The sequence below is a fragment of the Halichoerus grypus genome, chromosome 2 (assembly GCF_964656455.1).
Source record: "Halichoerus grypus chromosome 2, mHalGry1.hap1.1, whole genome shotgun sequence".
Classification (NCBI taxonomy): Eukaryota; Metazoa; Chordata; class Mammalia; order Carnivora; family Phocidae; genus Halichoerus; species Halichoerus grypus.
In genome coordinates, this window is record NC_135713.1 from 158,339,136 (window position 1) to 158,411,224 (window position 72,089).

Genomic DNA, 72,089 nt, shown 5'->3' on the forward strand with positions numbered 1-72,089 from the left:
CTCATGTAGGCAACTATATCTAGCATATACCAAGTCATTTACCTAGCTTAGAATTACTGCATCAAGAGTATTTTTGCATTTTAATAAATATTCAATTGCCAAATTGACCAGGACCTGTACCAATCTACACAGCAATCAGTGAAGTATGAGCAAGTAAAAATACTATTGTCCTGAATTAAAAATCTTACTCCAGGACAGACACCAAATCATTTTCTTAACCATGCATAAGGCAGGTGATTTCACATTCAGCTTAAGAAAGAGCTAATCATTTTGGAAAATCTACTAAAAAGTAAACATAAATGTGTATACTTTATAAAACATTAGTATTTATGAAGAAAGTGACAAGTGTTGTACTATCTAATTCTAAAGAACTCTCTAATTCTGGGCTTTAAGAGGACAGACATTAAAAGATGATGTTTTTTCTTGCTAATGAAAGAAGCAGGGTGAAACATTTTTCAATTTTGATGAAAACCATAAAGCCACAAATCCAAGAACTTCAACAGGCCCAAGCCCAAGAAACATGAACAAAACTATGAGGCACATTATAATAAAATTGCTCAAAACCAGTGATAAAGAGAAAATGTTAAAAAGTAGCTGGGGGTGGGGTGGGGGTGGAGATACGTTACCTAAAGAGGGGCAAAGATAAGGCAGACAATGGGATTTTTGTATAATAGAAGGCAAGTGGGAAGACAATGGAGTGACATCTTTAAAGTAATGAGAGAAACTATTAACTGGGAAATCTATACACAGAATAATCATCTTTCAAAAACAAAATGAAATGAAAACTTTTGAAAACATAGAAAAGCTGAAGGAATTCATTTCCAGCTGACCAGTGCTACAGAAATGTTAAAGGAAGTCCTTCAATCAGAAAAAATAACAGTGCCAGATGGAAAACAGATCTATAAAAGGATAAAAAAAGAAGAGCACTAGAAATAGTGACTGTGTAAATAATATAAATTTAGAAGATATTTTCTTATTATTTAAATATTTTTAAAAGATCATTGATGACTTCCATTCTGGGCAAAATGGTGTAGATTTATTTGTCCCTGTTCCTTCCCACCAAGCACAACTACAAATCCTGGAAATAACACAAGAGACAGCCAAAGGAGAATTCTGACAGGTGGAAAGAGAAAGGCAGACTGTTCAGGATCCCAGGGCTGGAGGAACAAGATTGTGGCAGTGTGTCAGATGACCCCTCCTCCCCAAAGCCCTTCACACAACAGAATAAAGCCTTCCAGCATTTCCCAATCCCCAACCTACAACAGAAGATATCTCAGGTAAGTTCATTTCTTCCCCAGATCAAAAGAGATGCCCAGTGACAACACCAGGAAGCTTAGGAGAACTGGCAGGGGAACAGATCAGAAGCCCCCAGCCCCCTAATAATAAGCTGCCAGCATGGGTACCATTCTTCCCTGTTGGGCCTGATACTCTTCTCCTTCATCCAGAGACATGGCATAACCAAGATCAGCAATGAAGGGGAACCTGCACAACAAATTTCCCAGCTCAAGGAGCACTCTGCTTCTGTGCTAGTCCTGAGATACATCTCTACCACCAAGACTCATTGCTTGGCCAGGGGCAGTGGCAAAAGGGATCCCAACAAAACAAGCACGCATGTCAGGAAGAGCTCTCTGTTCCTGTGGATCAGGGTCTTCTACTTGAAGACACGGGGAAGGGTCTGGTCTGAGGAAGCCCCTTCCACCCTGCCTGGCAGGAGTAACCAATGGGAGCCATAGAAGCATCAGATAAACATAACAGACCCAGTGGCACCACAAAGCATATGAAAATTAAATTGTGATTGGAACCTCAGCCCACAAAAATAGGTCAGGATCTATGAGCTAATGCTAAACAGTGTGACTTCTTGACAAAATCTGAAAATTTAGAGAGTGTCCTAAAGTAATAGTCAACATCTGTCCAGGATAACAATACAGAAATCTATTGTCATACCAAGAATCAGGAGAACCACAACTTGAATGAGAAAAGACAACTGATACCAACACAGAGATAAATCAGATGTCGGAATTATGTAAACAGGGATTTTTAAGCAGATATCATAAAAATGTTTCAATAAGCAATCACAAATTCTCTTATAAGAGAAAAAGAGAGAAAATATTATTAATGAAAGAGAAATATTAAAAAAGAAACATGGTAATTGTGGAGCTGAAACATACAGTATCAGAAATAAAAAACTTGCTGATGTGATCAATAATAGAGTGGAATGATAGAGGATAGAATCATTTAACTTAAAGACAGAACAATAGAATTAACACAGTCTGGGGGTGCCGGGGTGGCTCAGTCAGTTAAGCGTCCAACTCTTGATCTCAGCTTAGGTTTTGATCTCAGGGTTGTGAGTTCAAGCCCCATTTTGGGAGCCTACTTTAAAAAAAAAAAAAGGAATTTACACAATCTGAACAGCAGAGAAAATAATAATAATAATAATAATAATAAGAGCCTCAGGGACCTGTGGAACAATAACAGAAGATCTAACATTTGTGTCATTGGAGTCCCAAAAGAAGACTAGAAAGAGGGGGGACTGAAAAACTATTTGAAGAAAAGAATGAGTGAAAATTTCTCAAATTTGGCAAAAGTCATAGCCCTCAGATTCAAGAAGAAAAGCAAATCACAAATAGGATAAATCCAAAGTCACGCCAAGACACATTATAATTAAACTTCTGAAAACTAAAGACAAAAAAAAAAGCTTGAAATTAGCCAGAGAGAAGTGATGCATTACCTTAGTATCAACTCAAATGTCAGCTGATTTCTTACCTGAAACCATAGAGAACAGAAGGAAGTGACATTTTTTAGGTACTGAACAAGAAGAACTGCCAACAGCAAATTCTATAACCAGCAAAACTACCCCCCAGCAATGAAGGGTCAATAAAGATGTCCTCAGACAAAGGAAAATTAGCAGAATGTGTTGCTGGCTGACCTACCCTTAAAGAGTGGATAAGGAAATTCTGCCAACAGAAAAGAAGTGACAAAAGAAGAAATTTTAAAGCACCAGGAAAGAAGATATATTAAAAAAAAAAAAAAAAGGAGAAACATGGGTATATATAATACATTATCCTTCTCATTATGAGTTTTATAAATCATTTTTGATGACTGAAACAAAAATTACAACACCATCTGATATTCAAGATTTTTAAATGGGGAAGGTAAAAGGACCTAAATGAAAGTAAAGACTCCACGTGTCATTCAAGTGGTGAAATGTTGATATTAGTTTATATCAGTAAAAAGTCATATATGCAACTTTCAATACCCAGAGAATACACTAAAAAAAAATACATAGATATAAAAACACTATAAAAGATACCCAAAATAATTGAAATCAGAGTCTCAAAGAGATATTTGTACACCATGTTCATTGCAGCATTATTCACAGTAGCTAAGATGTGGAAGCAACCCATGTCCCTCATGAATAAGCAAAAGGTGGTACATGCGTTTGATGGAATATTATTCAGCCTTCAAAAGGAAGGAAATTCAGACACAGGATACAACATGGATGAACTTTGAGGACATTATGACAAGTGAAATAAGCCAGTCATAAGAAGGTATGTACTGTATGATATCATTTATATGAGATACTCAAAGTAGTCCAATTCACAGAGACAGAAAGTAGAATGATGGTTGCCAGAAGTTGGGGAGAGGGGAGAACGGAGAGTTATTGTTTAATGGATACGGAGTTTTAGATTTACAAGATGAAAAGAGTTATGGAAATGGATGGTAGTAATGGCTGCCCAACATTATGAATGGATGCAATACTGCTGAACTGTATACTTAAAAGCAGTTAAGATGGTAAATTTTATGTTATGTGTATTTTACCACAATAAAAAATTGGGGGAAAACACTATGAAAGATTATTGTTTAGACAAGTACAATACTAATATGTGAGGTTGATAATATATGTAAAAATATAATGGATAACAAGAATAGCACAAAAGTTGGAAGGAGAGAAATTCGAATATACAATTGTAAGGTTCTTATACTGTATATGAAGAGCATAATATTAATTTAAGTTAGAATATTTTAAGCTGAAAACCCTAAAGCACTAAAATATGAAACAAAGAGCTATAGCATATAAGCCCACAAAGGAAATAAAATCCTGTGATCGTTTTTGACAGGTCAACTTGGCTGAACTAAACTCCAAGGACAGGAGGAAGAATAGCAGTCATTTTGTGGCATGCACATACCTCTCCCAGCGTTCAATCAAACACTGATGGGATGCTGCAGTGAAAGAATTTTGCAGATATAATTGATGTCCTTAATCAGTTGGCTTTAAGTAAAAGAGATTATCCTGGTGAGCCTGACTTTATCAGTGGAAACCCCTTAAAAGAAGGCTTAGGCAGTCCCTAAGCCAGTTACTGAACAACAGTTGACTCTACAACTGCTCTCCGTTTGCTGGATTTTCCCTCCCTAACTGCCTGAAGGCAACAGCTTTGGCCCATGTCTCTGGGGTTCTAGGTTACTTAAGATCTTCTCTTCTTGACCGCTGGACTCATGGACTTCAGAGTTGCTTAAACAGACCCCATAATTATCTAAGCCAGTTCCTTGTAATAAGTATCAATCATCCCTCTATCATCTATCTATCTATCTATCATCTATCTATCTATCAATCATCTATTCATATGCATGTTTCTCCTACTGGTTCTGCTTCTTTGGTTGAACTCTGAATGATACAAATGGAATCATTAAAAAATATTTGGTTAATCCCCCCAAAAGCAAACTTTTTCTTCAATGACCAGATAGTAAATATTTTAGGCTTATAGACATATACTTTCTGTACCAATTACTCACCCTTAACATTGTAGTAAGAAAGCAGCCATATACAATACATAAACAAATAAATTAGACTGTGTTCCAATAAAAATTTATTTGCAAAACACATGATTGGCCCACAGTCTGTAATTTGCCAACACCTGCTCTAAATAGAGTGACCTGGAAGAGAAGCAACACAAGGAACCAACATTGGGAATGAGAAGGATAACAGCCTGCATTATATCATGCAGATAATAAAAGGAAAATAAGGAAATTTATAAACAAATTTATAAATTTGATGAATTACATAATTTAGATGATATGACCAAGTGTTCCTTGAAAGACACACACTACCAAACTCATTCAAGAAGTAATAGAAATCTTAATAACTCTATAAATATTTTAAGAAATTGAGTTTGTAGTTAAAAGCTTTCTCACAAAGACATCTTTAGGCCCAGAAAGCTTCGATGGTGAAAATTTATCACATGTTTAAAGAGTAAATAACACTAATTCTCTACAAACTCTCCAGAAAATTGCAAAGTAAAGTACACTTCCCACCTCATTCCTTGAGTCCAGCATTATTTGAATACAAAAGCCAGACAAAGACATTATAAGAAATGAAAACTATACACCAATATTCCTCATGAACATACATCTAAAAATTCAAAAGAATATTTTATCAAATCAAATCAACAATATAAATCAGGACTAAGTATATTTTATCCCAAGAATTCAGGGTTGGTTTAACATTTGCAAATCAATCAATATGATCTTCCATATTAACAAATAAAAATAAAAAAACCATATGATCCTCTTGATAGTTGCCAAAAAAGCATTTGATAAAATCCAACATTGATTCTTGCTTTATTATTTTTTTTAATTTTTTTATTGTTATGTTAATCCCCATACATTACATCATTAGTTTTGGATATAGTGTTCCATGATTCATTGTTTGTGCATAACACCCAGTGCTCCATGCAGAACATGCCCTCCTCAATACCCATCAGCAGGCTAACCCATCCTCCCACTCCCCTCCCCTCCAGAACCCCCAGTTTGTTTTTCAGAGTCCATCGTCTCTCATGGTTCGTCTCCCCCTCCGATTTCCCCCCCCTTCATTCTTCCCCTCCTGCTACATTCTTCTTCTTCTTTTTTTCTTTCTTAACATATATTGCATTATTTGTTTCAGAGGTACAGATCTGAGATTCATCAGTCTTGCACAATTCACAGCGCTTACCAGAGCACATACCCTCCCCAGTGTCTATCACCCAGTCACCCCATCCCTCCCACCCCACCCCCCACTCCAGCAACCCTCAGTTTGTTTCCTGAGATTAAGAATTCCTCATATCAGTGAGGTCATATGATACATGTCTTTCTCTGTTTGACTTATTTCGCTCAGCATAATACCCTCCAGTTCCATCCACGTCGTTGCAAATGGCAAGATCTCATTCCTTTTGATGGCTGCATAATATTCCATTGTGTATATATACCACATCTTCTTTATCCATTCATCTGTTGATGGACATCTTGGCTCTTTCCACAGTTTGGCTATTGTGGACATTGCTGCTATAAACATCGGGGTGCACGTACCCTTTCGGATCCCTACTTTTGTATCTTTGGGGTAAATACCCAGTAGTGCAATTGCTGGATCATATGGTAGCTCTATTTTAAACTTTTTGAGGAACCTCCATACTGTTTTCCAGAGTGGCTGCACCAGCTTGCATTGATTCTTGCTTTAAAAACAAAACCAACTACCACCACCACCACCAAACAAAACAATAGAAAACAAAACAAAACTCTTAGCAAAGTAGGAACTAAAGGAAATTTCCTTAACCTGATAAAGGACATCAAAGAAAGATGTGTAACTATCATCATACTTAATGGTGAAAGACTGAATTCTTCTCTCCTATGATTAATAATAAGCCAAGGATGTGTACTCTCACCACTTCTATTCGACATTGTCCCAAAGGTTCTAGCCAGCGCGCTAAGACCAGAAAAAGAAATACAAGTTATCAAGGTCAGACATGAAGAAGTAAAACAGTAGTTATTCAGAGATTACATGATTGTTTACATAGAAAACCTGATGGAAACTACAAAAAAAGCTACTAGAATTAATTAGTGAGCTTAGCAAGGTTGTAGAATATATGTGACAAATAATTGAATTGTCAATTCAATTATTTGTTTTGGAAATTTTTGGAAATTGAAACTAAAAACTAATACCGTTTAAAACAGCATCAAAAATGTGAAACACCTAGGGATAACTCTGATAAAATGTGTATAAAACTACAGAGCATCATACTAAATAGAGAGATGCACTTGTTCATGAGTTAGGAGACTCAATTTTGTTAAGATACCAGTTATCCCCAAATTTGCCTGTATGTTCAGCACAACCCTCATCAAAACCTCACAGGTGATTGCAACTGGTATCTGCTGTGTGTGGGGGGGTGGGGGGGTAATCTTGTGGGCCTTAACCTGTAGGATCTGATGCTGCCTCTGGGTAGGTAGCGTCAGAATTGAGTTAATTGTAGGACACCCAGCTGGTGTTGCAGAGAATTGTTTGGTGTGGGGTAAACCTCACATTTGGTGACCAGAAGTGTCAGAAATGTGTTCTGTGTAAGCAGTAAAGGAGACTCACAGGGAAGAAGTACACAGTAGAGAAGAACTAGGTTTTTCCCCCACACAGGAGGGGAAAATGAGTGGGGTTTTTTTTTTTTTTTACACATTCTAATATTTATATGGTGGTATCTCATTGTTCTTTTAATTTGCAACCTCAAATGAAGGTTGTCGAGCATTTTTTGATGTGCTGGTTTTCAACCAGTATACCTTTTTTTTTTTGTAGTTTCAAGTTTTTATTTAAATTCCAGTAGGTAAACATACAGTGTAATATTAGTTTCAGGAGTAGAATTTAGTGATTCATCACTTACATACAACACTCAGTGCTCATCACAGTAAGTACCCTCCTCAGTACTCATCACCTATTTAACCCATGCCCCCCACCTCCCTGCCAGAAACTCTGTTCTCTATAGTTAAAAAGTCTGTTTATGGTTTGCCTCTCTCCTTTTTTTTGCTGTTCATCTGTTTTGTTTCTTAAATTCCACACATGAGTGATATCATATGGTATTTGTCTTTCTCTGACTGACTTATTTCACTTAACATAATACCCTCTAGCTCCATCCATGTTGTTATAAATTGCAAGATCTCTTTTTGGTGGCTCTTTTTGATGGCTGAGTAATATTCCATCGTATGTATATACCACAACTTCTTTATCTATTCATCTGTCAGAGGACATTTGGGTTCTTTCCATAACTTAGCTATTGTTAATAATGCTGCTATAAACATTGGGGTGCATGTACCCCTTCAAATCAGTATTTTTGTGTTCTTTGGATAAATACCTAGTAGTGCAATCGCTGGATCATAGGGTAGTTCTATTTTTAACTTTTTGAGGAAACTCCATTTTGTTTTCCAGAGTGGCTGCACCAGTTTTCATTCCCACCAACAGTGCAAGATAGTTCCCCCTTCTCTGCATCCTCATCAACATCTGTATAGAATCTGTAAATATTTGCTCCTAGTCTGTGGTTTGACTTTCCATTCTCCTAACAGTGTCTTTTAAAGAGCAGAAGTTTTTAATTTTGGTAAAGCCCCATTGATGAATTTTTTCATTTTGTAACATAGAATGGCAGTTTCTTAAAAAGTTAAACTTATGCTGACCAAAAGAATCAGTCATTTTATCCCTAGATATTTGCCCAAGAGAAAAGGAAACATATGTTCATTCAAAGACTTGTACACAAATGTCCATAGCAGCTTTATTTGTAGTAGTCCCAAAATGGAAACAACTTAATGTCCACTAACAACTGAATGGATGAACAAAATGTGTTAGTCATACAGTAGAATACTTACTTGTCCACAATGAAAAGGAATGAACTATTGGTACAATCAACAAATATTATTTTTAAATACTTGCAAAAGTGTACGATGAGACAGATGAAATTAATTTCAAAGATGTATTATATTTAACCCAATATATCTAAAATGTTCTCATTTCAACATATAAGTATATATAAACACCGTGGTTAAAGTCAATGTAAATTAATTATAACTAAATAAGGTTAAAAATTCACTTCCTCAACTCACTAGCCACATTTCAAGCCCTCAATAGCCACCAGGGGCTGATGGCTATTGTAAGGAGAATGCAGGTCTAGACCACTCGAGAATACTCTAAAGTTTCTCTGCGGTCAGTATCTATGCAAAAACCAAAGGTCAACGTAATCCTTCAAATACTTGCAACCCACCTACAACAAATGACTGGCGCTTCCATATATAGCAGCAAAAAGGGAGATAGTGATCTCTTTTCTCCTCTCCATGACTTAACACTTCATTTTTAGAAAGAGATGCAAGTGGCATTTTGAGAACAGCTGGATGTGTTCAATTGGTCCTAGTCCTTTGGACCCATTCTCCCTCATCCCTGTAAGCCTCCAAGTTCCCTGAAAACAATCATTTATTTTTGCAACCTCAGGTTCCCCCAGCCTCCCCACCTCTCATTCTAAGAGGGGTGCAAAAATATCTAAAAAAGATATCTCGGGGTGCCTGGGTGGCTCAGTTGGTTAAGCGTCTGACTTTGGCTCAGGTCATGATCTCAGGATCCTGGGATCAAGCCTCGAGCTGGGCTCTACACTCAGCATGGAGTCTGCTTGTCCCTCTGCCGCACCCCCCACTCATGCTCTCTCTTTCTCTCTCTCTCTCAAATAATAAATGAAATCTTCAAAAAAAATCTCGTAACTCAACAACCCCTCCTCTTGCCAACCCTGTTTTATTCTCTTCACTACAGATGTCTGGAACTTCCTTCCATCTAAAGGGCAGACTAAAGGGTTATAGGAGAAAAAGAGCGAAGTCAATTTTTTTTAAAATAAGGTTTTACAACAGCAAACTTTCCTCTTGCAGAATCAGAAGTGTGAGTGACTCTCTGAAGAAATCCAGTGGATAGAGACCAGTGTAAGATAATCCATTAAACCCAGAGCACATGAATTAAAATCTGAACCCTGATGTTGAGGGTTATGCTAATTTCTTTAGTTTGTAGTAGACAAGTACTGATAAGATTACATTGTTGTACACACAATGACAGGGGCTTTTTCCCTTTCATTTTTCCCTAACTGAAAAAAAAAAAAAAAAAAAGTTTCTGGTGCCTTGAAGTGAGAACAATCCTTGGAGCTGCTTTGTTGGCTTGGTCATAGGGACTGTCTTTGTGGGCTTCATTTTCTAAGACATTTCCTTCAACAACTAAAAGGAGATTTTTGTGTCCACTCTCCCAACCACGTCCATTCCCACACCCCTGAAAAACAAACCCGTCAAGGGTTTTGGGAAGAGGAGAAAATGGTACGGTACTCCTTAATTCCCACTGATACTACATAATAAAAATATGCCCAGGCTATGAAATGGGCAAAAATTATACATGTATTAAGGATAACAATTGCCTAATTATCTGCCCTGCATTGCCGGTAAGCTGCTAAGGGTGAAGCAGAGCTGGCGGGAATTTGGGAAGGAACTAGAGGTTTTAAATGAAGGAATTTAGGACACCAAAGACAAACCACATTTAATAAAATCAACAATAACAATAATACCTAACATACATTAGACACTTGTTATTTGTCAGCATTGTGTCACTTAAGCTCAACTCTGCGAAGTAAATACTGTTACTGTCTTGGAAAGGTTGGACAATGTGTCCCACTTACACAGTGAATGAGTGCAAGACCTGGGGTCTGAATGTAGGGTGCCTGATTCTGAACCCCACGATCTTAACCTCCACCTCATTTGGGCTGCCTCTGAGTCTACACAGCTCTTAATGGCAACTCCAATCAGTTCCTAAAACTGGTCACTTCGAGAATGAAAAGAACAAGTAAATACCATTGTTTGGCATTCCGGAGACAGCCACAGGATTGAATCTATGATGAGTAGGTATTCTTTTACCCCTAACTCAGAGAAATCACTAAGGAGCCACTTTGATTTCATTCCCCAGACAGTGCTCAGAATGCTTCATCCCCCAAGAGAAAGGATGAGCCCCAGGCTGAGGCTTTACTGCCAATCCTCACCAAGGATGGATCCTGCCCTTCACTTTACTCATCTGAGGCTTTGTCTGAAAACTGCATGATGATTAAGGTTTAGGTGACTGTGATTCCAAGGTACATACCAATCACCCATTCAAAGCCTCTTAGTGTGTTAATAAGTATATACCTGGACTCTTGGGTGGCTCAGTTGGTTGAGCATCCAACTCTTGGTTTTGGCTCAGGTCATGATCTTGGGGTAGTGGAATCTAGCCTTGCATTGGGCTCCAGGCTGGAGGGAAGTCTGCTTGGGATTCTCTCTCTCTCCCTCTCCTCTGTCTCTCCCCTGCTCGTGCACTCTCTCACTCTCTTTAAAATAAATAAATAAATCTTTCAAAAATAATAGTATTAAGTATGTATCATTTAACTGCAAAATAAGTGCAGTAAGACCAACAAGCCCCAGGACAGATGGACAGGTTCTGAATATTCTATGCTTTATGGTCAATCACCAGGCTCCAAACCCAGAATCCTGAACGCTGGGGGATTCCTGCCCTGGGGTCTAGACATAGAAACAGTAATGTGGTTCATTTCAACCAAAAAACAAAAAAATCTTGTGTTTAATGTGCAAATAGAGCTGGGGGTAGAAAAAATATGAAAATGAATCCTATTCAAAATCTTTAGGGTATGAGTTTTAAAGAAGGTAAAAGGGAACTAGGAAGATAATGGTCCCTCCGTAGTATTACCCACGCAAGGGCTCCCTCTACTGGAAATCTGCTTTGACCCCTTAAATTGTAATTGACTCCTTGAACAAGAAAAGCACCCATAATTTAAACTTTCAAGACTGACATCACCTGTCTACCTAGGTAATGATAGCCTTTCAAATTCTTTTGAAGCCAAGGCACTGATTTAGTAAAGGAATATTCATTTGCTTTAGGATGAATAAGAGGAATATAGAAAGATGCTATAAATCTTAGGAAAATGCTCCTAAAGAATGCTTGTTGTTGTTGTTATTCTTAATTTGGCAGAGCTGTAAAATTATCCTGGGAAATACCTAATGGAACCCAAAGGAGCAAAAAAGAGTGAAGGGCACGATTTTTCACTCAACACCCTGATGGGCAATGAAGGAAATGTTTTTTGGCTGCCATCCATCTGAGATGTGGACTCACTGTATATTTCTCAGAGATTTAGGTCTTGGTTAATGGGGTAGGTGCCCCAAGGTGATTGCTATACCTCTTCAACTCTTAAACCTACATGCCTTCCCAGTATGGATCAGCACATTGAAGATTTCATATACTAAGTCTCTGATGTAGTCATAAAGCTCCGGCATTTTAAAATCTTATATTGCCTTCTTCTTGGCTCCATTTGGAATTTTTTTAAAAAAGGACCAATATAAATTCCAAACTATATCCATTTGAAATTCTAAATATGTAGAGTTAAATTTTGGAATCCACATATTAGACTGTGAATGACCGAGTCTAAAAGACATTACCGAGGGGCGACTGGGTGGCATCCGCCTTCAGCTCAGGTCATGACCCCAGGGTCCTGGGATTGAGCCCCGCATTGGGGTCCCTGCCCAGCGGGGAGCCTGCTTCTCTCCCTGTGCGTGCTACTCCCCCTGCTTGTGCTCTCTTTCTCTCTCTCTGACAAATAAATAAATAAAATCTTAAAAAAAAAAGCATTACTGATTGTGTCAATTCAATAGGTCAATCAATTGTGAATTGTCTTACAATTCCCAGCAGTCATTTGCACAAAAGTATACACAATGTGAAAACTGCAAAATGCATAGAAAGCCAGTCTTCCCATATAGTGGCCGACAAAACAAACTGACATTCTCTCTGGACAGACTGAGTTCGTACCACCACATTTTCATACTACACACACACATCCTAATAACATTCATGCAGTCTGACCAGTTGAACAAGCTTGAACATCCCAAAGTGAAGAATCACAATACAATTCAATAACATTCACTGAATACCTTCTGTCAATTCCATGAGAAATTTGTAAGCATGAGCAAAGTCTAAAAGACTATAAAAGGAAAGAGGGTAAGAAGTGTTCACAGATAAATAACTTTTCTGAGCGTGAGTTAAGTAGTTTATTCATTTTCACATTGAACTGGAGATCTATTAACACTTTGATTTTTGTTATAAACCAGTTTTGTTGTAGAGAAATGTTCTCCCTCACAAAGAATATAGCCTTGTTTCCCTACATCTGTTAAAATATAGTAGATAGTAAATAAAAATGTGTAAAGTTGAAATGAATAGAATTATATTAAAATACTGTTTTATAGCCTGCTTTTTTCATTTTACAATGCATTCTGACTGTATGTCCATTTTTGTAAATATTCTATTACGACATTTCATTTTTAATAGCTGATATTCCATTTTATGGATGTATCACAATTTATTTAAACTGTTCCTTATTTTTCCAAGTTTTCTATTATAAATAAGTCTGAAATTAATATATTTGAAGCTAAATCTGCACACAGCTTTGATTATTCTCTTAGAGTAAAATCCATAATGTAGAATTACTAGGGCAAAGGATATTTTCATATGTACTAATTTTGATATATATTAACAAATTGCCTCCCAGAGAGGCTATACCAATTTATGATACTATACTAACTTCTCTTTTCCAGTTTAGTAGACCAAAAAAAGGGGGAGAGGGATCTTGTTTTAATTATTTTTGAGAGAGAGAAAGAGAAAGAGCAGGGGGAGGGGCAGAGGGAGAGAGAGAAATTTAAACAGCTCCATGGCCAGTGCAGAGCCCCACACAGGGTTAGAACTCTTGACCCTGAGACCATGACCTGAGCCGGAATCAAGAGTTGGACACTTAACTGACTGAGCCACCCAGGAGCCCCTAATTTTTATTTTTTGGTTCATATTTAGCACCTTTTATTATTTTTTATTTATAAATTGTCTGCTTATAAGTCACCCATTTTCTATGGTATGCTTATTATTTCTTATTTATTGGCAAGAAATTTTTATATGCAGCATCAAAAATAAGAACCCATTGATATGTGTTAGAAACATTTTCCCATTGATTTACTCATGCAACAAATATTTAGTAAGTGCCTACATGTGCAAAGATATATACTAAACCCCATAAGCAAAAAGAGAAAAAAAATCAGGTAGTCTTTAAAGGATGAAAAATATGCCTGCTCATAGGTTCCTAATATGCCACAGTGAACACGAATAGACAATATTGAATCTAGTCATGGGGAGAAATCTGTGAGCCAGGCATTTTATATCCAGCCAACTTACGGATTCAGGTGACAGAAGGTCATTCTCATTTATTCACAGATTCAGAAAACACTGTGCCCGTGTTTTCTTGAAAAATTAGTTGAAGATGTCCTCCAACAAACTATAAAATGAAGCTCATTTAAGAATTCAAGAATGGGGAAGGCATGGTACAAAAATATTGGATGAGCTCCAAAAGCCATGAGAACAGTCACAGTAAAATAATGGCTGATACAGTTACAAAATTATAAAAATGAACTTCAAAAAAAAAATCTCCAGTGCAATAACTGATAAAAATAATAAGCAAGATAAAGCATCCCAACACTTAGGAAGAGATCATAGTAAAGAATACATAGTCTTGGCCAAGAGGGGCTATTAAAAGATGCTAAATGTGGGGCACCTAGGTGGCTCAGTCGGTTAAGTGACCAACTTTTTTTTTTTAATTTTTTTATTGTTATGTTAATCCCCATACATTACATCATTAGTTTTAGATGTAGTGTTCCATGATTCATTGTTTGTGCATAACACCCAGTGCTCCATGCAGAACGTGCCCTCCTCAATACCCATCACCAGGCTAACCCATCCTCCCAACCCCCTCCCCTCTAGAACCCTCAGTTTGTTTTTCAGAGTCCATTGTCTCTCATGGTTCTTCTCCCCCTCCGATTTCCCCCCCTTCATTCTTCCCCTCCTGCTACATTCTTCTTCTTTTTTTCTTTCTTAACATATATTGCATTATTTGTTTCAGAGGTACAGATCTGAGATTCAACAGTCTTGCACAATTAAGTGACCAACTCTTGATGTTGGCTCAGGTCATGATCGCAGGGTAGTGGGATTAAGCCCCACATGAGGCTCCCCACTGACCCTGGAGTCTGCCTGAGATTCTCTCTCTCCCTCTCCCTCAGCCCCTCCCCACACCCCCTACCCTGCTTGCTCATGCATGCGCCCACACACTCATGCACTCTCTCTCAAATAAATAAATAAAATCTTTATTAAAAAAGATGCTGTATGTTAAAAGTCAAGTAAAGCCATGTGCAAAGGCATTTGAAGAACTATAAACAAAAAGGAAGTGGGATGGCAATGCTCTATCCGTACAGAATAAAATCCAATGCAAAAATAATTGATTAGGACAAACAGGGTTGTGTTATATTCTAAAGGGTATAATTCAGACAGAGATATAACCATAATATTTCTTTATACAGCAAATGTTATAGTATCAATGTTAATAAAGCAAGAAATTATTACAGATCAGAGGAAGAACTGGCAAAAATTAATGAAAAAAACTGAATGAATGAAAGCAAGAAGGGAAAAGAAAGAAAAATAAGAGTCCTCGTGAATTAGAAAAAAATATGTGAAATTCATAAAAAGAATATTTTTTAAGAAAATAAGAGGGAAACCACCACCACGACTAATCAAGAAAAAGCAAACACAAATGTGCAAAATTAAGAACAAGAAAGTTGATACAGAGGGTTTAAAATTATTAGAAAAGCCTGTATCACTTAAAAAAGTAAATTAGAAAATCTGAATAGATAATTTCCTAGAAAATACATAAATCGTCAAAATAAATGAAGAATTCAAACACTGAAATAGAAAACAAATCGGGAAACAGAAATTTGAGGAAGGTACCAGAGTGCCATTCCATAGCTGGTAGGATCACTCTACAAGAGCCAGAGAATTTCCACTGTTGAGTACTATCCCATCTTAAAAAAAATAATAATACCTATATTACAGAAGTCCCATAAGGAAACATAATAAACATAGTCTTCATTCCTGTGACAACCCTTACATCGCCCTAAGATTAAAACTTATGAAAGAATGCACATAAGAAATTTAAAAATCAATTTAATTTATAAATATGAATACCAAAAAAGCCTCGATAAAATGCTATTAAAATCTGTAAAAGCAATTTGTCAAAAGAATAGTGAAAAGGTGGGGCGCCTGGGTGGCTCAGTCGTTTAGCGTCTGCCTTCGGCTCAGGTCGTGATCCCAGGGTCCTGGGATCGAGCCCCCCATCGGGCTCCCTGCTCTGCAGGAAGCCTGCTTCTCCCTCTGCCACTCCCCCTGCTTGTGTTCCCTCTCTCGCTTTGTCTCTCTGTCAAATAAACAAATAAAATCTTAAAAAAAAAGAATAGTGAAAAAGTAGCTTTTATTCCATTAACAAAATGGGCAAGTCATTATTAAGAAAACTATTGATAGGATTTACCATAGTAATTAAAGGTAGAAAAAACCCAGGATTCTTGATAAAGACTGAAAATATTTGGTAACACTTAATATAAATTCTTGGTCGAAATTCCTATTGAGAATCAAGAAATATGTACTTATTGAAATAAATTATTTTTAAATAAATTAATGATAAGCACTAGCATTCTCATTAAATTCAGAACAAAATAAAATGACATCTACTATCACAGCTCTTATCTGGCATGTTCTGAAAGTTTTAGATAATCAATAAGGTGATCAAAAATTTAAGAACTATAAATATGGGAAGGGAAAAAGAGGCACATTATCTCATTTTTCTGTTTTTGCCCATGCATTGATTACCTATGTGAAATGTCAAGATAATCAGAGAAATATTGAAAATAATAAGACAGTTCTGCAAAGGAACCAAGTATAAAACTGGTTAAGAAAAGTCAGTAGTTTTCCAACATGTCCACAATAAGCAACAATAAAATACAGTGGAATTAAAATCATTCACAAAAATCAGAAAACATGTAAATGTGTAAAAATAGAATTCATATAAAAGTGTAGGATCAGTATTAAGAAAGCAAAATACGTTATTAAAGTATAAACTATGAATGATTAGCATTCATTCATACTCTGTACGTTGTCGGGGAGAGAAAATTCTCCCTCTAACCAAGGTCTTCCAGCCAAACTAAGAATTAAATTTATATGACACGGGTTAACAACAGAAGAAAAACCCAAAGTTTTATTACACATTGCCTGGGGGTCCAAGGATGAAATTTAGACCCAGAGAAACGACGAAGGTAGGCAGTTTTTATACATTTTAGGACAGAGTAAGTAAATTTGTGAGAAGTGTATAGGATAAGGAAAACAGGTATTTGGGAGTTTTAATTAGTAAGGAATTCTAAAGCAGAATTTGGGCTGAGTTAGTAGATTAGCAAAAAAGTAAAAAGGTTTGTTTTTACAGCTTTCTTGGCTTTAAAGTCCCTGTCTCTGGTGGTAAGGATGTCTTTTTCCTTCTTAACAGAGGGAGGGTGCTTTTCACATGGGAGACATATTTCCTGCTTTCAGGGGGATGAAGGAGGGTCTGAGTGTCCTTCCTACATGGTCTATCTCCTAAGTAACTTCTATTTAAAATAATCAATATGCCAGGGGCACCTAGGTGGCAAAGTCCATTAAGCGTCTGACTCTTGATTTCAGCTCAGGCCGTGATCTCAGGGTCCTGAGATCGAGCCCCATGTCGGGCTCCGAGCTCAGCATGGAGTCTGCTTGAGATTCTCTCTCCCTCTCCCTCTGACCCTCCTGCTTGTGCACGCGCTTTCTCTCTCAAATAAATAAATAAATCTTTAAAAGAATCGATATGACAAAGTGGCGCATTTGGGGGAAGCCTGGCCTTGTCCCCTACAACCTGCCTGGGAAGATACTGATTTTCTCCCAACTAAAATTTATAAATTTAACACAGACTCTTTCAAAGTAAATAAAGTTTTTCTGTTTGTAAAATAAAAGGGCCTCCGCGTACAGCAGCTTCCAGCAGATCCATTCTCCTGGCGGCAAACTACTGAAAAATCTGAATAAAATTTTTCAAAATCTGTTTGAAAGCATCATTGTGACACCAAGGCCACCAGGATTTGAGCCAGCGGATCAGAGAAAAGGAAACCCAGTGAGGTGCGCCCACCACTAATTCCAAATTTCCCCTTCAGGGGTTTGCCAATTAATAAGCAGCAGAACAAAAGATTGAAAAGCTGTCTAAAAGCAGATGCTAAGGGTGCCTGGGTGGCTCAGTCGTTAAGCGTCTGCCTTCGGCTCAGGTCATGGTCCCAGGGTCCTGGGATCGAGCCCCACATCGGGCTTCCTGCTCAGCGGGAAGCCTGCTTCTCCCTCTCCCACTCCGCCTGCTTGTGTTCCCTCTCTCGCTGTCTCTCTGTCAAATAAATAAATAAAATCTTAAAAAAATAATAAAAAAAATAAAAGCAGATACTAAGGGCAAAAAGACGAAGCCGTTCTCAGCACTTTGAAGCACTACAGACAAAATTGGAGTTCAGAGTCTCCTAAAACATGAGGGTACAAGATCCTGGAGAAAAAAGAAATGGGAAGAAGGATGCCTGCGCCCAGAGCTGCTATCCCCACTCCGCGCATTTGCCATTCTCCCTGAGCCTGAACCCATGGCAGAAAGTAGCTGTTAAGAGGGTGGTTTCTAATCAAAACTCCATTTGTATAAATTCCTAAGATTGAACTATTTCTCAGAAGAGCTCCAGGATGGAAAATAAATGTCATCCAAACAATCCCCTGGGAAAACCCGAGATTCTGTTAGTGAAGAAATATGTTAACTGTTCATCTTCAACATCCTGTCTTGCTTTTTAGTGCTCAGAAGGAATAAGAACCTTGTCCCTTTAAAAAAAAATAAATAAACGAAACCATGAAAATAAAAGGTGTATTACTTTTCAAACAGAACAGACTTAATGAGAGCACTACCAATAGCTGGAACAGACAGCGGTCTCTTTTCTTCTTTATCAACAGCTTTATTGAGATATAATTATCATAGATTAGTCACAATTGACCCACTTAAAGAGTACAATTCTTTGGTTTTTAGTATATTCACTTCTGTGAAAAGATGTGCAATGACAGTCAATTTTAGAACACGTCCATCACCTCAAAAGGAAGTATGGTACCTGTGAGCTATTACAACCCTACGTTCCCATCCCCCCTTCCCCAGCCTTAAATAGCCACTGATCTGCTTTCTGTCTCTGTAGTGTTCCCCATTCTGGACTTTCAAAGACATCGACTTATATAATATATAGTCTTTTGTGACTGACTTCTTTCATTCCACATAAGGTCTCCAAGGTCCTCCTGTGTTATAACACATAGCAGAACATCATATCTTTGTGTGGACAAATAGTATTTTGGCAGGTGGATATAAGACATTTTGTTTATCCATTCATCAGTTGGTGGACATTTGGGTTGTTTCCACCTTTCGGCTGTTATGAATAATACTGCTATAAACACCCACGTACGAATTTCTGCCTTTTGTGTGTTCATATCTCTCAGGTATATTCTGAGGACAGAAATCACTAGATCATATGGAAACTCAATCCTCTGAAGAACTGACAGAATGTTATCCAGACCAGTTGCCATTTACATTGCCACCATCAGTGTATGAGGGCTACAATTTCTCTGTATCCTCACCAACATGTGTAATTATCAGACTTTTTGATTCTAGCTAACCTAGTAGGTGTGAACTAGTATCTCATTGTGGTTTTGATTTCCATTTCCTCAATAACTTACAATGCTGAGCATTTTGGGGGCGGGGGGAGTGTTTACTTGCCATTTATATTTATTCCTTGGACAAATGTCTATTCAAGTCCTTTGCCCATGTTTTAATTGGGTTGTCTTTTTTATTATTGAGTATAAGTGTTCTTTATAAATATATTCTGGATACAGTTTCCATATCAGATATAATGATTTGCAACATTTTCTTCTATTCAGTGGTTTGTCTTTTCACTCTCTTGATGATGTCCTTGGAAACGCAATAGCTTTTCATTTTGATGATGTCCAATTTATTGATTTTTGCTTTTGTTGCTGGTGATTTTGGTGTCATATCTAAGAATCTTTGCCAAGCCCAAGGTCATGAAGATTCCTCCTAAGTTTTCTCCTAAGAGTTTTATAGTTTTAGCTCTTAAATTTAGGTCTTTGATCCATTTTGAGTTAATTTTTTATGTGCTGTTAAATGAAAGTCCAACTTAATTTTTTTGCATGTGGATATTTAGTTGTTCAAGCACCGTTTGTCGAAAAGACTATTCTTGTTCCCCAGTAGATGGTCTTAGCACCCTTGTCAAAATTCATTTGATCATAGATCATGGTCAAATATATGTGGGTTTATGATATATGATCATAAATATGTGGGTTTACTTCTAGACTTTCAACCTGATTCCACTGATCAATATGTCTATTGTTGGGCTAGTACCGCACTATCTTGATTACCATTGCTTGTGTAGTAAGTTTTAAAATCAAGACGTGGGAATTCCCCCTACTGTTTTCTTTTGCAAGATTGTTTTGGTTACTTTGGATTTCCAATCATTCCATTTAAATTTTAGACACAGCTTATGAATTTCTATAAAGAAGTCAGCTGCGATTCTGATTGAAATTGCCCTGAAAATTTAGAATAATTTAGGAGCATTCCTATCTTAAGAATGTTAAATTATCTGATCCATGAAGATGGGATATTTTTCCAATTATTTAGATCTTCTTTAATGTCTTCATTGATGTTCTATAATTCTCAAACTATAAAGTTTTGCACTTTTTTTGTTAAATTTATTCCTAAGTATTTTATCTTTTTTTTTTGGATGCTATTCTAAGTGGAATTGTTTTCTTATTGTCATTGTTTAATTGTTCTTTTTTTTTTAATTTTATTTATTTATTTATTTGACAGAGAGAGAGAGCACAAGCAAGGGGAGTGGGAGAGGGAGAAGCAGACTCCCCGCTGAGCAGGGACACCAATGCAGGGCTCAATCCCAGGACTCTAGGATCATAACCCGAGCCAAAAGCAGATGCTTAACCGACTGAGCCACCCAGGCACCCGTTTGATCGTTCATTGCAAACATAGAAATACAATTAATTTTTATACATTGATAATTGTGTCCTACCCTTTTGCGAATTCATTTATTATTTCTAAGAGTTTTTATTGGATTACTTAGGATTTTCTATATATAAGATCATTTATCTGTGAATAGAGTTAGTTTTAGTCTTCCATTTTAATCTCAATGCCTTTCTTTTGCCTAATTTGCCTAATTGTTCTAGCTAGAACCTCCAAGTTAATGTTAAATAGAGGTTGTATGCACAGACACCCTTGTTTTTTTCCTGATTTTAGAGGGAAAGCATTCAGTATTTTACCAATACTTAGGTTTTTTATAGACGTTCTATTAAGTTGTGGATATTCTCTTATTCCTAGTTAGTAGGATATGATGATTTTTATTATCATAAAAGAGCATTGGATTTTGTCAAATGCTTTTTCTGAGTCTATTGATTGGGATGTCATGGTTTTTGCCTTATTGTACTTTTCAACAACCTAATTTCCATTTGTCCCTTTTTCATAATTTCCATCTTTTTATTGATATTCTTTATCTGATGCAACATTGTTATCATACCTTCAATTAGTTCTTTAATCATGATTTCCTTTAGTTGTGTGAACATGTTTATGATGATTGCTTTAAAGCCTTTTTCTGATAAATCTGACATCTGGTCTCCCTCATAGAGTTTTTCTGCTTTTTCTAGTGTATGGGTCATACTTCCTGTTTCTTTGCATGCCTCATAATTTTTTTGTTGGAAACTAGATATTTTAGATCATACATTGTAGCATCTAGATATTTTACATAATATATTGTTCATACTCTGGAATTTATTACTGTTACTCGATTGTTTAATTATAAGCACACCTCAGAGATATGATGGGTTCAGTTCCAGACCACCACAATAAAACAAATGTCACGATAAAGCAAGTCAAATGTTTTTTCTTTGTTTCCCTGTGCATATAAAATTGTGTTTACATTGTACTGTAGTCTACTAAGTGTGCGATGACATCATGTATAAAAAACCTAATGTATATACTTAAATTTAAAATACTTGGTTGCTGGAGTGCCTGGGTGGCTCAGTCATTAAGCGTCTGCCTTTGGCTCAGGTCATGATCCCAGGGTCCTGGGATCGAGCCCTACATCGGGCTCCCTGCTCGGCGGGAAGCCTGCTTCTCCCTCTCCTACTCCCCCTGCTTGTGTTCCCTCTCTCGCTATCTCTCTCTGTGTCAAATAAATAAAATCTTTAAAAAATAAATAAATAAAAATAAATAAAAAAATAAAATACTTGGTTGCTAAAACATGCTATCATCTGAGCTTTCAGCAAGTCATAATCACTGGTCACAGATCACCATAACAAATATAATCATGAAAAAGTTTGAAATATTGCTAAAATCACCAAAATGTGACACAAAGACAAAGTGAGCAAATACTGTTGGGAAAATGGCGCTGATAGATTTGCTCAACGGCGCTGATAGACTTGGTCAATGCTCAATGCCACAAACCTTCAATTTGTAAAAAAAAAAATCCAAGATCTGCAAAGTGCAGAAGCCCAATAAAATGAGGTATGCTTGTATTTAGTAACTGACTAGATTATTTTAGTGAGGTCTCTTTCCTTCTGACAGTGTTCAGCCTCTGATGTTGTTCCTCAGGGAGCCACAGCTTTGGAATGCTCACTGTCACCCTGGGATGACAGGGGATTCAGTAGGCTTCTCTTTTTGTCTTTCCCAGACCACATCCCACTGTTAGACCCCATTGATTTACTGCTGGTTTTTCTATTGTTTTCAACAATGTCCTGGGTCATAAATTGATCTACCAATTAATCCAGTCAAATTCTAACTCCTTGGAAGGAATAGTTTCTGAAGCCAGGGTTTGATTTTTTGTTCTGATCCCAGAAGGGTTCCTCCTACATGTATTATTCCCTTGTTGTCACCTGCAAAACAGCGAGCCTACAGTTCAGCTTGTGTCTTAAATCTCCTCCCAATTGTCTTCCCCGAGAACCTCCACTATTCTCGAGAGCACTTGAGGCTTGAACTTCTTCACTCACTGGAGCAGATGTGGTCTGTTCCTGGGAAAGAAAGTAGAAACTATCTGTTTTGTGGATGTTTCTCCACCCAGGCAAAAATCTCTGAGCCAGGGCTCAGTGAGGTGGGTGTAGCTACACAGCAAAATACGATGCGGAATTTTGAAAGAATGAAACCGAGCTCGTTGCAAATAATGAGGTATATGCTGATGTAGAAAGATCTCCAATGTATATCATTAAATGAAAAGAACACCATGGTAGTAGTAGTTTAATCCCTTTGGGGTACATTTGTCAAATACTTAAATGGGTGTATATATGTGGGCATTGTCTTTTTTGGTGGAAGACATCATAAGCTATGTCTTATGGGTTATTTTGGGGGAGGTGGGAAAGAGGCTTTCCCATGTTATTTTCCCCTCTAGATGTGTTTAGGATGTTATGATCCTAGATATATATTACTTTTTTTTTTTTTTTAATGCCAAAAGCATTTCCTAGGTGGGGAGATTTGGGCCACTTTTGCTTTTCTTCTTTATTCTTATGTATATAAATTTTTAATTGTTAGGCCAACGTTATAGAGGAAGGTTTGTGAAATGGAAGTGTACTTTTCGAAGTACAAGCTCATGAAGTGAGGCTCCTAGTTTTCCCAATTACCTATGTCTCACGTTCACCTGGTGGCCATCTTGCCACCTGACTCCATCTATCCAAGTCTCAAGCAGAGTTAACCGATCACTATTGAAAACCTAGAAAGGGGAAAGCCCTCCTGTCAGAGCTGTTCAAAGACACAAGAGCATGAGGTGCCTGAAGGCGGCTTTATTCAGACCCTTGCTCCTCAAAATGTGGTCCGTGGACCAGCAGCATCAGTATCTCTTAAGCACAAATTAGAAATGACGAACCTCAGTCCCCATCCCCGACCTACTGAACCAGATCTGCATTTTATAGGATTCCCAGGTGATTTATTAGCACGCTGTCTGAAAAGCATTTGACATCCCCTCCTATGCACTGTAATCACCTGCAGGGTCCTTTAAATCCATCAAGACAGGGTGGGTCCCAACATAGACAGAAGGAATCCACATCTGTGGGGTGGCCCTTGCATGGGAGATTCTAATGTTGGGCCTGGGAATTTGAATTCCCCAGAACAATCAATACCTCCTTGCAATACACGTCAAACATCGCATCTGTGATAACCACTGATTTACAGAGGGCTTTCTATCTACTGCTCACTATACTAAGCACTTTATATATTCCACCTCTTTCTATCTCTACAATCCCATAAACTTGGCATTGGCATGTTCATCTTACAGATGAGAAAATGGAATCTTAGAGTTGGTCTGTCCCCAGTCTCCTGCAGCTGGTAAGGGGCAGAGGGCAGGTTCAACCCAAGGAGCCTGATCTGTATGTTCATTACAATATAGTTGTTTGCTTGTGGCTCTCATAAAATATTACCCTTTGTGATTAAGAAATATGTGATCCTAGGGGCACCTGGGCGGCTCAGTTGGTTAAGCGTCCGACTCTTGATTTCGGCTCAGGTCATGATCTCAAGGTCATGAGATTGAGCCCGGTGTTGGGCTCTGTGCTCAGTGTGGAGTCTGCTTGAGATTCTCTCTCTCTCTCTCCCTCTGCCCCTCTCTCCACTCGTGCTGTCTCTCAATCTCTCTCTAAAATAAATAAATCTTTAAAAAAAACAAGTATGTGATCCTTTCTTGATCTCTGGTGCCCAGTTCAGTGTAGATACTCAATGAGAATTGGAGCAACGTTGAGGGCATCACAAGCTTGATGTTTTGCACCTGTGCAACGTAACGTCAATGGGTAAAAATATCTATGGGTGAGACGCGGCCCAGAACCCTGGCCCTAGATGACACATGCCCGTGCCCTCCCTCGGGACCCCATCAGGAACTTAGTTGATGCCTACTAATGTTTTATCTGAAAGCCTGGCCTCCCATCATCATCATGGAGACTTTCCGCCATAACATACCTCCTCTTCTTTGACAGGTTAGGGGTCTGTTCCGCTCATGCCAACATTCCCCATATGTTAGGTGAACGCATGACATGCTTCCGCGGCCCCCCATGTGGTTCATCAGAGAAGAGAGCACGAGAGAGGGTTGAGCTAAACAAACACTCAAGTCCCCTCCGGCCCCATTTACGGTTTCTGTTTCAACTGTAATTCCTGGTCCTCTCCAGTGAGCAGACATCTGCGTCCTCCCCAATGAGCAGACATCTGCACAGGCTTATGGAAGGCATGATGTGTTCCCCGTCGCCTGTAAGAAAGCCAAAACGCAACCTAGACCACAAGTTCAAACTTGCTCTCCGTCAAAGCGCTTATTCCCTCCTCTCTGAAAGGCACCTCCCCACCCACGTCGAGGTCCCCACAAAATCCCAAGAGAGATCAGTGAGTTACTCTGATGTTTATTTTAATGCATCTTAGTCCACACAGTTGGTATAAAATCAGAAAAAGCAAAGCCAAAAAAAAAAAAAAAAAGGTCTGGAGTCTTAGCATCAGAAGGGCACCGTATATACATCTACAGTTGGTGGCCAGTACAAGTCATTGCCAGACAGTCCTTGGAAGCAGAGAACAGTCTAGACCCAGCTGAGCCCTGGGAATGCACAGTCCCAGGCAGGGGGGCGTCTAGAGGCTTGTCCCTATGCTCCGACCGTAAGAAGAATGTGGGAGCGATAAAGGCTGTGTTTATTATTTCTTTATTATTGTAATAACTGCAGCCTAGCTAGGTACAAAAGCAGTTATAAACCATTTATAGTACAGAGAATTATTCGGGTCTCCATTCTACTTTATGTCGTAAAATCGTTAATTGAATTTCCAGTGAGTAGTTTAGATGATTAGTGATAATAAGGAATGGTAAATACATAGCACCATTTCATAGGTTTGTTGTCACCGATTTCTCATCTCGACGTGTGACTGAGACACCCACCGTCAAGGGCAAGTATTCCAAGGCCACAAGCCATGTTTTTGCCGAGGGCTCCAGTTTGGGGGTTTTGTCCATGTGAGTGTGAGGCTTCGCACGGAAGTGTGGGCGGTGCTCGTCTCTGTGCGAGATGCACTGGGTCACCCACAATTTAAGGGCTTTTGGCCATTCGGGGTTTCTACCCATACTTTGGTTTTCTAATGAGGTGGCGTGGAAGGGAGGTATCTTCTTTCAGATAAAAGGGAAGGGGCAAGACGGAGTTATTTCATGTCCGGGCAAAACAAAAAGAACGAAAAACAGAACAAAAATACTGAGCTCGATTACACGGTTAGGACGTAAAGTTCCTTAGCTACTTCTTTAGGATTCAACACAAGGCTGATGGTCAACATAAAAAGCAACAATACTATGTACATATATGTAAAAAGTGTTATAAATAGGTTTATAAACCATAGATATTATATACATCTTCAGTCAACACTAACCCCCCCCTTCAACTGCTTTCTGTTTGGTTTGGTTTGAGTTTGGGTTTTTTGACTAGCTCTTTTTTTTTGTCTTTTCTTCTTTTTTTCTTCTGGTTTCTGGTTTCCTTCCTCCCTTCCCCTATGTATGCTCAGTGCCTCAGACCAGCTGTCTGGGCGCCTCATTCGCGTTTCCGCAAGATCACGTATATGACGCCGCTGAGCAGGGCCAGGGGGAAGGCCACCCAGGCCAGGATGTAGGCGAAGCCGTAGGAGTACTCAGAGTTGAAATGCCATTCCGGGTGCCTCACCGTGTAGATGGATGCTGCGCTCATCACGCACAGACCTGGGGAAAGAGAGGGACAAGTAGGGGGAGGGGGAGGTGACAGTGAGGGGTCCCCTGTCCACCACCCCCAGTGCGGATCCCGTAGGACCCTGGGTACCTGCTCTTGACTCACACACACTCACACACACACCCCCCAGGTCACCCAATCTTTGGCAGACAACACTGTGCAAGAAGAGTATTATCTGATTCTGGAAGGAATCCGCTGCCAGATTGAGAGGAAGGGTCTCAAAGATCTAGAAACACGGGAAGCGATCTGCTCTCTGGTTCTGATCTATGTGACCCAGACCAGCATTTCCACAGTCCCTTGTCATCTTTTCTGCCCCATCTCTGTTCCTTTAACTGTCACCAATTCCTAGTCGACAGCAAGAATTTGGGCTGCAAGATAAACCTGGCTAGCTCTTTCCAAGGAGGGTTGGGTGTAGGAGCCCCTGGAAATCCGTGAATGGCTCTACAAATGGGTGGTGGCATCATCTGAACCAGGAAATTGAAATGACACTTTGCCATTACCTGAGTCGTGCGAGGACCAGAGCACTGGGCTCCAGGCAGAACCCGGGGCCCCTTAGCAGGACTGCCATGTAACAGGTCAAGTGTGGGCATCGCTTAGGCATACAAAGGAATGGAGAGAGAGGAAAAAGAAGAGGAGGAGGAAGGACAGGATATGAGTGGGAAGCAGAGGGAGGAGGAAACTATCATTGCACTTGGTCCCTTCCAACAGTTCTAGGTGCCCCCAAGGCTGGGGCTGAAGCCCAAAGAGGAGAGAAAGGTTATTGGATACACAGATAAATCCCCTGCCCACCTCTGCAGCCCTTTGGTGTGGGGAAGACAAGAAAAACCTCCACGTAGGGGTTCTTGAAGCAGGCAACTTCAAGAGTGATGGCCAATGCCCACAATGGCAGTTGGCATCCCCCTACAAGGAGGGGTCCAGTGATGTCAGCACCCCAGCCCGGAGCTGCACAAAGCCCGCTCTGTTCCCTCTGTTCCCTCCTGAAAACAGGGTCTGTGAGAGGCTCTGAGTGACTCTATTATAAATCCAGCATGCTCTGCGGGATTCCTGTGGTTCCAAAGCTCCCAATGCCCCAGACCACCTACACCTAACCTCACTGCTATTTGGGCTGCCATTCTGCAGGACACTGCAACTTTGTTTGAACAAAGTGCATTAAGTGGGAATACGTTACATTCACCACCCTGATAAGACTGTCCTTCTCCAAGTCAAGAGAAGAAAACTCCCACGCGGTTGGCCCCCGCTGAGAACACGCTTTATTTGCCCTGAGGCCGTGATCCCCAATTCTCTTCCCCCCTCCCCACGCCCCCATGGCTCATCTCGGCGAAGTGCAAATTCGTGTCTTTAAGAATGACTGAGGTTGGGGCGCCTGGGTGGCTCAGTCGTTAAGCGGCTGCCTTCGGCTCGGGTCATGATCCCGGGGTCCTGGGATCGAGCCCTGCATCGGGCTCCCTGCTCAGCCAGAAGCCTGCTTCTCCCTCTCCCACTCCCCCTGCTTGTGTTCCCGCTCTCGCTGTGTCTCTCTCTGTCAAATAAATAAATAAAATCTTAAAAAAAAAAAAAAGAAAGAAAGACTGAGGTTGTCTCTGGGGCGATACTAACCTACCTAATGAGGGCAGGGCTATGAGAAGAGAAATGTGACCGAGGGAACAGCGTGCAAAAAAAGGCCAGGCCGAGGCTTGGCACGCTGGGAAGGCTTCTAAATGGGCCATGCGTCTACCTGGCCACCGCATGAAAAAAGGCCACGGGGAGCTGTGTAGACCAGCCATGCCCCGATTTCACTGGCAAAGGGCGAACATTCTGTGACCAAGAGGGACAGAGGAGGCAGGATTCACAAGTATAGTGACTACGTAGATGGCCTAGTTTATATGAAACTTGCCTGAGGAGCATCTCAGAAGCCAATGAACCAGAGCTTCGCCACGATCAGCAATGAGTGGAGATACTTTACAAAGCCCGAGAGTGGATACGCGCTTTCTAATTACTGTCGTCGGGAGACTGATGTTTTAGGGAATATGTTATTACAAGGCTGCCTGGCTGTAGAGCATTATAGGTACCCTGGGATACAGCGTAGTTGATGCCACACGGCAGTCCCGAAACAGGTCCCCGTAAGTGGGTGGGAACTTGCTTCCTCACCCACCAGTAGGTGGGGGCGCAGGGATGAAGGCCCCCCATGGGGAAGGTGAGTGAGGTTGCTGCCGCACCAGCAGCCTTGTACCTTCCTTCCCCACGGACGAGCAGTCTGTGCTCTGGGAGTGACGGGGACGCCCTGGTAGGAGCCTGAGTCCGGGAGGGTAGTCAGCAGTCAGTGGCGGCCCCGGACCCCGTCCAGACAACATTCGAGAGTTTCTCCCTGTCAGGACGGCTGGATCTGCAACCAGCCCTTTAAAGCCCCCTTGAAGAGGAGGCCTCAAGCTCCCTTCACAGCAACAACAACCACAGGTGAGCGATCAGAGCCCAGAACCTTTAGAAGGGAGCAACGAAGCAAGAAATGGAGAGAAGTCTCGAAACTTCCTTATCTCCATTCTGCTTGGCTCCGAACACATGTAATGAGCCCCTAGTGTGTGCGGGCACTGTTCTGGCTACTGAGGGCACCAAGATGGATAAGACATGGCCCCTAGCTTCAGGGGGGAGTGTCATTCAGGAGCGGACATGTCCGTAGAAACTTCTGATGTGGTCTGACATGATTGCAAGAGAGGGAGATGCTCTGACAGGATGGACGGGCATGGAGTCCAAACTGGGGGGCCCAGGGAAGCCTGACGGGGCAGACGGCGCTTGACCCGAGTCTACAGGGTGTGGACAAGGTAGTCAGGAGAAGCGGGTCCTGACAAGGATCTCCCCTGACGGGGAGGCGCAGTGTGCGGGGAGGCTGGGAGCCCTGAATGGCACGCTGAGGAAGTTGTGGTGGGAAGCACACCTTCAGCAGAGGGGACACATGATCCGGGGTGTGTTTTAGAAAGATCTCTCTGGCAGCAGCATGGGAAATGGATTTAGGGGTGGCGACAAGGCAGGGGACGGGAAGGCGCCCGAGCTGGCTTTTGCATGAGGGTAGTGGTGCTCATGAGGGCAGGAGGAGAACGGAAGTGGACACAACGTCCACACAGGGATGGACTGGGTCTGGGGTGAGGGAGAGAGGGGACACCGCCCCCCCCCCCGCCCCGGCATGGTCCCCTGGTGGGCTAACATAGCTCACTGGGAAAACAGGGATGTCCGGAGAGCCGGGAGGAGCGAGCAGTCAACAGAATTGAAAGGAGTGGAGGGACTCCGCCAGTGACATCAGGGAGTTATATCAGTGACCTCCGCAGAAGCCGCTCATTCGAGAACCTGGAGCGGAAGCCAGAGGGAAGTTGGCCAGAAAGTCAACGGTGGGTACAAGGTGCCTCATGGCGTTGGTTGGAGGAGTGAGTGACTCTGACTCATTCCCCACCTGGTCCTGAGCGTCATGAGGTGGGGCAGAAAGAGGCTGGAAGTTCCCTTCCTCTGAAAGCATTGGGCTCTCTGTCTGACCTACGCAGAACCTTCTCTGTGCTGCTGGTCCAGTTTCCGATTTCAGCATCCAAGTGACCCTCACTGCCTCGAAAGCCACTCACTGCACTCCTGGATTCCGACCTGGGCTCGGCCAGTGCAACATCTGGAACGGTTCGCTGCAAGAGGGGGGTCCCTAAATGTGGCATCTGGCTGCCAACGGCCTTTGAGCCACTCAGAAGAGGGAGGGCACTGTGTTTTTTTATTCATCCCCCAAAGTCTTTCGTTCTAAAGCCCTACGTCTGTATCAGTCTGTTTCACAGAAGAAACAGAACAAACAGAAACACTCAGGAGTCTCCTTTTACCGTCTTCTCTGTTCTCGGTAATCACAATAAATAGTAACTACACATGTGACCCGCATTTGATTCTGCCAAGGGAATACAATTACCCAGTCATCCAACAAGTGGGTTATTCAGGGACTTCTACGTGGTGTGCCCGGAGCTCAGTGCTGGGTGTTAAGTAGTGAAACATAAATCCAAACACGGGGCTCTGTCTTTCAGGTCGGTATCTCTATGAATTTCTCGATGCTTTCTCATCAAGTGCAACCCAGCCCGGCAGACATAGGATCACGGTAACCACTGTCTGAGAACAGAGCGGTACCAGTTCTGAAAATAAAAAAGACTCCAAAATCCAGGGAGAGGATCAGAATAGCTCTTCTCTAAGAAGGGCGTTTAGAAGAATCTGTGGCTCACGAGTGGGATAAGTCTGTGGCAGAGAAATTCCTAGAAGACCTTACGGTGGGATTAGGGATAGTGTGATGGTTACACCAACAGTTCCCAACCCTGGATGAACATCAGAGTCACCCAGGGAGCAGCCCCACCCAAGAGCTTTCCAGGGATGAAGACTGAGCACTGGCATTTCTTTTAAAGCACCCTCTTTTTAAAAAGGTGATTAAAAAAAGATTTAATTATTTATTTGAGGGGGAGGGGCAGAAGAAGCAGGAGAGAGAATCCCAAGCAGAATCCCCACTGAGCACAGAGCCTGACACGGGGCTCGATCCCACGCCCCTGAGATCAGGACCTGAGCCGAAACCAAGAGTCAGACGCTCAACCGACTGAGCCACCCAGGTGCCCCTAAAGAGGTGATTCTGATGTACAGCTAAGATTGAAAAGCAATGAACTGGATGGAGCCTCTTGACACATCTCCAGGAAGCAGCCAACCTAAGAAGTATGTAATCAAGGGAAGACAGCTCTTCATTGTGAGACTTGTGGCTTATTATGAAAAGCAGAAGGGGATGAGGCAGCAAAGCAGGCGGACTGATAAGCACCCGCAGAGGTGTAATCTAGATCAAGCAGAGACGGCTCCTAAAGCTACAGTCAGCCCCGAGAGCCCCCCACACCTTGTACCTGCCTTTCCCACACGCTCATGTGTGTGGTCTATGAAGACCGCAGCTGGGCCCTCCAAAGGGGAGCGAGGCAAAGACAGTGCAGCCCGAAACAGCCACCTGGGAGACTCTGAAGATTTTCCAGGGGCTTCCACTTAAAATGCTTCAGTGTGGGGCACCTGGGTGGCTCAGTCGGTTAAGCGTCTGCCTTCGCCTCAGGTCATGATCCCGGGGTCCTGGGATCGAGCCCCGCAGGGAGCCCGCTTCTCCTTCTCCTCCCTGCTTGTGCTCTCTGTCTCTCTCTCTCTCAAATAAATAAATAAAATCTTTTAAAAAGATAATAAAAAATTAAAAAAATAAAATGCTTTGGTTCTTTGAAGAAGCAAGGGAATCTCTAAGGGAAGCCCCTTCCTCTTTTAGTCCTCAACTTGAGTGGCAAAACCCTACAGAGCAAGTTCAAATGCAACATTCTGGAGAGTCTGTGGTTACCAGAGGACTCACTTTCAGCTCAGGTGAACTGGAGTTCAAGTTAGGAACAGAACATTCTTTGGGCTTATAGATCACGACCACTCCTGTGGCTCGACATGGCTAATTCAAGACAACTTGTTCTTGAAATAGGGGCCGCCAGGCTGACAAACTGATAAACTGAAAACTGGATCCCATGAGAGATAAGAAGCTACATGCAAAGAGGAAGAATGAAGAACAAATCATGTGCTTTTAGATTTAGCGGGGTTTTTTTATAGCAGAATTCTAACGGGCTTGCATTGAGTTCAGAGGAGATTCAAAACAGGACGGGTTAGCAAATACATGTTGGAAAAGCAGAGTTTCTGCCTTGGATTTTGGGTTCTGTGGCGATTTTGGTGGATTCTGCATCTCTAACGATCAGGAGGTTCTTAACTAAATATTGAGTCCATGCAGAATGCATTCTGTTGTTCGTGCGTGAGCTGGGCAACCTTGGGTACTCATGACACTCTCCTGGTCTCAGTTTATTTATCAGTAAAGTAACACGCTGGGGCAGGTCAAATATAAACATTTGATGAAAGTTCTGGTTCCTAAGTCTGGATTGTTTTATCTCGAGGACACATCCATTGATGGAACAGGTATGATCATCATTTGACTTGATATCAAACTGTAAATGGTGAGCCGAAAAAGAAATCCCAGAATACATTCTAGTTTTGCGTATGAATTCCGGAAGCGGAGTGACTAATGATAACTCTGCTTCTAACATACCTAGGGATGATATCTTACTCCATAATTCGTGATTTAACAAAACTGGCAACACTCCAGTATACCAAACCTGGCTTGGTATAAAAAAAACTATGCAAGTAGCAAAGCACTATTTGGTTTTGAAATCCTCAAATGGTACATAATGAAATGAAATGCTGTGTTTGAGGATTTAATGAGAAGTAGGTGTCCAGTCTAATTCCTTCTTCCGGGAAAGGGTAACTCTCTGGCTTCTAGAAAAGGTCATCAACATTCAACCTCAGGCTGTGCCTTACAATACAGCCACGTGTAAGCCATTATATCCCCACATCCATCCATCCATCCATCCATCAAGGACATGTGGGCTGTTCTCAACCCTCCAGGGATGCTCCTGAGCACAGCGTGGTGATTCAGCACCATGGACATTCCAACAACCAACCAAGAGATAGCATAGTCCTTTGCCTACTCAGCCAGATACTAAAACATCTCACAGTACATATGGCATATATGGAGTTTGTGACTTATTAACATGGACTCTAGGAGCCACCACCCCATCTGCCTCTTACTTCTCTCTAGTGCTTGCTGACTCAGTCAACTGGTAGTCAACAGACAGAAGAAGGGTAAGTGTCAGTGAAGGAAGACATTGCTCACAATCTAGAGACAAAGTTGGAAGATGTCACCCTCTATAATAGAAGCTTCTCGGCCTCTGCATATTTTCCTGAAGATTTTCCAGGGGCTTCCACTTAAAATGCTTCAGTGTGGGGCACCTGGGTGGCTCAGTCGGTTAAGCGTATGCCTTGCATATTGTACACATGGATAACCCCGCTGGAGGAGTTGAAGGAGACCTCTCATGTATTGTCATGGCCCCATGTTTGGAAATGATGGCATATTACACAGGGGTGCCAAAATGAAGACACCTGAGGATGACAATAGTAAATCAAAGCCCACCGGAACCCTGGAGGGGGAGTAAAGGAGAGTAAGAATTCACCGTGGCTTCATCACTGTTTAGAGGGAGGAGACACAAGGTCAGCAGCACATCAGGGACCCTTTCCATGCCAAAGCAGGGATAGCTCCTTGGGGCATAACATAACGTACGGCGATACGCCCTCAAGACTGGCCTTGGTCCTACTGATACTCTTGGCATTCACCTCTGATTATGTGTCCAGATTGTAGCTTCGTTCCTGGTGACAGGTCTGGCTGGGTTAGGGACCTTCCTTCCAGAGCCCCTAAGTCTTATTTCCTATGGACCTTGTTCCATGGTGTAGTGGAGAGTTCCCAAATTCTAAGGTGTAGGTACACACACACACTCACACACACACACTTTCCAAAACCATCCAAGGTACAGACTCACAAACATCAGTCCTTCCGGGGCTATGTCCCTCTACTGACTGATCATTCCCCAGCCTTGGACAGGCACAGTCTCCACAGGAACTGGATATCATCTCCAACTTACCGGCAAGGATTTGGAAGACCCCGGTGATGTAAAACCGGCCCCCTTTGGTGAGGGTGAAGAGCTGGCAGAAGAACAGGAACAGGGACAGAATACTGAAGATGATGGACAGGATCATGGTGGCCTGGACAGACTGCAGCCATTCTGGAGGGGAGAGACACCAGGTTAGGAAAAACCCGCCAGGGCTGGGGGAGGGGCTGTGCCATGAGGAACATGGCGCCCAGCGCACCGTGACCCCTAAAACCCACAGTCCTCCAGGTGGCAGAAGCCCTCTTTTATAAGCAGAACTCACTTGTATAATTCACTTGTATAATACCTACTTAATTGTGGTCCTTTTAAGAAAGGGCTGTACGAACACCACGCCCAAGAGTTAAACTCAAGTTAAAATATATTGAACTCCTTCCCAGGCTTTTTGCCAAATGTGTTACTCCCACATAAGTACGCGTGTTAAAGAGGGCCTGAGCCCCGCCCACTGCCTTCTCTCTTCTTGCCCTCAAAGGGCTTTCAAGGGCTTGCTTATTGGAACCCCTGTATTCCAAGAATAATTTAAAACCACTGTTCAAAATATCAGCATCCCCCAAGGAGAGATAGGGATCGTGAGGATGGCTGGGAAGAACAAACAGTATTGATGCCAAAACCAATTTTGTAGTAAATTGGAAGAAAATGCTGATGGAGAAGAGCGAGCTATGAAAATCCATTTGCTCGGCCAAGGTGTATCTTGGTCAGTCTCAACCCCAGTCATGAGCCTCAGCACAGAGCGCTCTGTGCTCAGTCAAATCGCCAGGTGGGATGCTGGGATTCTACTTCCGCAGCTTCGCTGAAACCCCAGCTTGGATCAAATCCCCAAGGTGCCAACTGAAATGCGGGCAGAAAAGGGAATTCTGTAGTTCACTGTCTACTGCAAAATGTCGTCTCAGGAGGGAAGGGAGAAGAGGACACAGCGTGGGCTCAGAACTACAGAGGGAACCTAAGGTGTTCCCCCTAGGAGAGCTGCATTTGGCTTTGCCCACCTGTCACCTGCGTCCTTTCCTCCAAGTGCCAAAGAATCATTGGGGTGGGTGCTGCTCTAAACAAGGCAAAGCAACTGCAGAAGCCACAGGGCTTTATCCTCTCAGCCCAGTAACTGGGTAGTGTGCAAAAGCTTCGAGAAACGCATCGATGCTTAACACAGTACTCCAAGCTATGAAATCTGCATGACTCAATCAATCACTGAATACGATGAACGTCATTTGAGTCACAAGGAGATCACGGCAGAATTTTAAGGGCGCTGGCAGGGTTAACTGAAGAAATGTCGGAGATCCGCTAATCCAGCGCCTTTGTACTGAAAGAGACTTCCGGAGATGTTCTGATGAGCCCAACAGGCACGGCCAACTCTGGGAGGCCCTTGATTCCAGCCTAGTATTCTTTCCACTGTGACAGAACATTTGCTCCTTTTATGTTTTCAACGTCTTTGTCAATTAAGGTAAGAAAATGATGTCCCGGGTATCGAGCCATCCTGACTTCATTTTTTATATACCTCTTAATTAAATCTGTTTGTCTTTCTCCAGCCCTAGTAATTCCTCTAGGGGAGCAGTCTGCAATAAAGTTAATGTTTCCGTAATGTTATTTTTTCAAAAGTAAACCAATTATCCGGCGCTTTGGTAGGTGAGGCTGGGAACATAAAGATACATGAGACCCAGATCCAGAACGAAAACAGTGATTGAGTTTTTTGGCTGGGAAACGTTCTTCCGGGTACACCCTCCCGGGCAGAGTGGCTGGGGCAGATGACAATTCGGATTTCCTCCTCCAACTCTGAAACCTTTACCTTACTCTTTACCTCCCCTACCACTAACAACAGACCTCACATTTAGAGAAAACTCAAAATCTTTGATGCTAAATCTACAGGAATAAGAAAAATCCCTTAAGACTTAGAAATGCAACTAAAGCCTTCTTGAAACTTCCTTTACCAATAATTTAAACTTGAGTCCCAACCCCATTACAATGGAGTTATTTTGCCATAAGGTGTCAAATCAGATGAGAATTAGGGGGTCAAGGAAGTTTTTATTCAATGGGCATTTATTTGCTGAACACTTACTGTTTTGAGGCCGGCTCTCTGGTAAGCTCTGGGAATACAACGTTGAAGAACTTTTTCAACCATAAGTACAATAAATAAAATACATACATGAAGAGAGTAAATCCAACTACATCATCGATCACAATATATGTAAGTGGGTTCAAGTCACTTGTGAGAAGATGAAGAATTTCACCTTGAATTACATAATTCCCACTGATAGTCTGATACAAGAGATACACCTAAAACAAACAACAGTCAAAAATCGAAAGATTTTACTACTGGGTATTTACCCCAAAGATACAAAAGTAGGGACCCGAAAGGCTACGTGCACCCCGATGTTTATAGCAGCAATGTCCACAATAGCCAAACTGTGGAAAGAGCCAAGATGTCCATCAACAGATGAATGGATAAAGAAGATGTGGTATATATATACAATGGAATATTATGCAGCCATCAAAAGGAATAAGATCTTGCCATTTGCAACGACGTGGATGGAACTGGAGGGTATTATGCTGAGCGAAATAAGTCAAACAGAGAAAGACATGTATCATATGACCTCACTGATATGAGGAATTCTTAATCTCAGGAAACAAACTGAGGGTTGCTGGAGTGGGGGGTGGGGTGGGAGGGATGGGGTGACTGGGTGATGGACACTGGGGAGGGTATGTGTTCTGGTAAGCGCTGTGAATTGTGCAAGACTGTTGAATCTCAGACCTGTACCTCTGAAACAAATAATGCAATATATGTTAAGAAAAAAAAAAGAAGAAGAAGAATGTAGCAGGAGGGGAAGAATGAAGGGGGGGAAATCGGAGGGGGAGAAGAACCATGAGAGACGATGGACTCTGAAAAACAAACTGAGGGTTCTAGAGGGGAGGGGGGTGGGAGGATGGGTTAGCCTGGTGATGGGTATTGAGGAGGGCACGTTCTGCATGGAGCACTGGGTGTTATGCACAAACAATGAATCATGGAACACTATATCTAAAACTAATGATGTAATGTATGGGGATTAACATAACAATAAAAAATTTAAAAAAAAAATCGAAAGATTTTAAGAAGAGGTGGCAGGCAAATATTAACAAAAAAGAAAGTAAGTATAGTAATAATAGCATCAGACAACACAGAATTTAAATTGAAAAAGATGAAAGGAGCCAAAGAGGGATACTTCATAGTGAGGAAAGACCCAGTTGACCATGAAGAAATGGTAGTCGTAAACCTTTATGCCTATAAAATAACATGGCCCAGAAAAAGTATAAAGTAAAAGATAATTGGGAGAAGAAACTGACAAAGTCACAATCATAGTGAAAGGTCTTAGCATACCTCTCTCAGAATAAAAAAATCAAGTAACTAAAAAAAAATACAGTAGCAGAGAGATTATTGATAACAGGATCAACCACTTCAATTTAGTAGATATACAGAAAATTTGTGTCCATATAACAAAGACCATGAATTATTTTCAAACGTACAAGGAACAGTCTTACACACTATGTATTAGGCGACAAGTAAGTCTCAATCAATTTCAAAGGAAGCAAAAATGATACAGGCATAAATCGAGGCAAACAGAAAGTAGGAATGAAAAACAAACTGGCCAAAATAAGATTGGAAATTTAAAAATAGTATTTGGACAAAGAAATCAAGATGAGAACTAAAACTTTCTTCAGCAGAGGTTGTGATTCAGAAAGTAGTCAACGTCAAATCTATGGGCGGTGGTCCAAGCCGTACTCTCAGTGGAAAATGTATGCCCTTAGAGCATTTACTAAAAAATACAAGTATTGGCAAAGAATGAGCTAAACTTTCCACTTAAGAAGTTAGAAAAGGAATAATTAAATGAATCCAAAATGAATTGACTCATTACTGATGAGAGCAATTGTTAATAAAATTTAAAAAGGACAAAAATACAATTAATTAAAGAATCATGTTCTTTGGTGGGGGGGCTCAATAAGGCAGACAAATTTTATTAAAGCACATAAAAGAAGTACTAAAGACATAGAAACATACTATGTTTCCAGATAGAAATACTCAAAGTCTTAAAGATGCCGCTTTCCCCCAAAGTAATGTACAAATTCGATGATATCCTAAATAATATCCCAACCGGAACTTGACAAATGCTTTAAAAACTTATCTGAGGGCCACTGGGTGGCTCAGTCGCTTAAGCGTTTGCCTTCGGCTCAGGTCATGACCCCGGGGTCCTGGGATTGAGCCCTGCATCGGGGCTCCCTGCTCAGCAGGGAGTCTGCTTCTCCCTCTCCCTCTGCTCCTCCCCCTGCTCGTGCTCTCTCTCTCTCTCAAATAAATAAATAAAATCTTTAAAGAAGTAAAATAAAAAAATAAAAACTTATCTGAAAGACAATAAGCAATAATAGCCAAAAAAATTTTTGAACCAAACACAAGAAGAAAAGACAAAAATACACAAACAAAAACAATGAGTCAGAACATCACCTACCAGATATCCAAATATAGATATGCAAAGCATGTATTTATATTATAAAGTTCTAGCAGTTCAAAGAGTGTGGTATTAGCCATGAACGAAAAATAAAACAATGGCACAGAGCTAAGACTTTGGGAGCATATTTGTGAATTCAGTATATAACAAACAAAACATATAAATCAGTAGAGAAAAAATACAACAGATACCAAGTGCGGATGGCTATCCATTTGACGAAAAAATAAAAGATCTCTAGCTCACATCATTCACAAAGTTCAATTCCAGATGCATCAAAAAGCTCAGTGTAGAATTATTAAGTCATACAGACACATGATTCACAAACGAGAAATAGGAATAGCCAATAAACATCTTTAATGGTGCTCAACCTCATTAGTATCCAGGAAAATGCAAGTGAAATCCAGAAGGAATGTGATGTCAATGTTTATCTATCAAATTTGCAAAAATCAAAAAGGTTGATAATGTCAACAGAGTACATGTATGAGAGATACCGCTGAACACCGTTCAGAGGGATGATTAATATAATCATCCTTCTGTGACTGGCAATTTGGCAGAATATCTTTAAATTGTTAAATGCCAATAACTTGACTCCACAATTTAATCACTACATCGTGGATAAATACTTAAACATATCCTCAAAGAGAAATGAATAAGGATTGCTCACTATACCATCACTCCCATGAGTGGAAATAAATTAGGGTAAATCCCTACAATGGAATATTTTTGCAACAGTTAAAAAGTCACGAGTTAGAAAATGAACAACCTCTGAAAGATCTCCAAGACAACGAAAAGACTAAGGTGTCCACACAACGTGATGTCATTATGTAAATACACACCAAAAAAAACTTTATAAATACATGCAAATGTGCAAATACACGCATGAATATGCGTGTGCGTGTTCACTGGAAAAAGAGCCAAAGACGTGCCAACTGATATCCACGGTTGCCCCTCAGGAGCTGCAGCTAGATGGAGGAGAGTTTGGTCTTTGGTCGATATCTGCATCATCAGATTTATTTTTAATACGGAGAATACTTTCCTATAACATCTGAATAATTAAAACTAACTTAAAAGATCACAAGGCAAAGCAGACAGGGCAGCCCACAAGAAGGATTCCAAAGCTCAAAGAACAGTTGGAATCTGGACGGGACTGGTGTTCCACTCACCGATAGTCAAGGGACTTCTCCTGCCCTCAAACGCTATCAGATCAGAAGCTACATATGGGAAGGGCAGGGAGATAAAGAACGGAGCCTGGAGGGAGCAGACTCCATCCCAGCTCCGACAGGCTGGCGGAATTATTCAGAAGGGAGCCCACAAGGTCCTGAGGAGATTCTGAAGTGCAGAGGACATTGCTCCAGAGCCAGAATCCCTCACCTGGATTGGACTCGACCAGGAGCTTGGGGCATGGCAGGTGTTTGATCCCATATGAGGACTCGAGCCAAGCCTAAGTGCTGGGCAGCCAGGCACTCTACTCACCACAGCCCAGGGGATGGTTCTGCCACCTACTTCTGCTCACCACCGGCTTCACTTGCCACTTAGCATGTGTTCGGCCTTGAATTTCTCTCCTCTGACAGTGACATACCAACCATCTCGTAGGGCTATCGCAATGATCAAACAAGCTGATAGGAAAGCTCTGTCGGAGGATGATACGAATCACCCCATTTAAAAAGCTGATGTTGAGGACCGGAGCAAATAAGCGTTTACGGACTGTTGCAGGGTACGGTTTCTCCGGGGTAGATTTGGCTGGGTCACTCCGGTAATGATACGTGGGGACCACAGCGTTCGCGCAAGCCACATGATTAGGGCACCAACCAGAGCTCCGAAAGCATTTGCAAGTATTTGCAAATTATCTGGAAAGAGGCAGATTGTGACCATGTTCAGCTTTGCAGGTCAAGGTAGGGTCTCCGTGGCCTTTCCTTGGTCTTGGCATCTTAGCACAAAATCGGTCTTAGTCAATATGTAAATGAACGGGTGGGGCCCACTCATCCAATAACGCCTGACTTACAAAATCAGTAGAGAGACATCTGATGTAAGGGACGGAGCTCTCAATGACAAACCTGTTTTATATGGAGCAAACCTAACACGACACCAACATTCCAAGGGGCAAATTTGAGCTCCTATCCAAGCCCCAGGGCAGGGAGACACTTTCTCTCCAATTGCAAGTTTGTGATCATTCGCTGAGCCAGTAATGAGCACCCACGGTCATCCTCCAGGCCCCACTCAGTGGCTGGCCCCAGGTGGATGCCTGGGTAAATATTTGTGGAATTCCCCGTGGCAACGTTTTAATCTCCAACCTTGGTGCAGAGCATGGGAATTAAACGCCCTAAAACTCTCTGCAGGCTCGGTTTTAATGAGAGTGCCAGGTCCAGGGGCTGCTGACAGCTTTTCTGACATGGGCTGCGGCTGCCGGCAGACCCAGCTCGCCCAGCAGATAAGGGCAAGCTTGAGTTACTCAATGATCAAAGCTCGCCTCAAGGTCAGATGCTGCCGTGGCAGCTAAGCGGTGAAGGAAGGACATCTGCCCCCTCAGTTGTATTCTTAGCCCAGGCCTGCAGTCCAGTGAGCTACAGGCTCAGAGAGGATGAAGCTACTTTGAAATGAGCCAGATCATCCGAGGCCTTCCGCATCCTTCATTACCAGCGCAGAGCCACCTGCCCCTCCCGTCCCCGGCCCCGCAGGGACTCCGAGTCACTCCTAAAAGCTTTCTGACTCAATCAAGAGAACGGGTTTTCTTGGAAAGGAGAGGAAGGACAGGTGCGGGAAAGTTGGCACACATCGGGAAGGCCAGGAGAGAATAAAGCCTCGAAGAAAGAGACCATTGGAGGGGACGACCGAAAAAAAAAAAATCATAATTTAAAAAAATTAAAATTAAAAAAAAAAAGCACGGGACCAACAGGGCCTGGCTCCCCACCCTCAAACCGCCCCACCCACCTGCTATCACACACTGCCATTTTCCTTACTTCTGAGTAGGAATGTCATTCCAGGAATAGCTGACTTACCAAGAGGCCTCCATCCTCAACAATGTGGCCTTTAAAAGGCACTTACGCTTCGCCCACCAGCTGAAGCACGTGCAGGGCCCAGCGTGGGTCCCCCGCCCTGGGGGCTTCAGTTTCATCCTCATCCAGACAAAGCTGACAGCTCTGAAGGGAGGTTCAGGTCTCAGGCTGGATGCAAACCAGAGGGGGAAAGCTGCGTGTGGGCGCTCAGCCCACAGACCGTGGCCCGGAGCTCAGAGAGCCGAGGAAAGCCACATGGGAGGAAGCTCTTCCAACACATATTCGTAGAGGGCATATTAACCAGAGCAAAACCCACGGAAAGAAACTTCACGTCAAGGTGTTTCAGCTAAACCTGACAGAATCAGTCAATTAACCGCACTCCTAATTAAAAGGCTCAGTGGTAGACAGAGGAAGGAGTCTTTCAGAGTCTAACTTACATGTGTGGTTTGAAACCTACAGTCTTACTCTGCTAACTAGTCCTGGGGCTTGAAAAGGAAATATAATATATAATATAGGACGGAAGGTACCTGAAAATAGGAAGCTGCTGTGGGTTTCCTTTATTTTCCGGTTAGAAAACTCTAGTAACTAGAGGATCGGGTTAGGCTAGGCTGTGTTTCTCAAAGAATTTGCTGCGGGACCGCTCAACCCCACCGGCTGATTAAAAAACAACAAAAGCAGAGGGACTGGGTTGCATGGTCAAGTCCATTATCGTCCCTCCTTAGATGTTAATTATAATGTGCAATGAAATACTAAAGGCTAAGGGAATTCTTGCCATATAAGAAGAAGCCTTCTTAACTTTCGAATTTTTGTATTTTTCAAACTGACTCATCAGAAAACTTCTTTGTTTTGTTTTAAGAACAGACCTCTTGGAACCACCGGGTTTGGCAGGAAAAATGGCAGTTGAGGACAGAAAGGCATTGTTTAAGAGCTGTATTATCCGAGAGACTACAGGGGATGAGGGGGATGCCTGCATTATTCTCAGGATCTTTGGGTTTGAAAGGCATTCTCCATATAATAATCACCACATAATCTCCATCTCCATATAATAATCAGAAGCCCCCTCTCCTTTTAATCCTGGAAGTGTTTTCGAAAAGGCCAAGCATCACGGCGATTAAGAGCTAGAATGGAGTCCCTACCCCACCAGGCACAGTAACCCACCTTCCCTTCCCCTAGCACAACGCCCTACTCTCCCCTGCACAGCTACTGAAATTCTACCTAATTCCCAAGGCCCAGCTCAGAGGCCACCCCAACTCAGGACACTCCCCCACCATGTCACAATTATATCCTGAATATGAAGAGGCCCCAGGACATGATGTGGTAGGTGCCAAATCCAGGCCTTACCTCCATGCTCGCTCTGCTAGATAACCAAGGCACGTGCCCCAGGTTCTCAGTTTGCTAGAGGCAGGCCCGGGGCAAAAAAAAAAAAAAAAAGCAAGGACTCCTGAGGTCTACTCTACTGGGTTTTCCACCACAACACACGGGCGATACTGAGAGGTTCAATAATGTGTTTGAAATCTAATGAATTAAATGACCCTACCGCCTTTCTTTAGGTTTAGAATTCACAGAAGCTAGGGAGGGAGGAGGGAGAATGGTATGGTGAGCTAATGGGGTCCCCCCCTTCTCTGCTCATCGACCTGGCAAAGCCAAACCACCGCCCCAGCTTCTGGCGGGACAAGAAGAGGCTCATGCCCGCTCTGTCTAGAGGTAGAACATGACGTGGCTGGGACTTCCGAAGCCACTGAAGGAAGGAAGCATCACCCAGACAAGGGGAGAGTCTCGAAGACAAGACTGGGGTCTCTGAATATTTGAAGTCAGCCTAGGGACCCTTCAGAAGTTTAAACCAGGCAACCTGGTCAAACCCCAGTCTAGCACATCAGGCAGGAAGGAAGCTGTCAGAAATGAGCGGACCTAAGAGGGGACAGACTTGGGTCTAACAGAGACACCGCTTCATGACAATACCTCAAGGCACCTCTCCCATATCACTGGCCACTCTTTCCCTGTCCCTTCTGCTAACTTCTTCCCGCAACCCATTTACTCACTGGGGTATCCCAACACTCAGCTCTGGACCCTGTGCCTTTCTTCTTGCCCTCCCTCCCATCCCTTCCTCCAGCCAGCACACTCAGCCACACTGGACTCTTTCCATTACCTCCTGGAATATTCTTCCTGTGATTCTTCCCGTGACCGGTCCCCCTGGTGTCCATCCACAAGACGGGGAAGGAAGAGGCCTTCTGTAACCAGCTCCCCCAACCTTGGCGACTTTCTATGTCATCACTCTGTCTCCTTCAGAATCCTTTCCACTCTCCACACTTGAGTATTTATTGTATATTCTGGGTGTCCCCCCAAGTCACCATGAGCCCCACTAGAGCAACAACTTGGTCTTTCTTGTTCAGCTCTGTGTGGTTGGCGTGTGGATGCGCTCAATATATTTGAGGAATATAAATGAAGGGACCGTGCTGTTAGCTCTTCGAAAATGAAAGAGGCTCTCTTGAAAGGTAGTGAGTTCCCCATCACTGGTAGGATGAACATGGGATGGGCTTAGTGGAGAGGGGTCTGAAGCAAGGTGTGGCGGAAGAGAGGGATGGACTTGATGACCTCCCAGGTCCCTGCCAACATTGGGAGTCTATGTGTGTGTCCATGACGACACACTCAGGAGGCTTTGTGCCAGACATCCTTCTCTCGGGCACTGAAAACCAACACCCACAACGTCAGGCCCCATGACAGCCCATCACTGCTCCTGAAATACAAGAAACGCTTTCTTCACTCTGCTGGAATCCTGGGAATGCAATTTAAATTTCTGAAGAAGCAAAGACTGAGTTTCAAGGGCCCTGTGGTTCAGACCCAGGTTTGAACAAGCATGCAGAATTAACTCCTGGATGTTGGCATCTAATGAGAAACTTTGCAGGTTGCAACATTAGCATTCTGACACCACATCCCATCCCTTGTACCTCCCTCGCCTGGCAGGGCCTCAGCAACCCACAAGGGCCTGTAAAATCAAGAGCCGTTACTTGAGCAGAGATTGTGGGTTGGCCCAGAGAGCCACAAAGATTTTAAATTGCAAAACATGAACCCATAAATGCAGAGGGCCTCCTGTGTTCTCTAAAATCTGACCAAGAGCTGAGCCACAGACGAGGAAATGGTCTGATGCCCTTGCTGAAATGACAAGGCCACCAAACGGATAAAAAAAAGAGAGAGAGAGAGAAATCTGGAATCAAGGAAGACACGGACGACAAGTGACCACCGAGGCTCAAGCTAGGGGCTTCTGAGACTGGCAACATTTATATTTTTCTGATTTTCAATCCAAAGCATCAGTCTAATGCTGGCCACCACCTGACTGCCTTGAGTTCGTTGTTGCCATCGTTGCTTAGAATGGAAAGGAAAAGCATTGACTGCTCACTTTCTTGGCTTGAGATCCCGGCTCCAGCCCAGCTCCAGAACTCTGACCCATTGGGCTACCCACCAGGTACACACAGATAAAACAAAGAAGGGGAGAACGCCAGTGTGTATTTGGACCTAAAATGTGCAGAATATGGAGAGTTCAAAACAAAAAGCATTAGTTTGGTCAATTCAAGGCACGTTTTGCCGAACTTTCTGGGTCAGTAGATTTTAAACTCACTCATGGCGATGGCACAAGGGCTCCAAGGAGACAGGCGCCTTCAGATTTGGGGAGAAGGCTTGGTGCATCGCCCCTGCTCCCCAGATCCCAGCCGGAGCTGCTCAGATCTCATTAGTTTGAAAACCAGGGCTCTAGAAACTGGCCTCCTCTGTCTCTGGATGGATGTCTGCTGGTATGGACGCTGCCCCACGGGCCCTGCCTGCCATACCCCGAGGCTCCGCTTTCTTACTCAAAGTAGAAAGAACCGATTTGTTACCAGATACTAATTTCCTACCAGGAAATAACATTTATGGCTATTTTGAAAATTAAATGTGAAATAGGTAAATCCCCACGGGATTTTGTGTGAAAATAAAAGATCTCAATGAGGAAGATGGGCAACGTGGCAGAGGGAAAGAAAAGCAACGATGAAAGTGGTAAGAATCCCACGTCTCGGGACAATGACCTGAAATGCACATCAGTGCATTTCTACTGTGCAAGATTTCTGATGTGTTCTGTCTTATAAATGATCCGGACTGCTGCTGCAACTTGGAATAAAATGGACAGAGATGCATATAAAACACAGCAAGGCTAAATGAGACTGTAAAAAGTAGAAAAGCACCCATATGGACCAAACTGCTTACTAAGGTCTAGAAGGATCTACAGGCCGGCGTGCTATTCTACCCCTCACCCTCTGTCTTCCCACTGTCTGGCCTGCCCTCGGCCCCTCAATGCTGCCAGGCCCCTTCCTTGCCCAGAGAGCCTGTACTGGATGGCCCCTCTGCCTGGAACCTTCCCCAGATGTTCATACGGCTGACTCCTGGTCATCCTCAAGGGGTCATTCCTGCAAAAGGCTCCCTTCTCTACCCCAATCCCTCATGACACATTAGCCTGTTTTGTTCTCTTTGTAGTTCTGATGGCTGCCCCAAATTATCCATGTTTCTTGGCTGTTTATTTCACCTGTTAAAATGCAAACTCTTGCTCACTCTTGCATTCTCAGCGTCTACAATAGTACCTGGTACAGGGTAAGCACCAGCAATCCAGCAAGCTGCTGTGCACCAAAGAACAGAGGAAGGGAGAAAGGGAGAGAGGGGGGACCTTGAGATGGGAAGTTCATGATCAAGGAAGTAAGAGGAGGCTAGCATTCCAAGATGAGGGAGGGAGAAGCGATGGGAGATGAGGTTTCATGGGAACAGATCATTCAGGTAGACCCTTTGGGATTTGGTAAAGATCTCCATCTGAAGATTAAGACCAAGGAGGGGCCTCTGAAAGCCTTCAAATCCAGAGTCATAGGCCTGGCTTTGTATTTTTAAAAATATCACCCTGGATTCGATGTGAAACATGAGTTACAAAGAAACAAGCAAGGTGAGGGGTTAGGGCTCTGATAAATCCGGCAGGCATGGCGACCCACAAGGGAATGGTCAATGGCCGGGGCGGGCCATTCAAATCCTAGAAACTATCAAAGAGGTAGGTTCGGTGGAAGAGGATGCAGACTGACTAGTTCGGGGGTGCCTCTGAGACATCCCTGTGGAAATATCTAGTAGATGGCTGGATATGCAGGTCTGCAGTTCAGAAGAGAAGTCAAGGCTGGAAGAAAACCAAGATCCCAAAGACATCATGAAACAAGACTTAAATAAGACTTAATGATGGGAGATGGAGAGAAACAGAGGGAAGTCTAAGGGTTATACACTTTCCGATATGGGGCTCTGTCAGAATGGTGGGGCGGCTGATGGAGCCCAGGACAGAGGAGAGATGAAATATTTGAATAATCCTAAAATAATGGGGCTCTGCTCGGAAACTGCATAGGACCCAGCAGAGCTATGGTAAAACAGTATGAACGGGTACAGAGTGGGGGGATGGTCAAAGTCCTGGAGAGAAGTGTTTCAAGCCAGGCTTACGGAGAAGTGCTTGCTATGACATTTCTAGGAATTGAGAAGCCATGCTTCCCATGAGGCCAAATGACTACATTCTCGGCCTCCCTTGTTAACTAGGTGTGGCTGCATGACTAAGTTCCTGTAAAAGCTAGAAAAAGAAGTGTGTGGTCTATGTGGAGACATTTCATGAAAAGGGAAGGGCACACATTCTTCTCCTCCTCTTTTCTCCACCCTGCTGCCTGAAGCGTGGATGAGATGGCTGGAGCTCCAGCAGCCCCTTAGTCTGTGAGGATGAGGACCAAATCTAAGAGATGGCAAAGAAAGGAGCTAGAAAGGGCCTGGGTCTCTGACGCTTTCATACAAGTGCCGTAAACGATCTTATTTAAGTCCCTGCCCCTTGAAGATGTTCTGTTACATGCAGTCAATCTTAATCCTAACCGGAATACTAGCCGACGGGTCTGACACATCCCCCTGCATTGCTGTCCCCTTGCTGGTGGTCACGTCATTGCCTGGACAGGGAATATCCTCCTCCTTGCCTGTATTTATTTAAATCCTGCCCATCCTCTGGAGGATGGATCAAATCCCACCTCCCACACAAGACTTCTCTTCCACTTCCTCCCCTGAACTCTGGTCCTGCCTGCCTGCCCCCACTCCTTGGGCATCTGGCCTCTACTGCCTTCACAGTGACGCATCCTTCCACACTTATCCCCTGGCTCCTCAAAGAGGCTCAGGACCCTCAAGGGCGAGGTCCCCAGTTTCCAAGGCCCTGTATTCCCTGGGCCCAAGCGGCATTCAAAGCTAGGTGATGATGCATAGGCCCCATGAAAGCTCTTTCATCTCGACCTGCAGCCAGGTTCAGGATGGAGCCAGAAGGTGTGTAAATATGTTCAGAAAATACGAAGGCAGGCAGGGTTGAGGGCAGCTCGTAAGAAATCTGAAACCACTTCTAATAGCAAGGGGTAGTTAGGGGGAAAGATCTGAGACATCGCCTTCCGACTACATAACACAGCGGTTTGACCACCATGAGGTTAACGTGGTGAGCGAGGGGCATCGTCCATGCAGAAGACGAAGTGCACGGTAACCCCCCACCCCCCCCACTCCCGGCTCCGAGAGAGGCCACGCTCTGGCCCCATACTTACAAACACGAGCCCCTTCAGGAAAAATTAGCAAGCCAGATCAACCAACGTCGGTTCACATAACACACTTGCAACGTGCTCTTTGCAAATGGATATCAATAGCGAGTTGCTTTTGATCACGTCCATAAAAAGTATGTTTGGAACATCCTGAGGGCCATCGAGGACCAAAGTCGGTGGCTCACAACTTCATATAGTTTCATTCGTAAAGGGCATCTAAGTTTTGTAATTATGTATTTTTGCTCCCACTGTTTGCCACGGAGATTTTTCAGCTGGATCAGCAAGGCAAAGGAGGCCCAGGGGATTCTGCCCCCCATCGGAGCTGACCCACCAGGGAGACGTCAGCAGAGTTAACAGCTACTGGGGAAGCTTCCATGGAAACTTCTAACTTAGAAGAAGCTCAAATCCAAACAAACCCAGCTTACTTAAGGGCGTACCCAGATTCCCTCAAAACATCTGAGAAAGCAGATGTGGAAGAGAACCCATGCTCCCCCCGCAAAGCAACCACGTGGATTTGGAGCCCACAAGAAAGACCCCAAAGTCATTGTCAATGAACCCAAAGAATGAGCTTGGCACATAAAGAGCCAGTTAAGAGACGAGAGGTTTCCTGATGAAAGTAACACTGGTCCCTCTTTGAGATGAACAGGCCCCGAGGTAAGAGCGCCCTTCTTCCCAAACACGGTGGGAGCACAGTTTAGAGGGCTGCTCCTCTGCCCCCTTCCGTGCCAACCCCACATGGCCAATGCCACTTGGGAGGGGCGCCTGTGGACATGCCCCTCCTCGGCGAAAGCCACCCTTTCGGGCCGCGTCACCACTTGTGACCACCAGGTGTCAGTAGCGAGTGGGGCGCCTCCCTTCCCGAGGCTTCAGGGAACTTGAGCCAGACCCTGAAAGGGGGGAGACACCGGATCCTGCGGCTTTGGGGACAAGCAGGGCTATGGCTACATTCTCAAGCACGCATATGAGTATTTCATTCCATTTGCCTGGTTGCCAACGCACCATGCAAACTCACTGTGCACCCTCTGGGATGTTTTTAATTCAGTATCTTTCATGCACTCCCGAGAAAAAAAATGACAGAGTCCTTTCTTTTCTTCTCCCCAAGGAAAATGAGAACATAAAGCAGGGTTTTCTACTCCTTGCCTATCCTCCCCACAGAAACTACCAAATAACTAGTCTAGCACTTCCTCCTTATACTGAGGCTCGAGATGTTTGCTTTGTAATGTTTCGGTGACAGCTTGGGTATTATTGGGTGCCAAGCCCACAGGAGGCAAAGTCCAGCAAGGAAACTGCATTGTGCAAAGCTAGAACGAAGGGTCCCTTCACTGCCCACTTTATTGCGCTGGGTCTAAATTGGTCTCTTTCATCGGTTGGAGCATCTTCAACAGAGATACTGGATCATGAGCACCTTCAGCAACAATGAAAGCTGTACTCTATTGGCCTTTTAAAACTCAGGATGTCAAGAAAGCTCTCTCTGCCCATCCTACAATGACTGCCCCCTCCAGGCTGAGGACATATCCTTTGAAACATGAGACTGTACCAAGCCAAGCCCACTTTGTCCTCAACACCAAGCACTGCGGCCCCTCCCAGGGGCCACGATGCCACTGAACAGCACCCAGCCACCCAAAAGAATGCACCCTCTTTACCTTGGCCTCTCCACATCCAAAGACACAAGACTGCCTGCTGAGTACTGCTCCCTCTGAGTATTGAGGTGTCTAGTGGGTACTTGCACTGTCAATTATCCCCTTCACTTGAATCCAAGTAAGCCTGGTTTCAAATATCTCACAAGCAATGACGCGGAGGACAGAGGAGAAACACAGTCCTCCGGATGGAGGGCCCTCCCAGGCTCGGTGTAGCATTCTGCAAATAGCTTCGAGGCCCCATCTTGCCACAAGGAAACACTCAAAGGTTCCGATGCTAAATGGCAGCAGGGAGGCCCACGACCTAGAAAAGCAGTCTTGTAAATGGGGGGCCAACAGCTGGACCACAGACTACCCTTGGGACCGTCACCGAAACAGGCAGAGGCAGGACATTTCTGGATAGAGACAGCCAGCAGAGCAAAGATGCCAGTTGGATCCAAAGTCCCAACGGGGTTAGCCTAAAGTCTTGCCATTGAGCGGCCTCCATTGCCTATCTGTGTCTGCATTTCTTTGCTCACAAGGAGCATTACATCAAGTGATAAGGGGGAGCTCTAGGGCATCTTTCCGGGAAGAGATAATGTACAAGGATACCCAGGGTCTTGGCTTAGCCAGAGAAACCTCTGCTCCTCTCCTTTAGTCTTGGATTCCTGGTCCCCCGTTGCATTCCGCCCCACCCCAGCAACAACGCCAGAGCTGTGTGTTCCAAGAACAAGTGTTTCCGGGTCTGGACTGAGAAACACGGCACCCACAGACCAAGACAAGCGTGTGGAGCAAAAACCCAGTCTCACCGTTCGCGGACGATGAGTAACAGTGGTGGACGTTGCCCGGGGAAGACGTGCTACAGTTCTGCCAGAGGTCGGTTGCGTGTCCATTGCCCACGATCCATTGCTAGAAAGAACCAGACATCTTAAATCAGACAAGCTGGGGAGGTGCGAAGGGAAGGGGAGCGTGAAGACGAAGGGAAGGCAGGGAGGTGGGGGTCTGGCTCAGGGAGGCTCAGTGTTTGCAAGTGAAAGCAGCACACGGGCGTATAAGTTAGTATATGCAGAAGTATGTATGGTAGAAGGGGCCTCAGACTGAGCCCAGGACACCTGCATTCAAGCCCGCTCCCCTCCCTGATCTCCTGAGTGTTGCTCCCCCAAAGTACCACCCCTCTGAGCCTCTCTCCTTCCCCATAATTCCTATTAATCCGACAAGATGAATTAAGATGCTGTAAAGACACTTATAAATGATAGAACAATCCACAAGCCCCCAACATCAATATTTCTCATTCCGACGTAATTATCTCTCAACCTTTGAAACAGAGGGGAATAGCGTGCCTGGAATTTGCCTTACACTAAGAAGTTAAAGCCACAGTCATAGTTTCAGATCGAATGTGCTTGACGCTGGATGGTTCTGTGACCCAAGTTATATACCCTGATAACCTGTTCCTAGAGTGGAGGCTTAACAGTGGAAGGCGCTGGGTCCACATCACAAAGCAGACCCAGGACTGTGAACTCTTTTCTGGAAGAGCCCATGTTAACCTTCCAATATCCAGCCCTCCAGGGGTGTTGTATGAACTAAGCCGCCCATCTGACCCTATGACATGTGGAGAAAAACAAAACTCCATAAATACTCCGCTTCCTTCCTCAACGAATCTACAGCGAGAAAAAAAAAAAAAAAAAAAATGCTAAGCAATCTCATCAAATGAAGGTCGGGGAGCCCTGGCTCCGCACCGAAATTTGGCTTAAATGGAGGCCTGCGCAGCTAACCTAGTCCAGCGACTGCTTCCTTCCTACCCCTGAATCTGCTCCGGTTTTCTCAAAACAACTGAAAAGGGGGCAGATTGCCAGAAACTGCAAAACGCCCGCGGGGACGTCTGAGACTTCACGTTGTCTGCAAATAACACGGCGGCGCTGAACTAGGGGGAGTACAGCCGGAATCGCCTGGGGGAGGCCGGAGCACTGTGGGGGGGGGAGGGGGGAGCTCGGGGGGCCCCGCCCGCCCCCCGCCACTCACGCTGACAATCGTGGAGACGAAGAGCAGCACCAGCACTGCGACGTGGAGGACGATGATGCCGAGCAACAGGAGGAGCATTCTGGCGGCGAGCTGCGCTCAGCGGAGTTCCTGCCTGCCAGGAAAGAGAGCCGAAGCTGGACGTGAGGCCGAACCAACTGGCGCGAGCGAGAGACGGAGGAGGAGCGCGCGGAGGGAGGGTCCCGGCGCCGGCGGAATGCAGGGGGCTGGCACCGCGCCCGCCCGCCCGCCCGCCTGGCCCGGCCCCGGGCGCCCGCACGCCTCCCGGCGGCCGGCCGAGAGAGGGCAGCAGCCGACCGCAGCATCCCCGCCCGGCGACCGCCGGGCCCGCCTGCGGCTTTGGGAACAAAGCAAGGGGTACGCACGTCTAAGTCACCCCAGGAGGACAGGGTTTTCCCGAAGGACGAGCGGAGGCCGCGGCGCACCTCCACCCACCCGGGGTTGCCTCCGAGCCCAGCCCCACGTGGGGAAGGGGGCAGAAGGAGGAGAATGTGCCCCTTTCCCCTTCACGGAGGGGGAGTGGGGGGTCAGGGGGTTGGCGCCCAGATTTCTGCCGGAGGCCTGGGGACACCAGCGGCACGCTGTGAGGGAGAGCGCGCGGCTGCGAGCTGGTTTCCCAGACCCGGTGCTCTCCGCATTCCGTTAGTCTCCGAGTTTCCACCGGCTTCTGCCAGCGCTGGGGAGCCGTCCTGGCCCCGGCTCAGCCTGGCATCGGCACGGGCGGCTCCGGAGAGGAGGCGCAGAGCCGGGGGAGTGTGGGCAGGAAAGAGTGGCCGGGAGAGTGGCCCGACCCTGCGCTTCCCGCCCACCGCGCGCTTCCCCAGGCGGCCCCGGCGGGCCGGGCCCTGCGCCCCCGGGCTGGCCCCTCGCCCGATCGCCGGGGTCCCGGCCGCGCCGCCGGCACGCACAGCCGAGACGCAACCCGGTCCAGCCGCGGCGCTCCGGGACGCGCGCCCAGGAGCGTCCATGGAGGGGGCCAGACGTCCGGTGGGAAGGAGAGGCGGAGGATGAAGGGCTGAGTCCCAGGAGAACTGCAGCCCGCCAGAGCCCGCAGGACATCTTCCCTCCGCAGTTGTGCGGTCCTAGCCCCTCATTTTACAGACCTTGGGGAACTGAAGACCCGGGAGAACCGTTAGAGGATACGTATGGCTGTGAAAACCCTGCTGCACTTGGGCGGACCGTTTCAGTACAGGGCCTTGGACCAGGGAGACGACGTTTCAGTAACTCATAAAAGTACCCAGTAACCAGGCCCCTCCGTTGCTCTCCATAAGCAACACATTCAAAAGAACCCTGGAATGCACGGGAAGAAATAAGCCCGGTTTTCCGATGTCTCCCAGAAGGTTTACATTAAATCCAGTGGCTCCGAGAGCCGGGGAGGGACACAGAAGGATAATCGGAGATAGGGTACGTGGCTAGAAATTGGGGGACCGCGGGGGTCCAGTAGCCCTCCCCCCAGGTGTCCACCGCAGGAACCAATTTGCCAATGAGTCCCCAAGTAGGCGCTTCTCCAGCGAGACGAAAACTGCTCAGCCCCTGCCCCACATCCCGACACCACCACCCGCGCCCCTTACGACTTATGCACCATAAGGCAAGCCACGCCGTATCTCCTACAAAGCCCGTAAGAACTATACAAGACAGACTGCGGTCTGTCTGTCTGAGCTCAGAAAGACAGCTCGGAGACCTGACCAGCCCAAAGCCCGCGCCTGCTCCGCGCTTTCTGGCACCATCGACGGAAGATGCCCACGTTTCTCCTCCATCTCCACTTTCCCTAGCAAAGCACTTACAGCCCAAAGGGATGGTTGTCCCCGATCCTCAAAGTGGCCTCCGGCACAAACAACTCCGTGCGTTCGCTCGGCCTATAGCGTCCCCGAAGAGAGCTGCGCTGCCGGGCTGCGCGCGCGAAGCGAGGGGCCAGAGGGAGGCTCCCGGCGTTCCCCTTTAACGGGAACTACGCCCTGTCTGCGTCGCTGCAATAGGGTGTGTCCCTGGGTCAGCGTGTGCAGGGGGGCGGGCCTCGGGGAGGGGAGAGGGCAGGAGGGAGGGAGGGCAAGAGACGGATACTCGGCCTCCACTGCGCCTCAGGAGAAAGTCGATCCCTGCAAAACCGCTGCGACTTCTACTCGAAACTAGGCGGCAGCTGAGCTTTCTCACCTCCGCTTCCTCTGGCTCCCCGAGTTCCTGGAGCCCAAGTGCTGGCCAATAAACTGGTCCCTCCGCCCCCCTAGGCCACGTGGGAAAAGCCCTCTCGAGGTCGCCCCCGCCGGTGCCCAGCGCTGGGCTTTGGGGCGCACGCACGCGGACTGCGCCCACGCGGGGGCCAAGGCTGGAGTCCTCTCCTCCGGGAAGGGGGGAAGCTGACACTTCAGCGCTGGAAGGCGTCCCTCTCCTCCAGGGTCCGGGCGCGCCTGGCCTGCCGTGGCATTTCAGCCGGGCACACCTGCCCCGCGCCCGCCCGCCGTGTCGGTGTCTGCACCTAGGCCGTGTGCCGGGTTCCCAGGACTCGAGGGGACCCACTGGCGGGCCCTGCTTGGGTGAGAATTAGCGGGAGGAGGGAGAGTCCCGCCGACTACAGAACAGCGTGCCCGGGTAGGGGGGCGGTCTGGCTCCTCCTAGCCTGGGCAAAACCAGACCACAACCGGGTAAGCTCCAGGCGAAGTTCGCCTGGCCTGGCTCCCAGCCTCCGCCGGCGTCCCGGGCCGTAGGGTGGGGAGTCGGCCATTGGACGTGGGGGCAGAACAGCTAGGGAAATCCGCTGATTCATAGTCGCCTGAACGTGGTCCGCCCAGCGTCACCCGGAGAGAGGCTAGCCCTGCTGGGCGTGGCACAGGTGGGCCCAAGGAAGGCTCTCGGATGGGAGAGCCCCGAGGCGCCAACAAGGAGCCTTCATGTGGATTCTGAATGTCTTTGCTTACTAATGCAGCACTTTTGCACACCCGGGCACACAGACGTCTCCTGCTGGTGTCCTGTGTCATAAAAGCTTATCCCTCTAAATGAGTCAAACAATTCCATAGGATTTTACTCTTTGAACGTGGCTGCTTAGGAAAGCCGATTGCATATTCTTATCTTTAAGTAAAAGTACATTATCGGAAATATTCCTTGAGCAATGGTCTTTTAAAAATTCTTATGAGATTAAAAAGGTGACATGTAAAAATTTCACTCAATGCCCATTATGTGGCTGGCACTTTAGCAGGACTTTACGCGTGATCTGGGAGGGCAATGCTTAGGCACTCCGGCTCTGGGCTCAGACAAACCTGATTACTCAGGGTTGTGAACTTGCGGGAAAGGCTGAAGTTCAGTGAGCTTCCATTTTCTTATCCGCAAGCAGGACTGGTAATGCCTATTTTATGGGGGTGAGTAAAGGGGATGAAGTGTGTGAAGCAGTTAGCATAATGCCTAGAACATAGGGACCAGGACTCAGTAAATTGTCATTGGTTATTATTATATCATCTTTAGCCCTCAAGGCAAGGCAGACACCCCCCACCCCCCACCCCCCGCCCCAGCTAAAATGGCTTAGAAATCCACAGGTCTGAAGTTCATATGCAAGTAGAAAAACCAACCAGAGGAATAGTGCTGTGTTCTCTCCTCCTGGATCATTTTATAGGTCAGCAGTGCCCCAGGAATCATGGCCTCACTTTATGCCATTTGAGACTTTTATTTTGTTTATTTAAACAACATTTATGTGGTCACTATGTCCCCAGGACCATTCTAAGCACTTCACAAATATTAGCATATTGAACTCGGGATTTTCTTTCTCTTCTTTTCTTTTTGTTCCGAGTAAACTTTTTAATGAAGTATATACATCTAGAAAAGCACACACACTGTAAAGCACAGCTTGTTTCTTCCTCTCCCGTGAACCCAATATTTTAGTCCATGAGCAGGTGATACCGCGCTGTGGGTTTCAGAACACGTGAACCTGAACCCTTTGGTTCAGCCCTTACTGCCTCTCGCCTGCCTCCCGCCTGCCCAGTTCCCAGGGTAGGAAAGGAGACACTGCCCAGGGCAATGTCGACCAGGCTTGGCCATACCCAGGGCCCGGCCAGTGCTTTCTGCAGGTGGAAACTTCTCCCTGACCTGCTTCCCAACCCGAGGTTCCCTGCCAGCCATGTGTGCAGAGCTGTTTCCCATCAGGGAAATAGCATCAGGTCCCCTTTCTGCCTTCAAATCTGGATGCGCTGGGCTTCCTAGATGCTCTCAGATAGTCCTTCTCACCTCCCCAGCAAGAGTATACAGCCAGCTCTTCATCAAGGATTTAAAACATCCTCTGACTCTCTGTCAATTGCAACACAGCGCACCATTTCCACTGCAATCCCTACCAGTCCTGGTTTGCAGGGGGTGGGGGATCGGGCAGTTCTCCCAGAAGCATAAGCACGCACTATCCAGAGAGACAGTTTGCCAAGAAGACTCACCGGGCCAAATGGGGTAACCCCTTCCTCCACGCGGGTTTCTTTGCAGTCAAACACAAGGGATGCCAAGGCAAGGCTCTCCCCACAGGGTGGCGGAGAGACCAGCAGGCAGACTCTAAGCCCCACTGCTTGCAACCAGGCTCCCTGAGATGTTCTCTGGTGGTGCTCCCTGTAACTGAAGCCAGACCAGGCGTCTTTCCAGTTTATTCAGGGGCTGGTCCAATGCAGGGATATGTCATGGTGGCCTGAGAGCTTCTCAGTCTCTACTACTTAAAGAGACAGCACCCTGTTTTGTGTACTTGCCAGAGCACAGTGATCCCAAGGGGCCCTCCCGAGCACGGAGAACCGGGGATCAACAGAGAAAGGACTTGGGGTATGCCCGCAACCTGGGAAGCCAAGCCTATTCCCACTGTGCCAGCCTGAGTGATAACAGAGCATCCCCAGCTCCCAGCGCCCCACCTCTCACCCCTCCAGGGGATTCCACAAGGAGGAAATACACTGTGTGAAGAGTCTGTGTGCATCGTGTCTTATGTGTTACCTGCAGACTCAGTCTCATTTTTAATCGACATCATCGTTTTAAGGAGCTCCGACATTGCACAGATAATGTCGACCTTCACGAGATAATCCAATCCAAGTAAACAAGTCTCTGTTGAAGACATTCCACCCCGTCGGGCAGGACAGGCTAGGAGAGCAATTGCAGAAGTTACGGAGAGGCAGACAAACGACGGTACCGTCTTCTTCAGGCTCTTTGCACTGGATGCTCCTTCAAGCTCTCCGAGAGGGTACTCCATCTCTAGCAAGTTCTCCTGGGTGAAAGCGCCGAGACAGGGTACTTGGTTTTATTGAAGGAGTCCCTTGGAATTCTGGCAATTTCCTCTACCTCTTATGTCGGGGGCGGGGAGGTAAAGGGGGGTAATCTGTAGTGTTCTGTAGAGTTTGGGGAAGTCTCTCTCTGCCACAAACACTTTAATGTTTTGTTAGGCTCCGCAGGCAGAAGGGGTCCCAAGGGCCCGCTCACCGTTCTGCTCCCACCCAGGATCTTTCCGGTCCCGGTGAAACAGTGTAACACGGCCTTGGGTCTCATGAGATCTGACTGCTCGTTAAAATGATGGAGAGCTTTGCATACCGCCTGGCCTGGGCCTGGGCACCGAGTGGCTGACTCAGTGGTCTGGGATGCAGCTCAGGTGTGGGTAATTTTTCACATTCCTCGAGATGTTCCAGTGTCCAGCCAGATTGTCACAAGGCGTCAGATGGTCCCTGGTTTCCTTCTAGCTGCCTTCTGTCATGGGGCCCAAATGGAAGTAAAGCCCAGTGTGGGCTGCAGGGTTAGACAGGGTTTCGGTTCAGTCTTACCAGGTAACTCAGGGGCGTGTGTGTGTATCTGGGGTGTGTGTGTTGTGTGTCTGTGTGTGTGTGTGTGTGTGTGAGAGAGAGAGAGAGAGAGAAGCTCCCTCAATCCTCCCCAACATAGGGGGTGAGTGAAGGCCCAGTGAGCATGACTTTGGGCTTCCCCAGATAACCCCCTTCCTAGATGGCCCCCATGATCCTACCTGAAGGCTGCAGGATGAGGTTGCTGCCCCTCAGGCCGGATTAAGCCTGAAGACATCTAACATCATTTCTGCTCCTTCTTCAGAGCAAGAAGCCTAGGGCAGGGTGCAGGTGGGAGGCATAGATTTTTCTTCCAGCTGGATAGTGCCAATTTAATCAGCCCTCTATCCTTCCAAGAGCTGCATGTTCCAGGACCAGCTCTCTTGGCCCTCTGTCTCCTTCGATCCCCCCATCTCCTGCAGCCAAGCCCTGAAAACTTGCTGGCTTTGGCTGAGACCTGTTTGAGGAGCTCCTTGAGGCTTCAATGCAGCAGAGCTGGTCCCTGCTGTGCTCCCCATAGACCCATCCATCGGGCACCAACACACTTGTCTCTACCCACCTGGGCCAGGCTCTCTGCCTCCTCTTGGGCCTCTCTCTCCCCTGTTCTGGAGGCCTTCCTTGGCCAAAAGAAACCCCAGTCCATCTGTGTTGAGCAGTGCATCCTCAGGGCCATGGAGAGTATCCCCCAGGGTCACTTGCCATGATAATGAATAACATATTGACCAAGTCATATTTTACTTCTATTATTATTTCTGCCCATTTTATAAATAGGGACGATGAGAGTCAGGCAGACTGTGAGCCTGATGCGGGGCTCCATCCTAGGACCCTGGGATCATGACCTGAACCAAAGGCAGACCCTTAACCAACTGAGCCACCCAGATGCCCCTCTTTACAACAACATTCTGAATAGGCACCCTGATCGTCCTTTCTCCATATGAGGGGAAACAGGCACAGCAAGACACTGAGTGGCTTTCTCAGGGACACCCCACCCCACGAGAAAATGGCAAAGCCCAGCTGCGAAGCAGACATCCCGACCACAGAGGCCACGCTCCGTACCCCATGTTATCTTGTACCCTAACTTTGGCCGTCACGGAACATCCATACTCTGTCACGATGCTGCCATACACATCACATAATCCAATTGCGTTTTTCTGCCAAAGATACAGTCTATCTATTTCTACATCCGCATTTCTTTTTTCCATTAAAAAAGAAGGAAAATATCCTAAGACCTCCACTGCTCCCACCAGGTCCGTGAGCTCCCCTCGCGGGGGTCCTGCCTGCTCCTGCCCGCAAGGTCTCTGTGTCGCACACCCGTAAAGCTCTGTATCCTGCAGGTGACAGTTTGATTTCATCCACGGGGACGGGATCTAAGCAGGTGCTGGAAGTGGAACGCAGCCCCTTTTCCATCTACATTTCGAGTTTCGGAAATGCTTCCGCCCACCCGTGGTAGCTTACTCGACGGGGGGGATGGTTTTTGAGCATCTTCTATATGAAGAAGGCGGAGCTTGGAGAATTGGTGTTTCCTCCAGCCACCGGCGAGTACGTGCCAGGGCTGGGCCCCGAAACCAGTTCCTCTAATTTCCAATCCTGTGATTTTTTTTTTTCCATCATGTGGACTCCCCAAGGGGGAAAAAAAAAAAAAGCAAACAGAGGTGAGTCTTAATTGGACATTTGTCCTGTTGATGAAGCGGTCATCAGAGCCTCGGTGTCGCCAGGCACTGGGTCAATATCTGGGGAAGTGTTTACACCATAAATGAAGCCTTTCCTGTCTCAGGGCAGCCAGCAGCCTGTGTGGGCGTTCTTGCCACTGATTAGATTGGCAGGAGGCCTGCACACATCTGGTCTGGAAAGGTCCTCAAAAGGGAGGTTACTGCCTCATCTACAGTCCTCTGACTCTTCTGAGCAGCTTAGTATTAAGAGCTCAAGCACAGGGGGAAAGAAGGCAGAGGGAAAGGGAGGGAGGCCAAAGAGAAAGAGGAAAGAGGAGGAGAAGGGAGAAGAGAAGGAATGGAAGGAGCCAGTTTGACTTCCCTGAGCAGAACCCTATAAATAGCCATGTTTGGAATGATGGCAAATCCAAGCCCCCAGAAGATGTTCTCCGTGACCAACAGAAGCAGGTAGAAAGCAGCCTGAAGACACACACACACTCAAGTTGGCACAGGGCCTGTCCCCTCAATTACTGTCTTTAAAAATCACAAATTTATCTTGGGACAAACGGCGCTTTAAGCTCCTTCACCTGTGGGAGCGAGAAAGCACAGAACGATTATGCTGTGCCCTTGGAACCATACAGAGTACAAAGAATTCTTTGTTCCCGAATGCTTGTTGCTTAGGAAAGCCAGATTCCATAGATGCAAGCAGAGAGCAAGAGAGCGGGCTTTTCTGATATCTTGTGAGCTAGCGGACAAGGGATCTGGGAGCAATTTAAGCAGGAGAGGGTCCGAAACTGACGTGTGCTTGAGATGGAAAAGTCTGAAACTTTTCTAAGACTCTGAACAACTCAGGGACATTTTTCTGCTCCAGGCCAGGGAGAGGCCCATGGAAGTGGGGAAGGCCATCAATCTTGCCACATGGCTGGGGCTGGGATAAGCGGGAATGGATGGATTTTCTGCACCCCTCAGACCAGGTACGATAGTGCCGAGGAAGGCAGCCTGGGCACCATGTTGGAGGTTGTCCTTTTTGAGGGAGGTGGAGAGGAGAGTCCACTATAAGCCAAGGGAATGCTTGAGTCAGGTAGACGAAGCCACACCGAGCCATGCGGGCATTAATCTCCTGCAAGAAAAACAAGATGAGCACCAGCCATCCCAGAAGACAATCCGAGTGAACAAGCCCCAGGATGCATTAATCTCCTGCAAGAAAAACAAGATGAGCACCAACCATCCCAGAAGACAATCCGAGTGAACAAGCCCCAGGATGCAAGCCCCAGGATGCATCATCCTATGAGTGCCTCTGAGCTAAAGGACCAGCAGTTGCACTAAAAATGAACTTGAACACAGATGTTTTCTTCATCTCTGACTCCCTGAACCACTTATCAAGTGTGAAACCTCAGCTGAAGCCAGGGAAGTTCACGGACAAATGTCAGATCCCTTTGAGAGGTCCAAGGCAGAAGTGGGCAAAGCTTCAAACATGTTTACTCTTCCCTGTTAAAGACCAGGGAATATCTATCCAGGGGACTTCAGTGGTAAGCCTGGGCCTCCTGTGGCAATTACCTTTGAAATTTGATCGGGAAATTAAAATTCTAGAAGTGTATCTCACAGGAGTGATGGATATGCAATAATTTGGCCATTAGAACCCTTTATACCATGAAGGAAAATGTGAGCATCCTAAATCTCAAACCATAGGAAAATGACTGGAGAAATTTTGGTGCAGTCCTAAGATGAGATATTATGTAGATATTAAAAATAACATTGAAGGAGGTTATTTAATGAAATGAGGAAAAGTAAACGATGCATGCTTAGTGGGGGAAAAGTTAGGAAATAATATATCTATAATTTATTGGGTGCTTACCAGGCACTGGGCTAGCCCTCTCATTTAATACCTACAACAATCTCAGGAGGGCTGGACATTTCTGACCCCTACAGTACCAAGAGGTTAAATAATGTCATGGGCACACAGCTGGAATGGTAGAGCCAAAATATAAATGTTGACAATCCGAAAGCAAGACCCTGCATTCTCAACCACCAGACTCCAACAAATACATACTTTCAGACACATTCCAAGTTCCATGGTGACAAAAAATGAAAGCAAAATCTGAAAGCCTGCAATCAAGGAAATCCAAATCAAAACCTCAATGAGATACCACCTCACACCAGTCAGAATGGCTAAAATTAACAAGTCAGGAAATGACAGATGTTGGCGGGGATGCGGAGAAAGGGGAACCCTCCTACACTGTTGGTGGGAATGCAAGCTGGTGCAGCCACTCTGGAAAACAGTATGGAGGTTCCTCAAACAGTTGAAAATAGAGCTACCATATGATCCAGCAATTGCACTCCTGGGTATTTACCCCAAAGATACAAAAGTAGGGACCCGAAAGGCTACGTGCACCCCGATGTTTATAGCAGCAATGTCCACAATAGCCAAACTGTGGAAAGAGCCAAGATGTCCATCAACAGATGAATGGATAAAGAAGATGTGGTATATATATACAATGGAATATTATGCAGCCATCAAAAGGAATGAGATCTTGCCATGTGCAACGACGTGGATGGAACTGGAGGGTATTATGCTGAGCGAAATAAGTCAATCAGAGAAAGACATGTATCATATGACCTCACTGATATGAGGAATTCTTAATCTCAGGAAACAAACTGAGGGTTGCTGGAGTGGGGGGTGGGGTGGGAGGGATGGGGTGACTGGGTGATGGACACTGGGGAGGGTATGTGTTCTGGTAAGCGCTGTGAATTGTGCAAGACTGTTGAATCTCAGATCTGTACCTCTGAAACAAATTATGCAATATATGTTAAGAAAGAAAAAAAGAAGAAGAAGAATGTAGCAGGAGGGGAAGAATGAAGGGGGGGAAATCGGAGGGGGAGAAGAACCATGAGAGACAATGGACTCTGAAAAACAAACTGAGGGTTCTAGAGGGGAGGGGGTTGGGAGGATGGGTTAGCCTGGTGATGGGTATTGAGGAGGGCACGTTCTGCATGGAACACTGGGTGTTATGCACAAACAATGAATCATGGAACACTATATCTAAAACTAATGATGTAATGTATGGGGATTAACATAACAATAAAAAAATTAAAAAAAAAAAAAAAAAAGAAAGAAAAAAAGAAGAAGAAGAATGTAGCAGGAGGGGAAGAATGAAGGGGGGGAAATCGGAGGGGGAGAAGAACCATGAGAGACAATGGACTCTGAAAAACAAACTGAGAGTTCTAGAGGGGAGGGGGTTGGGAGGATGGGTTAGCCTGGTGATGGGTATTGAGGAGGGCACGTTCTGCATGGAGCACTGGGTGTTATGCACAAACAATGAATCATGGAACACTATATCTAAAACTAATGATGTAATGTATGGGGATTAACATAACAATAAAAAAATTTTAAAAAAAATCTGAAAGCCTGCAAAGTTTGAGAATGCAATGCAACACTGTGCTTTCGAGTTCAACATCAAGTGGGAAAAACACATTTGCATAGAACAGAACTTATCACAGAGCCAATCGTGACTAATAATCCATCGTCTTAGTCTTGTGCCTCCATCAGCTGATTCTGTGACTTTCTGGCTTCAGTGGAGGAAATGGGCACTAGGCCTACCCCAGGGAGGGGTCAGGAGAGCCACGGGCCAGGCCTTGCTTCATCTCTTGTGCTGTCTCCAAATGGAGTCATACATCCAGACCCAGAGGTAGTACGACAGTATTGAATTCAGTTGTGCATCTTACAAGGAAGCAGGTTGTGCATCTTACAATGTTGATAGTATAATGTAAGCACTTACATGGACCATGAGTTTCATAACTTTATTTTGTACTTATTTAAATACATCAGGAGACTCACAAAAAAGGAAGAAGTGTCCTGGACCCTTATTGATCTTGAGGGACCATGAATGAGCCAGCAGTCCATTGGTCTAGGTATGTGACTTTGAATCTGAGGATCCCTATGACTCACAGCAAAAACATGGTCAGATGTAGTTCAGATGAGTAAAAGTGCACTCACTGCTTATGGTCCATTGACCAAGGGGGAAAGCCCTACATGGTTGTCAATGCTCTATCTCCAACCACACTGTTTTCTCTCTCTCTCCCTCCCTCTCATGCATCATCCATCCATTATGGTATGCAACCATAATACAAACAAAATACTATTACTGTCTGAATTTCACTACCTTGTGACCTCCTCAACCATTGGGAGACCTCAACCATTAGGACACCTTCCAAGGAAGGTATTTTCAAGAGGCTTCCCAGAGGGTGGTCTACTGGACACAGTCTTATGCCTCGCTCCTATACAGTCTTGGATTCATTGAATACACAACTCAGTCTTGAGAACCCTTAGGCAGGGACTAGATTATGAAGCATTTTTTAAATTTATTGGACCGTTGAATTTTTGTTCCCAGATTCTCTCCAAGATGTAGGCTCCATGGAACTCACTCTTGGAAACACTTTTATTGAAATGCTGGGCTACATGACGTCTCCAGCTCTGATGTTCTAGTCTTTCCCAAATAGAAGAAATGGCATTCCTTCAAATTGACTATAGCCATTTCAGGAAATGAAGAGATAGATTTGATGACAGGAGGCTTCAGCTAAGGACTCCAGGCCAGCTAACTTTCCGCAAGCATGTAAGAGAAAACATCCATGGAGGCCAACTGAGAACTTTATCGCTGTGATCCTGAGTAAGGAATTGGGTGGATGTCCTCTGAGGTCATGCCATGCCATGTCACTCTCAATGGCCACTCAGCCCCTCCGTTGTCATGTGTTTTTTCTCCTTCTGCAGAGACCACAGTATTTCAATTCAGGGGGTGGTCTTTGGAAGAATACCGCAGAAAACCGTTATGGTGTTATATGAGTGACCCAAAGGTGGCCTCTGTGTATTGGTCCCTAGGTTGTGTATTTCTCAAATTTCTCTGTATAGCTCAAAAGCCTGCTGGTGTCTAAGTCAAATTTTTACACATCAAATTATTTTAAAAATTGCCCCAATAAGCAGATTCTTATCCATTTCGAACCTGTCTGCTTTGCATACCCCATGAAACCTCTCTGAGCATCTACAAGCCATTGATGACATAGAGGCCTGTGGTTATAAGACCCCAAGCTGCTAGAGATCCAACCCAGAGGCTCCCCACCGTGTTGATGAGCAACATCTCCTACACATGTAAGCTCCCTTTTATATTCTCCTGTCTTCCAGGATTTCCTTCTCCCTCCTCTTTTTGGATGGTAGCCTCTGTGCCCACCCACCATAGCCACTGGGCAGTCTCATGCTGAGAGGGACCTCCCCTTTCATGTAACCCTACCCAAGCACCACCTAATAAAGTGTGTTACCTGTCACCCCCTCTACTGGTCATATCTTTTCCCCCTAGATCTGTCCCAGAGTCCCTCAAATGAACCCCCACATACATATGGAGAAATGTGAGACACAGAAGAATCCTGGAGCCCGCACACAAAACCCAGCGATGGCCCTAGGATTCATGCATGCAGAGAAGGGCAGAAAATCCTCCAGAGAAGCAGAAGCATCCCAGGCGTATCATCACACAAGCCATTCCAGCTTCCTCAAATACCCAGCTTTATGGGTTTGTTGGTTTGTGTTTGTTTTCCACAGAGGCTAGGGTGCAAGGAGTTGATGTGGATTGCAGTGGTGGACCACCAATGGGAAGACCCTTCTCACTCTCAAGCTGGGAGAGAACACCTGTCGCAAGGCTGAAGGCATGAAGTGCTCCACTAGGTAGCTATGGAAAAAGAACAACCTAGTACAGAGCTCTATATGTCATCTGGTGGCAGCCCACGAGAGCCCTGCACCCAGACAGCACACCATTAGGTGGATTCCCGCTCGGGTGACTGATGGACCCACTGTTTATCCAGCAATTTCGGCAACCGATCCTTATCCACAAGGCTATGTGTGAATACCTGGTAGAGCTGAAACCAGCTGGTGTGGTCCTAACAACCGCACAACTGAAGCACCAGCTCCCAGTCTATGCCAGCAGTTGCTTCTATAAAGGAAACAAAAGCCATATAGTTCCTCTCACTAAGGTCACTGGATTTTGCTGGCTTCTTCCATGATGAGAGAGTAAACAGAGGATGACTCAGTGTTCTTGGCATCCAAGGCCATCCACAGGCAGAACCAGACTCTGGGAGAAGTGTATTTTGAACATCTTCACCTCAATTACGTGAGGTGGAGGGAAACTAAAGCTCCTTGCAACTACATTCATTCAACAGGGATTTACTGAGCAACTACCATAGACCAGAAGCAAGCAACGTCACTTGGCCTCTTCTGTCTCCATTAGAATTCAAAAGATTCCCATCCTCCTAGATGTGCCTCTTTACAATGTAGCTTTTCTATTTCCTCCATCAAAAGGTGCAGCCTGTTCCTCCACTCTTTGCATCTGGACCTGGCCGTGTGACCTGTTGGGGCCAATAGGACATTCTCAGCAGACACAGAAGCTTCAAGAGTTCTTGCACCTTGGGGCTTGCCCTCTTCCTGCCGAGGACGATTCTCCCATCGTTGGAACAAGCCCAAGGAATCTTGCTGGATACTGAGAGATCAGCCATCCCAGCCATCCCACCTAAGGCCCCAGAAATGTGAGCCACCCTGGGGTGGGAAGTGGGGGTGAGAGCAGTTGAGCCTGGCTCAGACCATAAGGGATGCCACCCAAAACCCAGCCAGCACTCATTGCTGAAAACCAATGATTTGTTGTTTCAAGCCACTAAGTTTTGGAGTGCTTTGTTACACATAAAAAGCTAGCTGATACATTAACAATCCTAGAATTGGGGCTAGGTGCCAAATACATTCTTTAGGAGCAGGACTCTATGCCAGCAATTGACTTGCACTCCATCATGGTGCTCTGGGGCTTGGAAAACTGACCTTTATACTGGGCTCATCTGATTCTCTGAGGGAGGAAAGTGGTAAGGTCAGGGAGATTGAACAGATTCCTGGGGCTCTGTGGGGATCGCTTGGCCTCTCTGGAAACTCGCTGGCATTTTCTGAGGGTCTTCTTGTTCTGTGGGGCTGCCACAGGTCTGTAAAGAGCCCTGTGGATTTGTGGGGTGCTCTGAGATGCAGAGTCGAGCAAGACTGCTCAAACTAACTGTGGCAAAGCACCATGCTCGTTTTTCCTTTATTTCTGATCCATTGCAGTCAGCTGCACGACCCCACCCGACGTGCAAGATGGACACGCCGACTGATTGTGTACTTGGATGCCATGCAACACAAAATTGCTATGAAAATTTCTAAATTCTTACTCTCAATTCTGTATTGACCTCACCACCACCCTGTAACAGTTCGTGAGCTGGCACTGGTCCCATGTGTGGACCACGCTTTCGTTGAATTTCTGCAAAGAGGGCCAAGTCTGGCCCTACAATATGCACAGCCCCTGGCCCAGAACCATGAACTCTCATTTGTGGCACGAGCTTAACTATTAAAGTTTTTCTTTGGACATGAAGCCAGATGGCGGTTCTTCAACCCCCAATGCAAGGCCTATGGAAAGTCGAATAACCGGACAACTTTTGTAAAGAACGTAACTCTTACTTGGGAGAGGCGCTGAATAATAAAATAATAACTCTCAACCTTTCGCACCTCATTGGCCAGAAGATGCGGTTATCCTAAGGACATTGTTCTGTGACCATCGGTGAGTCATGGTCTTGACAGCAATGCCAATCTGCATTACCAGCCCTCCACTGAATGCCAATGTGGGAGCTGCTGGGCAGAGTCTGCCCCAGGGGCTGCAGGAAAGGCACCCTGGCCAGGGAGATGATGTACCCTGACTCTCAGCAGTCATTCTCCTCGAAGGAACCCCCACTTTCTTAATCTGCAGACAGTAGGAGCATAAATAAATCCCAGAAAAAAATCTAGAGTGCATTAAGGAGTGTCCCTCGGAGCATCTTCCTGGGGGAGGGTCTTGCAGCATTGGATAGGGGTACCAGGAGCATGCAGAGGGAAGATGCTAAGGACACTTAGTGAGCACCAAAATGCACCAGGCCTTAAGTGGCTGACATATGATTTCTGTATTCTTCACAGCATCCATACAGCCCCAAGCTAACTGAGGCCTGGAGAAATTAAATGAGATGCCCAGAGTCACGCAGTTACCATCTCGATGGTGTAATTTTAGAATTTTTCCCCCTGAATCTTTTTTATGCCTAAAGTGAACAATGTTGGTGCTCTGCCAAAATACCATCAAATCCTCTCTTATCATTTCTGTGCACCTGCTCCTCAACCTGCCTCCATCACTGTGTTTCCAATGGCCAGTACCTGCAAGCTCTTTTTGAAGGGCTGTCCTTGGGCTTCTGGAATTCTCTACTGGCAGGCATGGAGAGCCAGAGATGCCTGGGCGCTCACATACCTGCCTCCCACACCCACCTTGACCATTAACCAGACTGCCAGGTTAAGGAGAATGAAAGCACAGATCCCTTGCTTTGGGTTGGGGCGACTCTGAGGTGTACCTTACCCTCCAGTATTCTATAGGGTGAAGATAATGCTGTCCTCCATGGGATGTTTCCCAAGACGGTGGTGTCTTTGCTTGGCTTCTCTCAACTGCCCTGCATCTCCATCCTTTACCAGTCCGCCATTGGGGGGGGATCTGCTTAGTAAATCACTTGCTCACAAATCCCTATCTCAGTGTTGGCTTCTGGGAAACCCGATCTAAGGCACATTTCCTGAAAGTTGGCAGGGAAGGAAAGGGAAGGAAAGACGGGGGGGGTGGGGGGCGCCAAGAAGGAGAAATACTTTCATTTTGGATTACCCTCCATAGGCCATGGTCTTGTACATTTTAGCTTGAAGTTTCTGAGACATCTACGTCCATGCCACTGTGCCACATAATTGTTGCCTGAAATTACAAACATGATACGACATTAAGTTTGTCAAATACTCACATAGACTAGAAGAGACCTTGGAGATCGGAAAATGAGCAACCAATAGGCTGAAGTTACCCCACTGACGTTTGGTTTACACACCATAGGGCCATGATGTTTTCAGATTGAACTCACTGCCAATGTTTCCAACCTGGAGTCACATGAAAAATCTCTATTTCGGGCTGGCCTTGAAAAACTGAGACACTTGGCAACACCAAGCCCATATTACCTCATGGCAGCAACCACCCGCAGCTGAGTAGTGGCTCAAACTTAAATAGTGTATTAAGGAAGATAGAACGGACTCTCATGAAATAGCAAATAAAATCCCAAATCTTAGTGGCTTGACCCAAAAGATTGTTTGTCATTCACTCAGAGTCCAGTTGGGGTCGGTGGGGGCTCTAATCCCAGCGACAACTCAAGGATCCAGGATTTCTGTTTCTTCTTATGAGACATCATATAACTAAGTAGCATCCAAGATCACTGTGGGAAGGCAGGAGAGGTAGAAAAAGGCATGCTGGCTCTGAACCACCTGACTTGACATTTTTCTCCAGCATCCATTGGCCAAAACGAATCGAATGAACCCAACTGAGCTGTAAAGGAGACTCAATGTAAGAGAGTACTCAGTGTCTGGTTAGAATTGTCTCCACCACACACAGCGGAGCTCTCTGTTTTGCCAAATATCCACAAACTCTATTACCTCCCAGACGCTGTCCTTAATCATCTCACACCTCTTGGCTCATCCCATTACCCTGGGGTAAAAGGAACTATATCAAATTGGAAAACCTCCTCCAGGTCTGTAAGGATACCCCAGCTCCTCCTTCAGGACCCACACTGCCAGAAGTAGCCAGGAGCCTTGGACAGGCATCCCTAGGGCGGAAAAAGCCCTCAAACCCTTGGACAAACCCTCCATCCATTGACCAAAACACACCAGTTGCAGAGACAGAAGTGATGCCCAGCTGTTCTCAGAGGCCAGACCTGTCACCCACACCTCTCTGTTTCTATTTCAACAGACATCTGGTAGCTGGTAAAAGGACTTTTTGAACAAACATGGTGTCTTTTCTCTACCCGTCACCCCGCATCGCTCCCGGGCCAACAATATATACGATGGTGACTGTATCTCCAAACGAGGCCACACAACCTACTTAACACAGAATGTAGTTGAAATTTCCCCCCATGAGGTGAGACAGGCGCTTGCGGGTTAGCTGGGAACGAAACTTCCAAACGATGCTATGGGAAAAGACATTTCAAGGGCAAGCCACCAACGTATGAATGTTTCTTGCTATTACAGCTTTATAAACTAGAATTTCCCTGTATGGAACAATCTGAAAGTGGTTCATTAAGGATCCGCACCGCCCCCACCCCCCACAGCACTGTGTGTTAAAATAGGACATTTCCTTACCCTCAGAATAGGAGAAGCCTTCAGGAGCTCCTTAATGTCAATCAAAAGATGGAAAAGCCATTCGAGGTCTTCTAGAATTGGGAAAAAAAAATCCTCTAGATCAGTACTGTCTAGATCAGCACTGCTTATGTCCATCAGTTCCAAATACTTTCTAATTTCCATTTTAATTGATTTCTGGACCTCTGGGTTGTTTAGAGGTATGTCATTTCTTTGACAAATACATGAGGACTTTTCCCGGATCTGATGACTGATCTTTTTATTTAATTCAATTATAGTAAGAGGACATGCTCTGTCTGACGTTAATCATTTTAAATTCATTAAGATTTTTTATGGCCCTTCTATGGCTTATTTTGATTAATGTGCCATATGCACTTGAAAAGTTTATGTATTTTGCTGTTTCTGGATGGAGAAATGTTCATTATAAATGTTAATTAGATCCCCCCATTAATAGTGTGCTTCAAGTGTTCTGTATGTATCCTTCCTGATTTTCTGTCTTTTTTTTTTTTAATATTTTATTTATTTATTTGAGAGAGAGAGAGAGGGAGAGGGAGAAGCAGTCTCCCCGCTGAGCAGGGAGCCCAATGCAGAACTGGATCCCAGGACCCTGGGATCATGACCTGAGCCGAAGGCAGACACTTAACCGACTGAGCCACCCAGGCGCCCCTCTGTCTATTTTTTTCTTCTATCAAATATTAAAAAAGGATGTTGTAACAGCTAACTCTACTGGCGGCTGTGGCTATTTCTTTTTGCAGTTTCATAAGTTTTTGCTTAATTTATTTTGGAGTTCTATTATATGCCTAAGCATTTAGGATTGTTACATCCTCTTGATTGATCCTGTTATTATTGTAAAATGTATCTCTTTGCTCTGAAGTCTGATAGTAACCATCCAATATGAACTGAATCACTTCAGCTTTTTAAAAATTAGTCTTGGTATATCACATCTTTTCCCGTTCTTTTCCTTCTTATTTATGTCTCTATATCTGCAGGGGGTTTCTGGGATCAATGTTCTTTGCTACCTGATGTCCAGTGTCCAGTTTCTATACATTTTGTCTGGGGTTTTTTTTGTTTTTGTTGTTATTTCTAGTCAGAGGGTAAATCCAGTCCTTATCAATCCTTCTTCGCCAGAAATTAAAGTTCTTTTGTTTGATTTTTTTTATCAGTATTTTCCAAAATGGCATGGGTCCTTCTCATCTCTGGCCAGGACATAACTTACCTACCAAGAATCTGCCCCAAGATCACCTCCTTCCTGAATCTTCCCCTGACTTTTCCCTCCTACCGCTGCACCCTTTGTAGAGAATAGAGCGTTTCTATTCACAGGAATACACTCCGAGTACCTCATGAGTTCCCGCGGTGGGGTCCACCAATAGAGCCTACCTGTTTTTTCTGGATGCTTTTTTTCTGGATAAGAGCAACTTAGACATCTTAGATGTCTACCCAAAGAAATGCTTAGACTAGCTAAGAACTGCTTCCTTAGACATCTTTACTTCTTGTTTTCATCATTGTCATCAGCAGCTGGTTTTTGTCTCAAGATTGTTTCCCACGACAGTAGGATTTTATTACACTGTAAAGATAATCATACCGGGGCCCCTTCCCCACCCCACATAGAAAGCCAAGCCTTTCTGGAACGTGGGTGATGGGCGATCAGCTGGTCTCCTCACTAGTTTGGTGACTTGTTCCTGGCCATGCATTTCACGCTGTGCCCTCAGCAAAATTAAAATTGCTGCATTCTAAATAAGCTGTGATACATCTAGACAATGGAATATTATTCAACACAAGAAGAAAATGAGCTATCAAGCCATGAAATGACATGGATGAAAGTTACGTGCATATCACTAAGTGAAAGAAGCCAGTCTGGAAAGGCTGCATAGTGTATGATGCCAACCATAGGACATTCTGGAAAAAGCAAAAGTATGGAGATAATAAAAGGATCTGTGGTTTCCAGGGGTTTTGGGAAGATGTGAGGGATGAATAGGCAGGGGGGAAAAAAAGACTTTTAGCGCATCGAAATTACTCTGTATGATACTATAATACTGGATCCATGTCATGACACATCTGTCCAAACCCATAGAATGTTCAACGCTGACTGAACCCTAAGGGTAGACTCCAGGCTTTGGGTGATAATGGCGTGTCAATGTAGGTTCATTAATTGTAATAAACGCACCCCCTGGTGGGAGATGTTGATAGTGGAAGAGATGGTGTATGTGTGGGGAAATTTCTGTACCTTCTCAACTTTTCTATAAACTAAAAGTTCTCTTAAAAAATTAAGTCTTATATCGTTCCAATTTTAGTATATGTGCGCCAAAGTGAGCACACAAAAAATTAAGTCTTATAAAAATCATGTCACAGATCTGTGTGACCAAGATAGGCTGTTGACACCATGAATACTACATCCAGTTGTTAAAATCTAATTATACTTACTGAATTATTTGTTCATTTATTTCTTTACCATATTCCTCCTTCAGTCCATAAGCCTTGGAACGCTGGGACTTGTCTTACTGTTTTCTGATTCCTATGCCTAATTATAGTCCCTGGCATAAAATAAGCACTTCACTAATATTTGTTGAATGAATGAATGAGGGTATAGTTAGAAAAACGTATGAATCTCCAAACCTCCATGTATTTCTAGAATGCCTGCCCTGTGGTGACCCTGTGTTTATATGTACCACACCTGTTGGCTGCTAAACATTGCTTTGAGCTCTTTCAC

The 72,089-nt window shown here is 44.8% G+C and overlaps 1 protein-coding gene across 2 annotated transcripts; it reads right to left on the reverse strand.

Annotated features, from left to right (window-relative positions):
- Positions 1 to 25,170: 25,170 nt before the first annotated feature.
- Positions 25,171 to 56,300, reverse strand: PMP22 (peripheral myelin protein 22). Of its 2 annotated transcripts, none has more exons than XM_036103951.2 (5): positions 56,147 to 56,300; positions 51,723 to 51,834; positions 50,513 to 50,612; positions 34,009 to 34,149; positions 25,171 to 26,505 (listed from the first exon to the last, which is right to left on the reverse strand). In XM_036103951.2, exons 2-5 carry the CDS (start codon positions 51,798 to 51,800, stop codon positions 26,342 to 26,344), a joined length of 483 nt encoding a protein of 160 aa, XP_035959844.1. In that variant the 5' UTR covers positions 51,801 to 51,834; positions 56,147 to 56,300; the 3' UTR covers positions 25,171 to 26,341. The 2 variants fall into 2 exon arrangements, with proteins under 2 accessions (XP_035959844.1, XP_035959843.1); XM_036103950.2 differs by lacking the exon at positions 56,147 to 56,300 and adding an exon at positions 53,525 to 53,682.
- Between the last annotated feature and the right edge of the window lie 15,789 nt (positions 56,301 to 72,089).

Bases quoted from the DNA above. Each gene is read 5' to 3' on its own strand.
- PMP22 (XM_036103951.2), bottom strand. From the start codon at position 51,800: ATGCTCCTCCTGTTGCTCGGCATCATCGTCCTCCACGTCGCAGTGCTG. The intron at 50,613-51,722 runs GTGAGTGGCGGG...GGTTCTTTCTAG, and splicing joins TCGTCTCCACGATTGTCAGC to CAATGGATCGTGGGCAATGG. The intron at 26,506-34,008 runs GTAAGTTGGAGA...CTCTTTCCCCAG, and splicing joins GGTCTTCCAAATCCTTGCCG to GTCTGTGCGTGATGAGCGCA.